Here is a 72,089-nt window from a genome sequence, read left to right on the forward strand (position 1 = left end):
TCTATAGTGTTAGGACCACCTGATAGCACAATTCTCCAACATATGAGAAATGAAAAAAAAACGTTCCTTTTAAAAACCAAATTGAGTTTTCGTCTTTTAGTTTTTTCCCAATTCTGTGATTGACCCGGTAATTAAAAAAATTGTTTTTTAAGTTGCTTCCCTCAGGACGGACATATTTTTTTTTTATTGACAAGGAAGAGCTAGTGGAAATCCCAAGTCTGTGCATAATGTATGTAATCGTTTCATTACATTTGATCTTTTGTTAAGCTAAAAACCTTCAATATCAATCGAGGATAAGAATGGTTGAAACGCCTATATATAACTTTCAATTCATAATGATTGGCATGGCCAGCAGCCCAGTCTGTCCAGTAAAGAAACAGTTTACAATAGGCAAGAAACAATATGTGTCTAATAACAGAATCAAATCGGAAATTGGCGAATTGACTGTTTCAGAAACACGTCCTGATCTGCGTTTCATTTGTTCATCGACTAGAAACTCTGCAGAAACTGCCTTCATGGTTTTTTGTAACACTTTGACATATTCTTATTCAGCAGTACTGTTGTTTCTGATTGTAAGGTGTGATGTTATAAATAACACAGGGGGTATTAGTTGGTTAATAGAAATAAAAGGTTTTTGTTGTTTATACATAATGTTGCATGGTGTTGATCAATTGATTTGAATGGCCAGTTTCCAGCTCCTCATCTAAAGCTACAAACCTATCAATACAAATTACATATAGTAAACTTGAAGACATGTTGAAGGTCAATTTTAACCCTCGACAGGATAAAATACTGCTGCGACGGGCACTAAACTAGAATCAAAATAACAAAGATAAGCAGAATTGGTCGTAGGACTATTCTATGACCGCCTAATAGGTTTAACTTCAGACAAGGTTGCTACTGAAATTAACATCAAAACCGGTCATGCACAAGATTAACATTGACCCGAACAGCGTCGATTGAAATAAACCTGTTCTAAATTAACTTTTGACAAAAAAAACAAACAAAAAAAACCAACCTGATGGTGAGCTCAGGTGCTCCGGAAGGGTAAGCAGATCCTGCTCATTATATGGCACCCGTCGTGCTGCTTATATTAGATCAAAACCGATGATAAGTCTTATTCGATAGGTCACATTCGGGGGGTGGTTTGTCTAGCTGGGAGATACATGCATTGCTCTTGGTGGTACAAGTTATTACATGTAAGTATGATTTTACCAGAGATATCCCTTCTCATACTTGTATAAACACAAATTAGAAATGGTAATAATGTAAAATGTCGTCTCATATAGGTCACTATTATAGTGTCTTTATGTCGTTTTCTTTGTATAACGCATATGTTACTACATATACCAGTTGAGTTTGAGGTTGAATTTAGTGAAATGATGTTTGGACAGACACTCTATGTGTTGTAGTTTATTTATGCTAGAAAAAGATCATCAAATGAAATTTGATAGGGCAGAATTCAATAAAGGAAGTTTGGTTTTGTATAATTATAGACGAACTTAATCGGGACCGGTCAGAAATAACATACAAGAGAGTAATATATATTTCAAACAAATCATTCCTAAGCCTAGCTGCCACACTTTGCGTCCGTCGTCCGTCCGTCAATCGTCAGTCGTCTGTAGTCCTTAAACTTTTTTTTTAAATCTTCTCCTCGGAAACTACTCATGGGATTGAGACCAAAACATTTTTGCTTCATCTTTAGAAAGATAACTATGAAGTTGGTAATTTTTGTCTATCTCAAAATCTAAAGCAATAAATGAAAAACTGACGTAGTACAAATGGTCAGTAAAAATCTGCCGTCAAAATATTGGAAAAATCTCAAAGGGGAAAAGTGTTCCATTTGAAATCCGGGGTGTTGCTGAAGCGAGTAACAATCCGTCAGTAAATCGCTTACGATAATGTTACAACCAAGAAAACGAGAAAAAGAGTTGTATAAACTCCAAAAAAAAAGTCTTACTTTACGATCTTGTCATGAATACTAGTATTCAAATGCTAGGCAAAGCTTAGCCCAAATATTTTGCTTGTACATGAGTTGTTTTTGTAAAACCTTTCCTCGTATCTATGTTGTATAACAATATTATTAAACTTGTCAATTATGTCAATTTCGAAATGTTTGCGAAATAGTGAAATCACACTTTTCGGCACTAAATGTACAGATTTAATTGCACTTGTCTTTTTTAGTTAAACTTTTTAAATGCTGGAATAATGTTACTATATTTGTAATTTAAGGAGCTTATAGCTCTAGTCATGACTCTCCTTTCACAATTATTTTTTGTATAATGCATTAACAGATAAAACACACAGACATAAATATAAAGATGACATGAATTGTTTTACATTTGTCATTTGGGGGCCCTTTGTAGCTGACTATGCGGTATGGGCTTTGCTCATTGTTGAAGGTCGTACGGTGACTTATATTTGTTAATGTCTGTGTCAATTGCTCTCTTGTTGAGAGTTGTCTTATTTTTATATGAAGGAAAATTTGCAAAACTATCCTGATGACATGAAAATCCGACAAAATTAGTATAATCATGATAATGACATAAATGTCTGTCAGAAACGTGAAGGTGATGATAGTGATTGTAAATAAAATACACTACTTCCTTGTAGGTTACAAAATAATATAACAAGGGTTTTAATCAAATCAATGAAAACATAATATTATTTCACAGTTCTAAGCATTTCATACTCTATGAAGTTTATGTTCAAAAGCATTTCACATACACACTGGTATTATGTATTCTATTATTTAAATTGTCATATGTATTTAAGACCAACCAGAAGAGAGATTGATTCTCAGACCAACAATTTCCAATATACAGAAACTGCCTGATCATATAGGTAATCAAACATTCCAGCTAGGAATAGAACTTGGATTTTCTGTTGTTAAGATGGAACAGATTGAAAGGAAACATGTTAGAAATCTTCGTGGCCAAACAGAGGAGGTTCTTAAAACATGGAGGAGACTACCAGATGCTACATATGAAGTTTTGGCGAAGGCTCTTTATCGCCTTGACTTATCTAGTGTTTTATCATACTTAACATATGAAGTAGGACTTGAGAGACACATTGAAGGTACGTTCGAACATGCAATCTGACAAATTACTCGACAACGGTTCCTTGTACTAACTGTAGATGACTTTTTAAAGATAAGCTATCAGTCGAAATGACATAACATTCCTCCTTAAATATATTATTTGCTTTCCTCACGTAAATCTTTGTAACTTGAGGGTTCAAATTGAAGCATATTTTCATCATCAGAAAACGCAAGTCTGACAGGTTTTACATGACCAAAATCTCATTTGCATGGTTTAGTGAGCAATTGTGTTCATTATGCGAAGGTCAGTTTCATACTGTCAATAAAATAGCAACTTTATTTTGTATGTTAGATCAATTCAAAAAACAATAAAACCAAATTACTCTTTCAAAAACCAAGTCTAAGAAAGAGATCTAACTCATAGGTAAAAATAAAATACAGACCACAAACTACTGAGAAAACTACTATTGAGCAACATGGCCTTTATAAAACACAATAGATTTAACTCAGAGGAGGGAGGTGTGATCATGCACAATTCTGAAGGTATTATAGGATGATGGAAAATTAGAAAAAAATCAACCGCTTCATCTTTTCGAGACAATGTTTTACTTGTCTTTTGACTAGTTGTCATTGTTCATTGATCACTATGACAACCGAGATAATTTCACTTTACGCAAAATAGGCAAACGAATTTGAATGTTTTTGACAATGATATAACTGTAATATTGTACAAGATATCTAGAGAAAATTATTAGCTATTGATGTCATTTCTATTGAGATAATGAAAGCTATACAAATGTTGAAAAATTAAAAAAAAATGGTAAATGATAATTTTGATAGTGATAGTAGTACTAAAACATAATTACATTTAATTTATATTTACATGAATACAGATAGAATCATACAATCTAACAAGTGTGTTTTATGTTTTCCATTTCAGAAAGAATCATACATGACATTCTAATCAGCCAGATTTTAGATTATATGATGACACATTTGGTGATATCATCAGATGACAGAAGTCGCATTGAGCACCATGCTGGACAAGATGATCAGAATAAAGCATTGCTTGAAATAGTGAACAAAAGGGGAGGGCCTACTTATTCTGTTTTTGTTGATGCACTACGAACAAGTGGGTACACAGATATAGCAAATGCATTCAAAAGTAAATCTCAGGAAGCATTCTCAATGACAGCATCAATATATTCTGAAAATAAAGGTATGATAATACGTATTCGTGCATCCAAGGCGCTTTTTGCTTTGCATCATGGTGCGCGGCTGTTATAATTTCAAACGATATTCACACCATCGTGAAATTATTACGTAATAAATATCGGTTCTAATTGATTGCCTGATGATGTGGGAAAAATTTTGATGTCCAGTATGAGATATATAATTGGGAACATGTCACGGACAGGAGAAGATATTAGAGATACGAAAAAAGTTACATTATGGTGTTCATGATACAATATCAGAACAATGAATAATTCTAGGTTTACCTTGCAATATATTGTCGCGTCTATCTGTTTTGATGAATAAGAGGAGGAGCAGCGGTGAACATGTTTCGGAGTGCCTATCTGACTAAATATGCTTATACGACAACACTTAAAATACATATTACTGCCATTGATCTTCAAAAATTTTGTCATAATACATGTATTACAAGTTACAAAACCAACTGAGATATCAAAACGAGCTACACGAAGAGCACATTATACCCTCGAGTTGTGTTTTAGATTTTGTTTGAGAATTATGTTGAATATTTGGGAGGCAAATAAATAAAGTGTCTGTGTATAAAAAAAAAACAGACATGAAGATATTTATATGCAAATAAATATTGCGTCAAACATTGCTATTAAAAGTACCGTGACTCTGAAATGACAAGTCATACAATTTTCAAAATATAATGCTAGTCTAGATTCACAACAACAGTGTAGAATCTGTAGAAACTTGATCCAAATAAACTTTTATTGGCCCCCATCTTTTCTTTGTCAAATTTTTCAATGTTAAGCATCTATAGGAGTTGCGGTCTATATACTGTTATTTACACATCAGAACGTACTGGTTACCGGTACTTTGGATATATCCTTTATCAATCTGATCATCAAAGTCCCATAAATTTGGAAAGACAAATACAAAAATCTCCAAATCAAACGGTATTTCTGGAATGATGCCGCCACTAATTTTAATTATGTTCATTTATTGAAATTGCATGCTGTAATTGGTATATTCGAACATTCATCCGTTCCTGTACCAGAGTAGTAAAACTTTGAATTGCGTGTCTCTACCGCTTTTTAAAAACTATCAAAAATAAATTTTTTTTTTTCATTCTGTTTGGATGATAACATTATCATTCCTTTTGAAATTTATGACATTAATTTGTTTCTTTATTCAACCTCCCACCACTGCTAAAATTAGTTGCTGACACCTTACGTGTAGATATAGCAATCATTTTCATGCATTATTTGTTGACTTTCCTCCCACAAATTCCTCATTTGATTATTTTCATTATAAGTTGTAGAGAGAATGTAGTTTTAAAAGGGGGAAATGAATAAAGCTTCGTGCGAATGTGGTGAATATCTAACAGCTTTTGTATAAATGGCAGCAGGTCGTTAATAGAGACATGAAATGACAAACTATAAAATTTTCAAAATCTGATTCGAGTCTAGATTCACCAATACCAACAAAAGTGTAGAATTTGTAGAAATTTGGTCCAAATCAACTATTTGTGGCCCCAATCTCTTTCTATGTCAAATTGTTCAATCATTTATAGGGAAGCGGTCTTTATACTGTTTTTTAAACACCAGACCCTTCTGGTTACAAGAACTCAAGCTATATATACCAAATCAAGTACTTCATATATGAGAAATAGTCATTATATGCCCTCCTTTTACGATTTATTCGTGCATTTTTGTATTATTCAAAATTATTAGTCACAATGTGTTCTACAAGAATCACCAGTCCGCGTTATTTCATTTGATACCTAAATCACTGAACTATATTCTGCATAGTTTGATATTTACACTTATGTGTAGGAACTATTTTGTTTCAAATATGTACGACTTTCCAGTATGTTCTTTTTTAAGTACCCGATTTGGTGGTGTTAAATCTAACTAAGGATACCCGATTATTTTGCACAGATTAAAATTGGTGCCAGAGACCGTCTTAAACTCTCAGTGAAGTGTTAATTTTTTCTTTGTTCCTTCTAGATCTTGAAGGCACACTGTGACTTAGAGATGAAGAACATCATTCAAAGCGCTGTTCATTTGCTTTTTGTGTGCTCTTTGCTGTGCACGTACTGATTGTGTGTCATGGACGGATACCCCATATAATTTTTTTTATTCTATTATATCTATTGCATAACAAGTATACAATATTACTTTTGATCAATCTGAACGTCAAATTCCCATAACTGTGAAAAGAAAATCATAAATTTTCAAAATCAAACGGTATTTCTGAAATGATGCACCAAAAAATTGTAAAATCAAAATTCGAATTTCTTCTGCCACTCCTAATGTTCTGTCAATATTTTGTGTGAATTGGTTTTTTTTTATAGGAAGCTTTTTTACCTATTATGTCTGTTTGTTTTGTTCACACATTGTCGTCAATATGATGGAATTTTATGCGACTGCCATACAAGTGAGAGGTTTAGCTAGATATAAAACCAGGTTTAATCCACCATTTTCTACATTAGAAAATACCTGTACTAAGTCAGGAATATGACTGTTGTTTTCAATTCGTTTAATGTGTACGAGTTTTTGATTTTGCCATTTAATAAGGGAATTTCCGTTCTGTTTTTTCGTTTGAGTTCCGTTTTTTTTGTTATTTTAGTTTTCTTAGACAAACTATAGAATACCATTATACTACACTGGAAAGTACGATACAACGAAGCACTCCAAAGCTTTTTACAATATTAAAACTTGTACGGTCTTATCATCATTAGGAACGCTCAAAACCTAACATTTGAAAGCCAATAAGTAATAAACATGTAGAGATTAGAGAATTTATGAGCTATATGATCGAAAGGAATATAAAATGAATAGCAATATTCATCAGAAGTCAGCTTTCCCCGACGAACCTTTTTTTTTTTTAAATATGTTCATTTATCTAAAATTGCATGCAGTAATTGGTCAATTCGGAAATTCATCTATTCGTGTACCAGACGTTATAAAACTTTGCGTGTCTGCGGCTTTTTAAACGACTATCAAACATAAATAAAATGTTCATAATGTATGGATGATAATAGTATCATTCCTTTTTGCAATTAAAGACATTCAGTTATGATTTTCTCTGTAGTCAACCTCCCCTCATTGCTACAATCAGTTGCTAACACCTTACGTATAAATATATGAATCATGATTATCCGGAATTCTTCTCTTAACTGTTGAGGAATCTAAGCGGAATATCATGTTCATACTAATATGATGTTGTAGAATGTACCAATAAACAACTCCAGAGATCCTTTGAGAATACTTGTATATTTCTGATACCTAGATCATTTTCAGCGTCTGTATATAAAGTTACCACGGAAACTTCTTGAACACTGAAGAAGGGACCCTTCTAAAAAACTATAGAGGGAAAACTCGTCGTAGATTATGATAATTCTGGAATTATGATGCAAGTCAAATAGAAAGTTATAATCATTCCATCAGTATCTACGATTGTTCCAGTGATTTCTTTTATACACAGTAACATTATTTTGAACTCTATAAACAGGTCATGTAAATATCTTATAAGGCCACACAAAACAAATTAGGTCACGATAAATAATTATAATAATTACAATCTCATAACAATGTATTTGTTTCCACTTCTCCTGTTTATTGTCGGCCGTATTTTCATGCATTTTTTTGTTTAATTTCCCCCAAAAAATTCTTCCTCTAATTTCTTTTCAAACGATTAACTACTTCTACGGCCATTTGCAATAACCATGATTTCCCATGATGTCCCAGATTGTTGTTACGTATTATACATTTTATGAGGCGATACTAAAAGTAAAACATTTGTAGGTTTGTCAGAGTGGACAGTTCCGGTGTATAGAGTTCGTCTACAGAAGAACTATTCAAAGATCATTGACAGTATACAGCATGAGAAAATAGTCGATCACCTGATATCGCGTGAGGTGTTGACCATAGCTGATAGTCAAATGATCAATGCTTGTCCAGCACAAATACAAAAGAACAGGAAATTAATGGACATGCTTTTGCATGGAAGTGAAAATGGATTTATGGATTTCCTCAAAGCTCTACGAAAAGACTCTGTATATACAGAACTGGCAGATGAAATAGAAAATACAACAGTTGCTAGCAGAGATATAGCAACCATGCAGAGTTCCTACATATGAACGGGAGGCGAAATGGGTATATGTATATAATTTTCTGAAAAGCTATACTGGCCTTCTATTTAATTTATGTTATTATAAAAAAAAAATGCAATATCAAATGAAAAAGTGAATTTGATGTTTTCAACTTAATATTTTGAAACAAAAAACACTACACAGGAAACATAATATAAAAATAAGGAGATGTGGTAAGATTGCCAATGAGACAACTATCCACCAACGTGGATAGGTAACCTTACGGCCTTCAACAATGAGAAAAATCCACACCGTGTGGTCGGCTATAAAAGGCCCCGACATGAAAAATAAGATTGAGTTGAGAATACTAACGGCCTAATTTATAACCAAACAGTTTACGAAAAATAAATATGACAGACATGAACCAACGACAACCACTAAACTTCGGGTTCCTTACTTGGGACAGGCACATAAAGAATGTGGCAGGGTTAAACAGGTTTGTGAGCGCTCAACCCTCCCCTAACCTGGGACAGTGGTTTAACAGAACAAACTATAAAAATCAGTTGAAAAAGACTTAACTCATCAGATGGAAACAAATAGAAATACATCTAACAAATACACAAAGTTGACCTGAACGGGTACTTGTACATCCCAAAAATCACAACGACACTAAGTACAGATCTGAGAGTACTCGCAGTTACTGATAGCTAGTTCAAAGCCAAAAACAACTAATGAAAAAAAATCATGTATCTAAGACTAAAATATCAATCAGTACACATCCAACATCCAATGGATTTAGGATAAGACGTCATTAACAGTCAGAGAAAAACATGACCTTGTGTAATGCCAAATTATAAGTATCAACAGATTGTAGATAAGATTGATTATATGAATGTCACAAAACAAAGTGCTGATCTCAGACACTCTGGAAGGGTCAGCAGTGATTATGCTAAATCGTCCCATCATTATTTATAAAAATAACATTATTTTAAGAGAATTTTGATAATCTCGCAATCTCTGTGAAGAAATAATTACTGATGATTTAACTTTTAATTTTGACAGAGAAAAATTTAATACCTGAGATGAAAACCACAAAGTATCATCACACATTGTTATCTCGATTGAAGTGCTTACAGGTTTTCGTCAACATCGAATTGTAAAAACACAAATTAATAGAGATGAAAATAATTGCGAGAAGACTACTATGAATTATTCAAAAAAATCTTTCCTGATTTAATGTGGACCCATATTGAGATGAAGAACAGCAATCAAAGCACTGTTCCTTTGCCTTCTGTGTTTTTGATGTGCATTTTCTGATTTTGTATCATATATGGACTTTTTTCCACTATATATTGACCCCTTATAATTTAATTGTATTTTCATATTATGTGTTTGGTTTACATCTGATTACAATAGTGTTAAAAAGTTGTGTCTGTTTAAGTATAACAGTATTATATTGTAGTTCCTATCTGTAAATAATCAAATAACCTAAATACTGGAAAAAAAATATTTTTAGTCTCTTTTTATTATTCATTTTGATCATGTTAACTTTGTCTCAAATTTCAAAGTTGTTGCATTCTATTTGAACGGTTTATAGAATGTTTATCTGTAGATATTCAACATAACATTATATAAATGATTTTATTTAGTCTTCTGCATACTTTGTTAAAAAGGGTACCAATCTATAGTTTCCCCTGATAGACAAACACTTAAGAACAAACATTATGTCAAGATATGTTTGACCTATCCACAGATACAAATGTTTGCCGAAGTCTGTTTCTTTAAAGGTAAAAAATACAGACAAAATGATATAGATAATTTTGCTCAAGAACAACACTAATATCAAATCAAAGGAGGGAAATAAATGTGTGATTTTTCAGTATTAGACAACAGCGATAGCGTATTCCGCATTGCATATACAAGAATAATAGATAATATTTTATAGATATATTGTTAGATAATTAACATAGATATAAGAAGATGTGGTATGAGTGCCAATGAGACAACTCTCCATCAAAGTCAAAATTTGTAAAAGTAAACTATTATAGGTCAAAGTACGGCCTTCGACACGGAGCCTTGGCTCACACCGAACAGCAAGCTATAAAGGGCCCAAAGTATGACTAGTGTAAAACCATTCAAACAGGAAAACCAACGGTCTAATCTATATAAAAACGAGAAACGAGAAACACTTATGAACCACATCAACAAACGACAACCACTGAACATCAGGTTCCTGACTTAGAACATGTTTGTCATATACTTCGAATCTTTCAGGCTAATTGGAACAAAAACATAACATAAACCTTACGATATTAAGTTTCCATCAGTAGTTTGTCCATTGTTTTGACTTCATTTTCATGGTTCAACGACTGCTTAAAATACTGTAGTGGTTTTTGTTACATGAATTTCTCCCTTATTATGTGTAATAGGGTAACTATCTTCTGTATAAGGAATTACTGCAAGGTCTACTAGTCCGTCAGATAGTGTTAATCTTTTTTTGTCCTGATTTTATCGATCAGCGATGAAAGGTAAGTTGTCATCTTCAAGTCTATATCTCAGATACTATAAACAATATGTTGAGTAAATAAGCTATATGGAATGTTTGTATGACTTACATATCGGTTTGACCTTGACTTCATTTTCATGTTTAATCAGTAAACATTAAGTTTTTCTTCGTTAGGTCTGTTTTTCGAATACTAAAAGCAAACGATTAACTATATGTGTTTCTTGAAAGAATATAAGTCGCAAATGTTAGTCTGGCAGGGTTTCTCTGACGTTGACTTCATTAAAATGAATTATTGATAATGTTAAATTTATTTGATACTAGGAAAAATCTTTATCTTCCAGCCTTTCCTCTTGCAATAGTATTAAAACATTTGACTTTTCTACACTTTACACAAGTATTCGACATTTCAAACTAAAAGATAAATGGAAAGAGTTGGTTCTCCTTTGTTTCATCAAAAAAATAATGGCCAACGTAGATACAAGTATCTTATCTTAGAGTGGGATAAGTCATATTTTGTAAAAAAATAACTCTGATTCAAACACAAAAATTCTCGGAAACTGACAAATTCAAAATGCTAGATTCTTTAATTTTCATCATATTGTTACGTTTGGAGAACGTGTTTTCAACAATGAATCGGAATTCCCAAAGGAATATTCAGATGAGGCTGACTTTAAACAAGAACTTTTAAGGAAGAAAGAAAACAATTTAGTGACTATGTTGAATGCATCTATCCCATCGAACTTGTGATAAAGGATACAACAGATTCATTTGAGTCTGTCTCATATCTTGACTTACATATAAAAATTAACAATGAGGGTCGGTTGAAAACAAAACTTTACGACTAAAGAGATGATTGCACCTTCCCAATTTATACATTGCATTTCCATGTAGCAACATCCCATCAGCGCTGCAATACGGAGTTTATATCTCTGAGTTAATCCGATATTTCAGGGCTCGTATTTCGTATAAGATTTTCTTGATAGAGGGTTGATGCTCAAAAGGCAGCTTTAAACCAAGAGTTTCATGTTGTGAAATCATCTCTTTGTAATTTGTACGGACGCCATCAAGAGTACTACTGAACCGTTATGGAATATGTTCCAATTGTCGTAACTACAATCCCTTCCCCTTTTCCCCGAATGTGACCTACCGAATTAGACTTATCATCGGGTTTGAACTTACACGAGTAACACGATGGTGCCACATGTGGAAAAGGATCTTCTTACACTTAGAACGTCTCTCATCAAATATTTTATCAATGTAAATAAGTGTTTCCGTTCGTTGTGTACTATGGACATTGTGTATATATATTCAACATTGAATTAGAGACTCTAGTTTTGTTCAAACGCCTGTTATTGAATATTTTATCAATTGTAAATAAGTGTTTTCGTTTTGTTGTGTACTGTGGACATATTGTACATATTTCTACATTGTATTAGAGACTCTAGTTTATATTTTCTTCAAACTTTTGTAATTAAATATTTCATCAATTGTAAATAAGTGTTTTCGTTTTGTTGTGTACTAGGAACATTCTGTATATATCTTCTTTGTTGTATTGGAGGCTCTATTTTATATTTTGGTCATACGTCTGTCATTAAATATGCAATTATACTGTAAATATTACATCTTTTTTTTTTGGCGAGCTGAAAAAATGTGAAAATATATTATGTTTTTTTTTCATTATTCGGTATTTGACTGATAATTGAATATTTGTTTGCAGTCAACATATAGTTACAGTCAGATTTAAATACCAATAACTTTGTTAAACCTTCACAGATTTTCAACAAACTTTGACAAAAACTCAATCGTTATTAGGATTTAAAATCTCAAAATAGTATGAAAATCCATTGTTTAAGTTCTTCAATTTGCAATATTTTATTGATAACATGGACTTAGTTTCATATTTATAGTTATCAATAGCTTAGACAAACCCTCATGGAAGGTGATAAAACTTCGAAAGACGCTTTGTCACGATCAAGAAAAAGCATCTTTTATATATTTGTATGTTCTAACATAACAAAAGATTGCTTATTTTAATACCTATGAATGATTCAGTCCGATATTATCAATGAAAGTAAGAGAAGTGACCAGGTTTGTTGAGGACCTCTTGTCACGAATGGAAAAAAAAGTTATCACAGATTTTCTCACTGATGGAGAAAACTAAAATTATACAAGGGTTTCTCATTAATGAAGAAAACTAAAATTATCCCAGATTTTCTCACTGATGGAGAAAACTAAAGTTTTACAAGGGTATTTCACTGATGAAGAAAACAAAAAGCATCCCAGAGTGTCTCACTGATGAAGAAAACTAATATTATACAAGGGTTTCTCAATGATAAAGAGAACCTAAATTATTACAGATTTTCTCACTGATGAAGAAAATCAAAATCATTCGAGGGTTTCTCACTGATGAAGAAAACTATAATATTTCAAGGGTTTCTCACTGATGAAGGAAACCTGAATCATACATTTGTTTATCACTGATGAAGAAAACTAAATTTTTTCAAGATTTCTCACTGATGAAGAACACTTAAATTATTCATGGTTTTCAAACTGATCACCCGGCTGTTTTTTACTTTGTCAGTCAGTTTAGAGAAACAAACTTCAGTAACCTGGAGGTACACCTTATATTACTAGAAACATCTTGTGGTACACCTTATATTACTAGAAACTGCATATAAAAGATACTACATATAATATCATCTTTGTATATGAGTAGGTATCTCACGTCAATTGACATAAGCAACACAACAGGTGCGAGTATTAATTTGGTTAAAACCTTAGTCAGACATGTGACTTATTATATATATGTTTTTGGTGGGGTTCGTGTTGTTTAGACTTTAGTTTTCTATGTTGTGTCATCTGTACTATTATTTGTCTGTTTGTCTTTTTATTTTTGGCCATGTCGTTGTCAGTTTGTTTTCGATCTATGAGTTTGAATGTCCCTCTGGTATCTTTCGTCCCTCTTTTATTGAAACTTTATGAAATGGTAGGTAATACTATAACATGTAACAATAGAACAACAGACCTGCATAAGAAATAAATGAAAATTAAAAGGCATAACTCGATTAAAACAGACAGCACCATAGAATTTTTTGCTACAGAAGATTATTTATCAAGTGTTGATAAAAAAAACTTCATCGTTTCGGTCAGGCAAAATTGACCTTTAAACTGTAAGAGATAAAGCTTTTAAACAGGCAATATTTTACTTTGTAACTGATGCATGCATGTGAAAAATTAACATTGTTACATTACTGTACCAGGTAAGGAAGAGTCGATTGGCTGCCTCTCACATACGACGATGCTGTCCTTAAATTTAGAGACTGCACTGATAAACCTGCAACTATAAGAAACGGATATCTATGGTCATGCATTTATTTGTGTATGTTTATATGTCATCTGAATCAGGACATTGTGTTTATTTTGCCAAGTTTATAGTGTACTTACATGTATTTTGCCTTGTTTATAAATCATTCTTTGTTTCAATCAGAACTTCACATTTGTTTTCCTTTGTATATAAGCCATACATCATTAGGATTATGAGCTTATTTTTATATTTTCAGGCGTTTGTATATACATTTTACATTATTTGAATCATGACCTCAAATTTATTTTGTTGTATATTAAAAAATCATAAAGTAAAGTTTATAGAATTCTTAATTATTTAGTCTATTAACAGGATCCAACATTTTTCCATTTCTATGTAACAACGTCCTGCAGCGCCTGCATACGGAGTATACATCTCCCAGTTGATACGATAATCTAAGGCTTGTATTTCCTATCATGATTTCCTTGATAGAGGGTTGCTGCTCACGAGGAAGCTATTAAACCAAGATTTCCAAGTCCCTTCGTAAATTTTACGGACGCCATCACGACTTGGTTGACCGTTATGTAATATCTGTTTCACCAATGACAACGGATTTGTTCCAATTGTCGTAACTACAATGCCGCCCCCTTTTCCCCGAATGTGACCTACCGAATTAGACTTATCATCGGGTTTGAATTTACACCAGTAACAGGACGGTGCCACATGTGGAAAAGGATCTTCTTACCCTTAGAACGTCTCTCGTCAAATATTTTATCAATGTAAATAAGTGTTTCCGTTCGTTGTGTACTATGGACATTGTGTATATATATTCAACATTGAATTAGAGACTCTATTTTATATTTTGTTCAAACGCCTGTAATTAAATATTTTATCAATTGTAAATGTAAAAGTGTTTTCGTTTTGTTGTGTACTGGGGACATATTGTACATATTTCTACATTGTATTGGAGACCCTAGTTTTGAATTAGACTTATCACCGGATATGTACTAGCATGAGCAACACAACGGGTGTCACATGAGGAGAAGGATCTGCTTAAACTACCGGAGCACCTGAGTTCATCCCAGTTTTTGGTGGGGTTCGTGTTGCTCAGACTTTGGTTTTCTATGTTGTGTTGTGTTTTGTGTACTGTTGTTTGTCTTTTTCTTTTTTAGCCATGACGTTGTCCGTTCAACTTATGAGTTGAATGTCCCTTTGATATCCTTTGCTTCTCTTGTACAAAGCAATATCTATGTATATATTTCATATAATTATATGAATGCCTTCCGTTTCTAGAAGCGGACATGAGATGGGGTAATGAGTAATGGTCACCCTTTGGCACGTCACTATTTCAATTCCGAATCTTACCGGTGTTGTGCCGGTAAGAATCGTCCTGAACGATATATAAAAGGGGATCCCAAATAACGATAACAGTAGAATTTAGAGACTATTGCCACACTCCTCACAGCTCCTGACTATCGGAAATATTTAAGACCTTGAACCAAATAGGCATGGTCAACTTTGTTTTGATAATAGTAAATGTAATTAGTTAATCATTCTTTAAACAAGGACCAAAAAAGAAAAATAACGAAAATACCAAACTCGAGGGAAAATTCAAAACGGAAATGCCCTTAATAATTGGCAAAATCAAAACCTTAAACACATCGAACGAATGGAAAACAGCTGTCATATTCTGGATTTGGTACAGGCGTTTCCTGATGTAAAAAATGGAGGATTAAACCTGGATTTAAAGCTAGCTAAAAATCGCACTTGTATGGCCGTCGCATAAAATTCCATTATATTGACAACAATGTGTGAACAAAACAAACAGACATAATAGGTAAAAATGTCAAAAAAATAGGGGTACAGCAGTCAAAATTGTGTTATAATCTTAATTTAAAAAAAAAACAAATTTGTCAATAAGGACAAACAAAATGACATATATAACGTCTTGATTTATATCCAATTTTTAGAAATTTACCTGTGACGTTACTTTCTGTGGCGTTGATCCATTCGTGTTACAGACACACACTTCGTAATTCTATTAAGCTGTTTTTGTGTACTGTCCTAAATTATTCGTTGTTATTCTGTGGTTAACATGTCGAAATGTACTATTATATTATTTATTTATGTATTTCTCTGTCTTTGGTGTTTTTGCATTTATTTGTACTCTGTTCCCGTCATGTAATGTTGTCATTTTAGCGGTATATTTAACATTGCCATAAAGCGCGGAGGTTTGGCTAGCACAAAACCAGGTTCAACCCACCATTTTTTCTTAAAATGTCCTGTACCAAGTCAGGAATATGGCAGTTGTTATTTAATAGTTCGTTTCTATGAATGTTGTATTGTTGTTTGTTTTTTGTTGCACTTCTGTGTTCTGTTATTTCGTTGTTTTCCTCTTATAGTTGATGTGTTTCCCTCGGTTTTAGTTTGTAACCCGGATTTGTTTTCTCTCAATCGATTTATGACTTTTGAACAGCGGTATACTACTGTTGCATTTATAGACAAAGCACAAAAGCAAAAATTAAAGAGAAGAATACAAAAAATGACAATATCACAAAACCACAATAGTGGGATGTATGAGCACCGAGCCACGCCAAGAGGATATTACCAAAAATGGACCAAGCAGTAAAGGTAAGTAATTTACAAAGACAAATAAAAGAACACTATAATATGTAATGAAGATGATAATCAACGTCAGTACCTGAAATCTATACACCAAGACCATCGTGTCTTATATGTGAAGTTGATACGGAAAGATACGGAAAATTTATTAACAAGGTCTTGATATTTTCCGATGAATTTTCTTAGAAAAAGGATGAGACTTTTTTTTACATATTCTTGGTTCATCAACTTTCTGCTCAGACACTGGTAACGTTTTATAAAGTCTGAGTAGCAGCTGCAAGCTCTTGAATACCGAATGAGTTGGGAAATGTATTTCACATATGCAGGTGAAGTTGGTATATTGCTACTCTTTTCTCGAATGTGGCCTACCGAATTAGACTTATTACGGGTTTTTTATAACATGAGCAACACGACGGGTGCCACATGTTGAGCAGGATCTGCTTGCCCTTCCGAAGCACCTGAGATTACCCCCAGTATTTGGTGGGGTTCGTGTTGCGCAGTCTTTAGTTTTCGATGTTGTGTTTTGTGTACTATTGTTTGTCTATTGATCTTTTTCTTATTTAGCCATGGGGTTGTCTGTTTATTTTTGACATATGAGTTTGAATGTCAGGAATATGACAGTTGTTATCAATCGTTTGATGGGTTTGAGCTTTGGATTTTGCCATTTGCTTAGGGACTTTTTGTTTAGAATTTTCCTCGGAGTTCGGTATTTCTGTTATTTTATTTTCTACTAAGGTTAGGGAAATTGATGATATCAAAATTAGAATCTTCTCGTTTGTCATAGATTATGGTACTGAGATGACTGCTGCTGTAAAGTTCGAGGTATAAGTATAAAAATGAAAGGAAGCCGTGTCTGGTGTTCCTTTGGTTTTTAGTTCTGGGGGATATATGAATGAAACCCAATCAGAAAAGTTTGGATTGTTAATGGAAAGAACACCATCAATATATCTGTATGTAAAATTAAATGATCTGGCTTCTTTGACTTTTTTGTTTTTGACAAGTGTCTGCAGGAACTCCGACTCATATGAAATTAAAAAGAGGTCGGAAATTAGTGGCGCAAAGTTCGTTCCCAAAGGAATTCCGACAATTTGTTGAAAAAGTCTACCTCCAAATTTAACAAACATGTTGTCAATAAGAAACTCCAGCATACCGATCACTTGTTCCTCTGTGTAGCATGTTTTACCTTTTTGTTCAACATTAACAAAATATGGCCTATGGTAGCCCAAAGTAATAAATTGATAGCGGAAGCTACCATTTTTATTTTGAAAAGCTTTGAGGATTATTTCTCTAAGACTATTTTTTCAATTTCACATACAAATAATTCTTTGTTTGAATCAGGACCTTACATAAATGTGTGTTTGTGTATAGTAGTTTTCGTTGTTTGAATTAGGACAATACAGTAATATTCCATTAAATATAAGGTATTCATTGTTTGAATTAGGACCTTCCATAAATATTCCATTGCATGTAAGGTATTCATTGTTTGAATTAGGAACTTACAGAAATATTCCATTGCATATCAGGTATTCATTGTTTGCAGCGAGACCTGACAATTATCTTTCTTTGTACAATATTGTAATCAGAAGATTACTTTTATATTCTGTGTATACAAATCATGCATTGCGTGAATTTTAACATACACGAAGGTATTGTCTTTGGTATGTTAAGGATAACTTGTCTTTATCTTATTTGAATATTTGATATTATAAAAAAATTCATCATAGATACCACGATTAAAATTATGTACGCAAGACACGAGTTTCGCCTACAAAAGACTCACTAGTGACGCTCGAATAAAAACAAAAGTTTAAACAACCAAATAAAGTACGAAGTTGAAGAGCATTGAGGACTTAAAATTCCAAAAGGTTTTGCCAATACAGCTTAAGTAAACTATACTTTTGGTAGAAAATACTTAGTATTTCGAACAACGCATAGTTTTGTAAGATAAAAGTAGGTTAAACGTCCACATGCATCTTTTATTAGAAGATAAAGCCGAAGATACCAAGTGGACAACCAAAAGTCATGAATGGATGAATGAACCGTGGCCAAATAATAAACACGACGAAAAGATACAGTAAACACCAGTCCGCAAAACACCACTCAGAAAATATGACAACTGAGTAATATGAACCCACCAAAACTGTGGTGACCTCAGATGCCCCGGAAAGGTAAACAGATCCTGCTCCACATGTGACTCTCCCCATGTTACTCTTATGTTTTTGAGGCGCATCAGGTGATTATGTATTATACAATAACAGATCAGTGAAAGTCTTTTGTTTTACCATAAAATATCATAAGCCATTATCAAAAGATAATTATCTAACCAAAAACATGCCAAAATTTGAAGAATTTCTTAGAAACAGGACATACAATAATTGAACAGGTAAAATCAATACAGATATTTCGAATCAAATGCAACAAGTATCCCTAAAAAACAAAGCTCTGCGTAATCTAACGTGATCCGGGAGGGTAAGCATATCCTGCTCAACTAGAAACAACCGTGGTCTTGTTCGTAATATAATGTGATCCTGGAGGGTAAGCATACCCTGCTCAACTAGTGACATCCATGATCGTGTTCGTAATCTAATGTCATCCGGTAGGGTAAGCACATCTTGCTCAACTAGTGACAACCGTAGTCTTGTTCGTAATTTAATGTGATCCGGTAGTGTAAGCACATCCTGCTCAACTAGTGACAACCGTGGTTTTGTTCGTAATCTAATTAGATCCGGTAGGGTAAGCATATCCTGCTCAACTAGTGTCAACCGTCGTTTTGTTCGTGATCTAATGTGATCCGGTAGGGTACGCATATCCTGCTCAACTAGTTACAACCGTGGTCTTGTTCATGACAAGTTAACGCAGTTGCATTTGGTGATAACACAGTCAAGGAAAAGAAGAATGAATTGTGGATCTGATAATATAAATATATCCGTGTTCATATGTGAAACAGATATTTAACAACGGTACATAAAACATGACGGGACTCGTAAAACCTTCGAATTTGCAACTACAATTTTATCATTAGAACCCCTGTTCCAATAACTTGATTGTGTGCACAACTTCTCAATCAAATACTCATAATATGATATATACTCTATATGTTGGCGGTGTCAGAATGTCGCCACAAAAGTTAAAAGTTCATGATGAGAAATCATCACTTTTGTTCTAAACCGACAATCATTGCCAATTTCAAGATGTAAGATTCAAACATAAAACAAATTTAATTGTTACTGAAGTATTCTTTGTTTCTAATTTCGAGTCAATAGATGCGATTACTGATTGGTTAATTGATTGGTGTTTAACGCCACTTTCATCACCATTTGGCTATTTTGTGGCTGTTAGGTTTTATTGCTGAATGCAGCCGGAGTGCCCAGAGAGAACCATCGACCTTCGGTAGGAATACTTACAATCCCAGTCATTTAAGGTTGGAGTCAAACAGCTTTAGTACCACGTGCGTGATTCGAACTCACAACATTAGTGTTGACAGGCTAGTGATACACTAGTTGGACTACTTAGACCACTCGGCTACAGAGGCCCCTGATAGATGCAATGAACATAGTAATCAACATTGTATAGTGAAGGAATCACGTGTAGTAAATTACGTTCAAGGCCTGATAAACTCTATACAAATTATGACAGATTCGTTGGAAATATAAAATTTTAACCAAAACCTGAGCAAATCTTTATAAAATTATAACCAAATCAAATTTGAATTATGACCGAATCGTTATTATAGTATGAGAAAATATTTATCAATAATAACATCATCTTTATGACATCTTCTTATTGTATTTGTTATCATATACGTTATACTCCGTTAGTTAATTTATTATAATACATAATTGTGTAAACAATTAAATTATAATGTAGATGTTGTTATTGCTCAAAGTTTCAAAGAAATACTCATAATAATCGTCTATATTCACCTATCATGAAAACATATAGGCTGTTTTCCATATATACCTTTTTTACCAAATTGCTATCAAATCACGCCGTTATTTCAACTTGACCTAGTCATATGAAAATACGCAGATGTGGTATGATTTCCGATGAGACAACTGTCCTCCAAGGTCCAACTGAAGTGGATGTAAGCATTTATAGGCAACCGTACGGCCTTTAACAATGAGCAAAACTCATACTATATAGTCGGCTTTAAAGGCCCAGACATGATAAATATGAAACAATCAATTGAGAATTGAGAAAACTGGCGACCTTTTCATAACAAAACCAGTTACGGAAAAAAAAACATGAACCAACGGCGGGGTTAAAAAAGGTTTGAAGACGCCAACCCTCTCCTAGCCTGGGAAAGAGGTGTAACAGTACAACATGAGAAAAATCTATGAAAATCAGTTGAAAAGGGCTTAACTCAGTAGATCAATACATCTAACAAGATCACAGGACTGACATGACAGGGTATTCATACATCCCTGAAAACAAAATAGACACAAAGTACAGATCCGAGGGTACTTACAGTCACTGACAACTAGTTTAAAAAAATAACAGCTAATAAACAATGCATGTATCTAAGACTAACATATCAATTCGTAACATCCATTTAGTGTAAAGACACCATAAACAGTCAGAGAAAAACATGACCTGTGCAATGCCAAAATGTAGGTACATTACCGTAAATATAGGATGTACTATGACGCTTTAAATCAGTTTTCTACAGGTGCAACCAAACTTCCAAACCAAATCTTTTTATCTATTGAAGAATTTAGTAAAGGTTTAAGACAATTTGTGGTAACGAAATCCCTGACCTAATCATTTACCAGAAATACATAGATTACGCTTATTGAAATTCAAAACGTCACTACAGACACGGGCATAGCGAACGATTTAGGATATATAAACAATATAAGACGGTGCCAAAGGAACATCACTGTCCAAAAAAGGAAAATTAACTCTAAGGGAAAGAAAAATCGTCACCTTTTCAATAATTATTGTGTAGAGTTTCTTGTGTAATATCGAAACATCTAAATCTAGGAAAGGACAGTTAGTGCTATTAATATTTGATTTATTTATATTTAGTTACTTTGGGTAAATTTTCGGCAGTTTTACTTTAGATAATTCTTGATTATATAACAAAAAGATTTCAATAATTTAACCGTAAGTGTTGTTAAATTAATCATTTATACATTTTTTAAGTTAACAAATCATTTTGAAATCGTCAACTTTTTGTTAAGGCTAAACTGGTTCAAATAATGTTCTGATTTTTTCAAGCTAACAAATTGTGAGGAAACTAAACCATTGTTAGAAACAAATCGTTTTAAACTCATAGCCTTGAAAGAAAATATAATAAACTATGGTCCTCATTATTTATAGCGGATGATTTAGTAGTGGTAAGTTAAGTGAATCATTATCAAATCATATCTACAAATCGCGAAAACATAATTTAAATCTGGTATTACAAATAACTTGAAAACAATTTATTGAGATTTTTTTGCGGCGGTTTCAAATATCTAGAAATACTAGAACATCTGGTTTGTAGATTAACAGATTGTGTCCTTTTCCCCATGGTGACGTTTTGTCCGAGTATGGTTAGCATGGCGAGTGATATATGCATTGCAGGACATGCTTACTCTTATTTTCGTTGGAAAATGACTGTACCAAGTCCGGAATATGGCTTTTGTTTTTAACTAGTTCCGTTTATGGGAAGCGTTGGTTTTTGTCAGTTTGTATGGAATTTCCGTTTTTTAATTTGCATAGAAGTTCGCTATTTTTGTTGTACCTTTTTTACGCATCCGATGCATTAATCATTTATACATTCTTCACGTTAACAAATCATTTTGAGATCGTCATCTTTTTGTTAAAACTTAACTGGTTCAAATCATGTTCTGATTTTTTTTAAAATAACAATTTGTGAGGAAATCAAACCATTGTTAGAAACAAATCGTTTTAAACTCATAGCCTTGAAAGAAAATATAATAATATCTTTTCTGAACACCAAACAAATGTACAACGTTTCCAATCTATCATTCACACTGTATTGAGAGTTTTCACAACAAACAAAGCTATTTACATTATTTGGCGTTTCGTTTCCCTCATTTCTATCGCACCTCAAACATTATTGTCATGGTGATCTTGTAACCACAATTTATAATTAGCTGACAGACCAAATCTAACTTATAAGTAAATCAAGTTCTGTCCAGTGTTATCTGTCAATCAGAACACCTCAAATGCATTTAGTATAAAGACTTCATCAGTACGAACTTGTGGTCATCTCGTAACCAACATGTATAGCTAACTGAAAGACCAAAACTAACTTGTAAGTAAACAAAGTTCTGTTCAGAGTTATCTGTCAACCAGAACAAATCAAATGCATTTAGTATAAAGACCTTGTGCAATGCCGAAATATTAGCATCGGTATGATTTAGGACAGTTAGTGGTAATAATTGTGTATCAATTATATGTTAAGCTATGTTTCAAACTATTCCTTATAGATAGAGGGTTGCTGCTCACAAGGAAGCTATTAAACCAAGAGTTCCAAGTAATGAAGTTGAAATCGTCCCTTCTACAATTTGACGGACGCCATCACTAGTTGGTTGATCGATATGGAATATCTGTTTCACAGATGATAGTGGATATGTTACAATTGACGTAACTACAATCCCGTCCCCTTTTCCCCGAATGTGACCTACCGATTTAGACTTATTACCGAGTTTGTACCAACATAAGCAAAACGACGGGTGTCACATGTGGAGCAGGATCTGCTTACCCTTCCGGAGCACATGCGATCACCCTCAGTGTTTGGTGGGGTTCGTGTTGCTCAGTCTTTAGTTTTCTATGTTGTGCTTTGTGTACTGTTGTTTGTCTGTTAAATGTTGGACATCATATTAAATATTGAAATGTATCTCCCTTATGCATAGCTCTGATTCTTTGTCCTCCCATGATTTGTTTTTCCGTTTTGGATTAATTTACCCTCAGCGTTGGTACTAGGTTTTAAATTTTCAAACATCATCCCGAAGAGATATTATTGTCAAAATGCGTAATGTTCCTCAATTTTGTCATTTATCTAACATTCCAGCTGTTTCGATTCGAGTTTCGAGTGATACCGATGTGTTTTATGTAGACGAAACTCCTGGTTTGTGTTCTTAATTATGTAGTAGAGAGTTGATAAGAAGTAGTGGATTCGTAAACGATAATCAACGAGCGACTTTAGTCGCAAGTTGATTATCGTTTCCAAATCCACTACTTCTTATCAATTCTCTAGCTTAACCCATTTCTAGTAAAACGACTGTCTGTTTTACGCTTTGACAATGAATCAACGATATTTCATAAAAATAGTTTCGTATTTTGTCTTTTTTATTCTATAATAGATGGAAATGATTGTATCCACACGGTTCGCATCTATATTTAGACATTTGACAAGTTAACATAAGTCTAAGATAACTTAAATGGGGTGTAAGTTCCCCCTTTTAACACCAGATTTTATTTTTGTTTATACATATTTCATTTAATGTTTAATCATTACAAAATATTTAAATTTAATAGATTTTGGTATATTTAATTTTTTCAAAAAAGACATATACTAATATTCAGAATTTATTTATCTTGTTTTGAAAAGTTAAAAAAATTTAATTACCAAAATTTAGAACCTTCAAAATTTATATATATAATGTTTAGCAACATGATTTCGTATTTCGAAGACTAAACACCGTTAAGCCGTTCACGGTCAAATAAATATTATTAACGTTGATGCAATAAAATTTCCATACCATAATGCTCAAATCCATGTTGCTTTCCTAAAGTATTAAAATTATGTGCTTATGATTTAAGTTGAACAATTATATTTAGATTATGTTTAAACTGTTTCCGTTTCATTAAGTTAAGATTATTTTAACGTTAACACATTTGGCATATATCGTTCACCGGTCAATAAACTAGTTTTATCTGTGGTACGCATTCTGAATCCCTATCAGAATTGCTTTTGCTACGGATGTACAATGAATAATAATGTTGATTTCATGAATTTACCACCAGGCTGTTCGAGTAACGAATGTCATAACAGTGATATTAACAGTGCACAGTTCGAACCTTGTATCCGGAATGAATTTTTTTTCATCGTAATTTTTTTCTGGACCAAAATATTGTTGTAATCCAAGAACATGTAGAAGTATTATATATTTCATTTTCATATAATGGCGATGATTTTGTTTCTGTTTTAACTGTCAAAGAAGTAGTTTTAACCCAAAACTAATTCAATAAACATGAACAAACCAAGATATATATATTTCATTATATTTAAAAAGCGAATTATCAATGAGACAGAAATACAGTTAAATGACATGTATTTACAATTAAGCGCTTTAAGAGCACTATTCATATAATAATTGTTGTCAGCCATCGTGGTCTAGTGGTATCATGCATAGACTGAAGACTCTATAGATTATGAAGAAAATACGCGCGGGTTCAAATCCTACACATTCCATTCGTTTTTGAGATGATAAAAGATCTTAAGTTAAAAGTTTAAAGTTACAATATAAGTTCTCTTAAGTTAATACTGTGGTCAGTGGATTCTTGAAAAATAGTCTACAGTAAGAACAATAGACTGACGTCAGAAAATGGGTTAAATGCATGGTAATGCGATAATGGTTTGCATTTTAATCTTCATTTTTTTTGCATTTCTTTTTTTGTTTATTTTAGTATTTTTGTAGTTTTCTATCTTGCTCCTAATCTCCAATTAATGCATACTGAGATTTTAATATCTTAACAGTATGTCCTTGACGATGCAATATTTATGTTCTTCTGTTCCTTACACAGATATCGGTACATTGGCAATCATTTGCATTTGCATTTTTTTTTAATTATTAGTACGTTTATCAAATACTTGAGTCAGTCATGGAATCGAGAAATAAAAAAAATAATTTTGTTTTGCGTGAGGTCACATGATAAGGAAAACAACGATGTCACATATTTGTTCATGACTTTATTACTTTAATTTGCATAAATATTAACACCTGAAATTTGGTTTTCTTTCCCTCTGAAAAAGAAAAGAGGCAGCGTGATATGGTATAAATATTAAATCATTTTGATGTTATACTGATTTAAGACATAATATAATAGAACGAAACTAATGCGGAATGAAGTGCTGATTTCAACTTTAGATGCAATTATATAATTTAGTTTTGAGGAAACTATTTTGTATCCTTAGGGATAATCGATACGACTATAGTCTATTAATCGGTACTAATGGTTGTCTGTTACTACACAATCTGTAATAACAAAGAGGGAAAAAATGTTTTTTCATATTTCAAAATATGAATTTCAATGGCATAATGGATGTATAAAATGGAAAATTAATAATAAATTGCATACATAAGCTCAATGAGAATTGATATTTGAGTTTGATATACTCAATTGTATATAGTTTTATCATAATCTGAGTGGTATTATTTACTCTGGAAAGTACATATAATATAATCCGTGTGCGCATTAAATCTATGTGTTCATATATCTCATTGGCTTTCAACTGATTTGGTTTTCAGCTTTTCTGAAGAAGGTTATTTCAAGAAAGCGCTGCAGACGCACGAAATTAATCAACTGTTATTTTCACTTGATTTGTTTTCACAATAACCTTTAGAATAACACTCAATATTAAATAATACGGGATATTAAATAAAAATTCAAGATGTTAAATTCACTTTTAGAGCCAAACACAAAACAAATATATAAAACAAAACAAAACAAAGCAGAACAAATTTACAATAGAACCTTCATATACCCTCCAAAATTATAACACGTCTCGCAGAGTGTTTGTATTTGCATAAAGTAAGGTAGACTTTGAACTAGCTGTCAGTAACTGCGAGTACACTCAGATCTGTACTTAGTGTCTTTTTTGTTGTGGGGATGTATAAGTACCCTGCCACGTCCACATTATGTTTTTGTTACTTGTTGTGCTGTGTATCGATCTGATGAGTTAAGCCCTTTTCAACTGATTTTTATAGTTTGTTCATATGTTGTATTGTTACACCACTGTCACAGGTTAGAGAAAGGGTTGGGCGCCCGCTAACATGTTCAACCCCGCTACATTCTTTATGTGCCAATCCCAAGTCAGGAGCCCGTAATTCAGTAGTTGTTGTTTGTTGCTGTATATGATATTTGTTTTTCGTTCATTATTTTGTACATAAATTCGGCCGTTAATTTTCTCATTTGAATTGTTTTACATTCGTCATTTCGGGGCCTTTTATAGCTAACTATGTGGTACAGGTTTTACTCATTATTGAAGGCCGTACATGATCTATAGTCAATATCAAATAATACGAGATATTGAATAAAAATTCAAAATGTTAAATTCACTTTTAGAGCCAAACACTTAATTTCTGTGTCATTTGTTTTCTTGTGGAGAGTTGTTTCTTTGGCAATCATACCACATCTCCTTCTTTTTATATTATATGTAACTGTAATAATTTATATGCTATCATAATGTACATATTATCGTCCTGAATATGCTCGTAATATTTTCTGCTGGACTTTTATCAGCTATCAATTAACCTTACAATGGAGTTAAATAAGCCTAATAACTTGCGGATTAAAATCGGTATTATATGTATTTTATAATGGGTTGTGTGTAGGTTTAAGTTGTTCATATTTTTTTTTTCGATGTATGTCTCCATAAAAAGAAAATAACCTGAATGTAAATTATGTCAAACTTGTATTCATCTAAATACATTATTAATGTTAGATGGTAGCCAAAAAGGATTGAACTGGAAAAAGTATCCGATTTATATTTATATTACTACAGAAATAGTATCGGGAGATGCTTAATGCAATACGGGTTGTAAACCAAAACAAGACGTTCTGCTAGAAAAACCCATATTATAAAAACTAACCCCTGCCCTTTGCAAAGGCCATGATTTTTGAAGGGAAAACCCAAAAATTATTCTGATAAATTAAATGAAAAAGGGGGGCACAAGTTTAATTCAAAGCATGATTCAGACGAAAAAGTTAAAGAGGAGATCAAGATTCAAGATTCAAGATTTTATTATCCAATCATGGTCCCGTTCACAAAATACAACAATTTAAAAAAGTACATGATGCCACTGAGATCTTGTTTAAGTTTAACAAAATTCTGTCAAGTTGTTCAGGAAACGATGGACAGAACTAGGAAAGTACGATCGCCACCACAGTAAACTGTTCCCTGAATAAGGAATTTGTTATTTACAGGGATGACAAAAATTACGACATAAGAGACCTGACAATACCCCAGGGTATAGGCGGAAGTTATTTAAGATAGGGTAAAAACTTACGATGTAAGAGCCCTAAATTAACCCCCACCTCCCTAAGTTTAGGCGGAGGTTATATATAGGGAAGGCAACATTTAAATTGTAAACGATTTGACTTAACCACAGGGATAGATGGAGGTTATACAAAGTGATGGCAAAACTTGCATTGTAAAATCCCTGACTTAACCCCAGGATAGTTGCAGGTTATGTAAAGGGATGGTAAAACTTCCGATATAAAAGCATTGACTTAACCCCCAGGTATAGATGGAGATTATATAAAAATATGGTAACCTTACGCTGTAAGAGACCTTACCCTATCCCCAGGAATAGGCGGAGGTTATATAATGGGATAACAAAACTTATGATGTAAGAGCAATGCCTTAACACCTATGTATAGGCGGAGGTTATATAATGGGATAACAAAACTTATGATGCAAGAGCAATGCCTTAACACCTATGTATAGGCGGAGGTTATATAATGGGATAACAAAACTTATGATGTAAGAGCAATGCCTTAACAGCTATGAATAGGCGGAGTTTATATAATGGGATAACAAAACTTATGATGTAAGAGCACTGCCTTAACACCTATGTATAGGCGGAGGTTATATAATGAGATAACAAAACTTATGATGTAAGAGCACTGCCTTAACACCTATGTATAGGCGGAGGTTATATAATGGGATAACAAAACTTACGATGTAGGAGGCCTGACTTAATCCCAAGGTACAGGCGGAGAGTGTATATAAGGATTACAAAACTTACGATGTAAGAGGCCTGACTCAATCCCCAGGTACAGGCAGAGAGAGTATAAAGGGATTACAAAACTAACGATGTAGGAGGCCTGCCTTAATCCCCAGGTACAGGCGGAGATTATATAAAGGGATGACAAAACTTACGATGTAAGAGGCCTGACTTAACCCCCAGGTACAGGCGGAGATTATATAAAGGAATGACAAAACTTACGATGTAGGAGACCGGTCTTAATCCCCAGGTATAGGCGGAGGTTATATAAAGTGATGGTCAAGCTTACAATGTAATAAACCTGATTTAACACCCAGGTATAGGCGGAGGTTGTATAAAGAGATGGTCAAGCTAACAATGTAAAAGACCTGATTTAGTCCCTAGTTCGAGGCGGAGATTATATAAAGGGATGGTAAAACGTACGATGTAAGAGACCTGACTTAATCCCCAGGTACAGGCGGAGATTATATAAAGGAATGACAAAACTTACAATGTAAGAGACCTGGCCTATCTACCAGGTACAGGCGGAGATTATATAAAGGAATGACAAAACTTACGATGTAAGAGACCTGGCCTATCTACCAGGTACAGGCGGAGATTATATAAAGGAATGACAAAACTTACGATGTGAGAGACCTGGCCTATCTACCAGGTATAGTTAGGGGTTATATAAAGGGATGGTTGAACTTACGATGTAAGCGACCTGGCCTATCTACCAGGTACAGGCGGTTGTATTCTAGCTGTTGCGTTAACTACACCATTTTGATTTCTTGCAGAACATGTCCAGTAGCCATAATGCGCCTTTGTTATAGTCATATCAAGAATTTGGCTTTCCCTCATCAGCTGAATAGGTGGTGTTGTCACAACTTTATTTGACTGCAATAAGAATGAATGATATGCTATAAAAATATATACATGTGTGTGTGTGGCAAATCAAGAGAACAATTCGTTTACAAAAAAAAATGTGTTTTACTTCTCTTAAAATTTTGAAAAAACTAATTATTTAAACGAATTTGAAATGACGTTTTTTTTTATTATTTTAATCTGGACTCATCTGTAAATGATAAAGAATGAATGAGTAGGACACACTGTTCAGTAAATTATACAAATTCTAGCTGTTCTATATATACACGTGGATCGTGATGGGGTTTACAGAATAGAGAATAATTGGCAATACGTGCAGAATAAAGACCAAAAAATATAAAGAATAAAGAAATATATGGCAAAAAAAATAATGAATAGAGAATAATGGGCTGCTCAAATTTAAAAGATAGAGAAAAATGATAAAAAAATATAGATAATAAAGAAAAAAGACTAAAGAACTATCATAGTTCATTGAAGTGTATTTTTGGCATAATGCCCTCAGATTAAAAACGATACCAATTCAAAAAAAGAAAATCCAAAATGGAGACTTTGTAAAATTTGACGAGATGGTCAGAGGTTCATAATGACAATTGAAGCTATTTTCAATGTGGAACTTTTTTTAATTCAATGAACAATCAAAACAATAATCTATGTTTGCGGTGAAAGTACGGCTGTAGAATACGTATAGGGTATCACTGAGAGGAAAATATGGAATTATAACAATAATCTGGTACAGAGTTCTCTCTTTGCATCCGCACTTTTTATTTGACTTTCTGTGCTCATTTTGCTTTAAATCGTAGAACCTTCACCCCTTTGGTAGCTTTCGGTTCTCTTGTCTAATACCAAGGTTACGAGTTTGAATATCAATTTGGTAGCTTTCGCTTCTCTTGTCTAATACCAAGGTTACGAGTTTGAATATCCATTTGGTATCTTTCGCTTCTCTTGTCTAATACCAAGGTTACGAGTTTGAATATCCATTTGGTATCTTTCGCCTCTCTTGTCTAATACCAAGGTTACGAGTTTGAATATCCATTTGGCATCTTTCGCTTCACTTGTCTAATACCAAGGTTACGAGTTTGAATATCCATTTGGTATCTTTCGGTTCTCTTGTCTAATACCAAGGTTACGAGTTTGAATATCCATTTGGTATCTTTCGCTTCTCTTGTCTAATACCAAGGTTACGAGTTTGAATATCCATTTGGTATCTTTCGCTTCTCTTGTCTAATACCAAGGTTACGAGTTTGAATATCCATTTGGTATCTTTCGCTTCTCTTGTCTAATACCAAGGTTACGAGTTTGAATATCCATTTGGTATCTTTCGCTTCTCTTGTCTAATACCAAGGTTACGAGTTTGAATATCCATTTGGTATGGTATCTTTCGCTTCTCTTGTCTAATACCAAGGTTACGAGTTTGAATATCCATTTGGTATCTTTCGCTTCTCTTGTCTAATACCAAGGTTACGAGTTTGAATATCCATTTGGTATCTTTCGCTTCTCTTGTCTAATACCAAGGTTACGAGTTTGAATATCCATTTGGTATCTTTCGCTTCTCTTGTCTAATACCAAGGTTACGAGTTTGAATATCCATTTGGTATCTTTCGCTTCTCTTGTCTAATACCAAGGTTACGAGTTTGAATATCCATTTGGTATCTTTCGCTTCTCTTGTCTAATACCAAGGTTACGAGTTTGAATATCCATTTGGTATCTTTCGCTTCTCTTGTCTAATACCAAGGTTACGAGTTTGAATATCCATTTGGTATCTTTCGCCTCTCTTGTCTAATACCAAGGTTACGAGTTTGAATATCCATTTGGCATCTTTCGCTTCTCTTGTCTGATACCAAGGTTACGAGTTTGAATATCCATTTGGTATCTTTCGCTTCTCTTGTCTAATACTAAGGTTATGAGTTTGAATATCCATTTGGTATCTTTCGCTTCTCTTGTCTAATACCAAGGTTACGAGTTTGAATATCCATTTGGTATCTTTCGCTTCTCTTGTCTAATACTAAGGTTACGAGTTTGAATATCCATTTGGTATCTTTCGCTTCTCTTGTCTAATACCAAGGTTACTAGTTTGAATATCCATTTGGTATCTTTCGCTTCTCTTGTCTAATACCAAGGTTACGAGTTTGAATATCCATTTGGTATCTTTCGGTCCTCTTGTCTAATACCAAGGTTACGAGGTTACGAGTTTGAATATCCATTTGGTATCTTTCGCTTCTCTTGTCTAATACCAAGGTTACGAGTTTTAATATCCATTTGGTATCTTTCGCTTCTCTTGTCTAATACCAAGGTTACTAGTTTTAATATCCATTTGGTATCTTTCGCTTCTCTTGTCTAATACCAAGGTTACTAGTTTTAATATCCATTTGGTATCTTTCGCTTCTCTTGTCTAATACCAAGGTTACTAGTTTTAATATCAATTTGGTATCTTTCGCTTCTCTTGTCTAATACCAAGATTACTAGTTTTAATATCCATTTGGTATCTTTCGCTTCTCTTGTCTAATACAAAGGTTACGAGTTTGAATATCCATTTGGTATCTTTCGCTTCTCTTGTCTAATACCAAGGTTACGAGTTTGAATATCCATTTGGTATCTTTCGCTTCTCTTGTCTAATACCAAGGTTACGAGTTTGAATATCCATTTGGTATCTTTCGCCTCTCTTGTCTAATACCAAGGTTACGAGTTTGAATATCCATTTGGTATCTTTCGCTTCTCTTGTCTAATACCAAGGTTACGAGTTTGAATATCCATTTGGTATCTTTCGCTTCTCTTGTCTAATACCAAGGTTACTAGTTTGAATATCCATTTGGTATCTTTCGCTTCTCTTGTCTAATACCAAGGTTACGAGTTTGAATATCCATTTGGTATCTTTCGCTTCTCTTGTCTAATACCAAGGTTACGAGTTTGAATATCCATTTGGTATCTTTCGCTTCTCTTGTCTTATACCAAGGTTACGAGTTTGAATATTCATTTGGTATCTTTCGCTTCTCTTGTCTAATACCAAGGTTACGAGTTTGAATATCCATTTGGTATCTTTCGCTTCTCTTGTCTAATACCAAGGTTACGAGTTTGAATATCCATTTGGTATCTTTCGCTTCTCTTGTCTAATACCAAGGTTACGAGTTTGAATATCCATTTGGTATCTTTCGCTTCTCTTGTCTAATACTAAGGTTACGAGTTTGAATATCCATTTGGTATCTTTCGCCTCTCTTTTCTAATACCAAGGTTACGAGTTTGAATATCCATTTGGTATCTTTCGCCTCTCTTGTCTAATACCAAGGTTACTAGTTTGAATATCCATTTGGTATCTTTCGCTTCTCTTGTCTAATACCAAGGTTACTAGTTTGAATATCCATTTGGTATCTTTCGCTTCTCTTGTCTAATACTAAGGTTACGAGTTTGAATATCCATTTGGTATCTTTCGCTTCTCTTGTCTAATACCAAGGTTACGAGTTTGAATATCCATTTGGTATCTTTCGCTTCTCTTGTCTAATACTAAGGTTACGAGTTTGAATATCCATTTGGTATCTTTCGCTTCTCTTGTCTAATACCAAGGTTACTAGTTTGAATATCCATTTGGTATCTTTCGCTTCTCTTGTCTAATACCAAGGTTACGAGTTTGAATATCCATTTGGTATCTTTCGGTCCTCTTGTCTAATACCAAGGTTACGAGGTTACGAGTTTGAATATCCATTTGGTATCTTTCGCTTCTCTTGTCTAATACCAAGGTTACGAGTTTTAATATCCACTTGGTATCTTTCGCTTCTCTTGTCTAATACCAAGGTTACTAGTTTTAATATCCATTTGGTATCTTTCGCTTCTCTTGTCTAATACCAAGGTTACTAGTTTTAATATCAATTTGGTATCTTTCGCTTCTCTTGTCTAATACCAAGGTTACTAGTTTTAATATCAATTTGGTATCTTTCGCTTCTCTTGTCTAATACCAAGATTACTAGTTTTAATATCCATTTGGTATCTTTCGCTTCTCTTGTCTAATACAAAGGTTACGAGTTTGAATATCCATTTGGTATCTTTCGCTTCTCTTGTCTAATACCAAGGTTACGAGTTTGAATATCCATTTGGTATCTTTCGCTTCTCTTGTCTAATACCAAGGTTACGAGTTTGAATATCCATTTGGTATCTTTCGCCTCTCTTGTCTAATACCAAGGTTACGAGTTTGAATATCCATTTGGTATCTTTCGCTTCTCTTGTCTAATACCAAGGTTACGAGTTTGAATATCCATTTGGTATCTTTCGCTTCTCTTGTCTAATACCAAGGTTACTAGTTTGAATATCCATTTGGTATCTTTCGCTTCTCTTGTCTAATACCAAGGTTACTAGTTTGAATATCCATTTGGTATCTTTCGCTTCTCTTGTCTAATACCAAGGTTACGAGTTTGAATATCCATTTGGTATCTTTCGCTTCTCTTGTCTTATACCAAGGTTACGAGTTTGAATATCCATTTGGTATCTTTCGCTTCTCTTGTCTAATACCAAGGTTACGAGTTTGAATATCCATTTGGTATCTTTCGCTTCTCTTGTCTAATACCAAGGTTACGAGTTTGAATATCCATTTGGTATCTTTCACTTCTCTTGTCTAATACCAAGGTTACGAGTTTGAATATCCATTTGGTATCTTTCGCTTCTCTTGTCTAATACTAAGGTTACGAGTTTGAATATCCATTTGGTATCTTTCGCCTCTCTTTTCTAATACCAAGGTTACGAGTTTGAATATCCATTTGGTATCTTTCGCCTCTCTTGTCTAATACCAAGGTTACTAGTTTGAATATCCATTTGGTATCTTTCGCTTCTCTTGTCTAATACCAAGGTTACTAGTTTGAATATCCATTTGGTATCTTTCGCCTCTCTTGTCTAATACCAAGGTTACGAGTTTGAATATCCATTTGATATCTTTCGCCTCTCTTGTCTAATACCAAGGTTACGAGTTTGAATATCCATTTGGTATCTTTCGCTTCTCTTGTCTAATACCAAGGTTACTAGTTTGAATATCCATTTGGTATCTTTCGCCTCTCTTGTCTAATACTAAGATAACAAGATGTGAACAATAACAGGTCACCGTACAACCTTCGACAATGAACAAACTTTATAGCCTATAGTATATCATAGGATGTTAAAAAGGCCTTGATATGACAAAATACGTGTGTTAATCTAAAAGAGAAACCCGATAGCTAATTTTTTACAACAACAAAAACACGAAGGGAAATTTAACCTGTTTCCCTATAAGATCGATTTAAAACGCATATACGTTTAATAAAAAAAATCCTAAAAGTATAATCGCAGTTACTGAAAGCAAGTTTAAATAAAATATTTCTAATGATAAAAAGTAACCATGTCCTCCCAGTATAAAATCCCAGATAATTTGTTTATATCGAAGTAACATTGTCATATCTGTTACAGGTTTATCTTGATCAAGATCGTACGTAACTAGTTTAAAGACGAAACATATATATATAATTCAAACAGTATCAGGTGTAAATGAAAGTGTTTGTTTTTATTTGACTTGATGTTTAAGATAAATCCTTTTGTATCTTGTGTATATCGTTACAATCCGGCAGCAAAAACGATAATGACACTATGACACTATGACGGAAGGTGCATACATAGAAGGAGAAGCGTACCTGTGGAAGAATCCAGCAGCAGAACGATAATGATATAATGGCGGTAAGTGAATACATAGAAGAAAAAGCGTAACCTGTGGAAGAATCTGGCAGCAGAAACAATAATGATACTTTTGCGGGTGGTGAATACATAGAAGGAGAAGTGTAACCTGTGCAGCAGAAACGATGATGATACTATGGCAGGTGGTAAATACAATGAAAGAGAAGCGTAACCTATGGAAGAATCCTACAGCAGAACGATAATGATCCTATGGCGGGTGATGAAAACATAGAAAGAGAAGCGTACATGTGGAAGAATCTTGCAGCAGAACGATAATGATAATATGGCGGTTTGTGAATACACAGAAAGAGAAGCGTACACTGCGGAAGCATCTGGCAGCAGAAACATAATGATATTATGGCGGATAGTGAATACATAGAAGGAAAAAATACATGTGGAAGCATCTGGCAGCAGAAACATAATGATATTATGGCGATTAGTGAATACATAGAAGGAAAAGCGTACATTTGGAAGAATCCGGCAGCAGAAACGATAATGATAATATGGCAGGTGGTGAATCTAAAGAGAGAGAAGCGTAACCTGTGGATAAATCCGGCAGCAAAAACGACAATGATACTATGGCAGGTGGTGAATACAAAGTAAAAGAAGCGTGACCTGTTTACAAATCCGGCAACAGAAACGATAATGATACTATGGCGGGTGGTGAATACATAGAAAGGGCGCGTAACCTGTGGAAGAATCTGGCAGCAGTAACAATAATGATACTACGGCGGGTGGTGAATACATAGAAGGAGAAGCGTACCCTGCGGAAGAATCTGGAAGCAGAACGATAATAATACTATGGCAGGTGGTGAATACATAGAAGGAGAAGCGTACCCTGCGGAAGAATCTGGAAGCAGAAACATTAATGATACTATGGCAGGTGGTGAATACATAGAAGGAGAAGCGTAACCTGTGAAAGAATCTGGAAGCAGAAACATTAATGATACTATGGCAGGTGGTGAATACATAGAGAGAGAAGCGTAACCTGTGGACAAATCCGGCAGCAGAAACGATAATGATCCTATGGCGGGTGGTGCATACATAGAAAGAGAAGCTTAACATGTGGAAGAATCTTGCAGCAAAACGATAATGATCCTATGGCGGTTGATGAAAACATAGAAGGAAAAGAGTACATGTGGAAGAATCGGACAGCAGAAACGATAATGATACTATGGCAAGTGGTGAATACATAGAAGAAGAAGCGTACATGTGGAAGAATCCGGCAGCAGAAACGATAATGATACTATGGCGGGTGGTGAATACATAGAAGGAGAAGCGTAACCTGTTGAAGTATCTGGCAGCAGAAATGATAATGATACTTTGGCGGGTGTGAATACATAGAAGGAGAAGCGTAACCTGTGGAAGAATCGGACAGCAGAAACGATAATGATACTATGGCGGATAATGAAAACATAGAAGGAAAAAATACATGTGGAATCATCCGGCAGCAGAAACGATAATGATACTATGGCGGAAGGTGCATATATAGAAGGAGAAGCGCTCATGTGGAAGAATCTGGCAGCAGAACGATAGTTATACTATGGCGGGTGGTGACTACATAGAAGAAGAAGCGTACATGTGGAAGAATCCGACTGCAGAAACGATAATGATATTATGGCGGGTGGTGAATACATAGAAGGAGAAGCGTACACTGCGGAAGAATCCGGCAGCAGAACGATAATGATCCTATGGCGGGTGATGAAAACATAGAAGGAGAAGCGAACATGTGAAAGAATCTTGCAGCAGAAACAATAATGATACTATGGCGGGTGGTGAATACAAAGAAAGAGAAGCTTAACATGTGGAAGAATCCTACAGCAGAACGATAATGATCCTATGGCGGGTGATGAAAACATAGAAGGAGAAGCGAACATGTGAAAGAATCTTGCAGCAGAAACAATAATGATACTATGGCGGGTGATGAAAACATAGAAAGAGAAGCGTACATGTGGAAGAATCTTGCAGCAGAACGATAATGATAATATGGCGGGTTGTGAATACACAGAAAGAGAAGCATCTGGCAGCAGAAACATAATGATATTATGGCGGATAGTGAATACATAGAAGGAATAAATACATGTGGAAGCATCTGGCAGCAGAAACATAATTATATTATGGCGGATAGTGAATACATAGAAGGAAAAGCGTACATGTGGAAGAATCCGGCAGCAGAAACGACAATGATACTATGGCAGGTGGTGAATCTAAAGAGAGAGAAGCGTAACCTGTTTACAAATCCGGCAGCAGAAACGATAATGATACTATGGCGGGTGGTGAATACATAGAAGGAGAAGGGTACCCTGTGGAAGAATCCGGAAGCAGAAACATGAATGATACTATGGCAGGTGGTGAATACAAAGAGAGAGAAGCGTAACCTGTGGACAAATCTGGCAGCAGAAACGATAATGATCCTATGGCGGTTGATGAAAACATCGAAGAAAAGAGTACATGTGGAAGAATCGGACAGCAGAAACGATTATGATACTATGGCAATGGTGAATACATAGAAGAAGAAGCGTACATGTGGAAGAATCTGGCAGCAGAAACAATAATGATACTACGGCGGGTGGTGAATACATAGAAGGAGAAGCTTACATGTGGAAGAATCCGGCAGCAGAAGCGATAATGATACTATGGCGGGTGGTGAATACATAGAATGAGAAGCGTAACCTGTTGAAGTATCTGGCAGCAGAAATGATAATGATACTTTGGCGGGTGGTGAATACATAGAAGGAGAAGCGTAACCTGTGGAAGAATCGGACAGCAGAAACGATAATGATACTATGGTGGATAATGAAAACATAGAAGGAAAAAATATATGTGGAATCATCCGGCAGCAGAAACCATATTGATACTATGGCGGGAGGTGCATATATAGAAGGAGAAGCGCTCATGTGGAAGAATCTGGCAGCAGAACGATAGTTATACTATGGCGGGTGGTGAATACATAGAAGGAAAAGCGTACATGTGGAAGAATCGGACAGCAGAAAGATAATGATACTATGGCGGGTGATGAATACATAGAAGAAGAAGCGTACATGTGGAAGAATCCGACTGCAGAAACGATAATGATATTATGGCGGGTGGTGAATACATAGAAGGAGAAGCGTACACTGCTGAAGAATCTGGCAGCAGTAACGATATTGATACTATGCCGGGTGGTGAATACATAGAAGGAGAAGCGTAACCTGTGGAAGAATCGGACAGCAGAAACGATAATGATACTATGGCGGATAATGAAAACATAGAAGGAAAAAATACATGTGGAATCATCCGGCAGCAGAAACGATAATGATACTATGGCGGAAGGTGCATATATAGAAGGAGAAGCGCTCATGTGGAAGAATCTGGCAGCAGAACGATAGTTATACTATGGCGGGTGGTGAATACATAGAAGAAGAAGCGTACATGTGGAAGAATCCGACTGCAGAAACGATAATGATATTATGGCGGGTGGTGAATACACAGAAAGAGAAGCGAACACTGCGGAAAAATCCGGCAGCAGAACGATAATGATCCAATGGCGGTTGATGAAAACATAGAAGGAGAAGCGTACATGTGGAAGAATCTTGCAGCAGAAACGATAATGATAATATGGCGGGTGGTGAATATATAGAAGGAGAAGCGTACATGTGGAAGAATCTTGCAGCAGAAACCATTATGATACTATGCCGGGTGTTGAATACATAGAAGGAGAAGCTTAACATGTGGAAAAATCCTACAGCAGAACGATAATGATCCTATGGCGGGTGATGAAAACATAGAAGGAGAAGCGAACATGTGGAAGAATCTTGCAGCAGAAACAATAATGATCCTATGGCAGGTGGTGAATATATAGAAGGAGAAGCGTACATGTGGAAGAATCCGGCAGCAGAAACGATAGTGATACTATGGCAGGTGGTGAATATATAGAAGGAGAAGCGTACATGTGGAAGAATCGGACAGCAGAAACCATATTGATACTATGGCAGGTGGTGAATACATAGAAGGAGAAGCTTACATGTGGAAGAATCCGGCAGCAGAAACGATAGTGATACTTTGGCGGGTGGTGAATACATAGAAGGAGAGGCGTACATGTGGAAGAATCCGGCAGTAGAAACAATAATGATACTATGCCGGGTGGTGAATACATAGAAGGAGAAGCTTACATATGGAATCATCCGGCAGCAGAAATGATAATGATACTTTGGCGGGTGATGAAGACATAGAAGAAAAAGCGTACATGTGGAAGAATCTAGCAGCAGAACGATAGTGATACTATGGCGGGTGGTGATAAAATAGAAGTAGAAGCTTACATGTGGAAGAATCTGGTCTTCGTATTTTTGGAGTTCATGCGATTATATTCGTATTTTTGGATTTCTTTACTTCTCATCATTTTATCATACGTGTGCCGGAAGTCGAATTCGGTATTCTTTACTTATCATTACTGTGGATTCATTATTATTCGTTGGATACCAATTTTCGTGGATTTCGGTATTCTTTACTTCTCATTATTTTATCATACATGTGCCGGAAGTAGAATTCGGTATTTTTTACTTCTCATTATTTTATCATACGTGTTCCGGAAGTCGGACTAGGTATACCTTACTTCTCATTACTGTATAGTAAGTGTACTGGAAGTAAGATATTTGTAAAACTTACGTTCTGGTGTGTCCATGTTATATTGAATGGTAACCCATCTATATGAGCTATAAGACACTGAAGTTCGACTTTGTCATTAGGCAAAACAATGCGGTCCTGCGGTTTAACCGTCATTACTGGTATAGCTGAAAGATGTGAAATTCATTTTAATTATATATTCATAGGGAAGGGGATAAAAAACAATTAGTCAAAGAAAAACAGACATTGCCATGGTCAAAACAAAACGACGATAACACAAATTTACAAGAGTCTTATCGATGATTGATCATTTACAAAAGGCTTAACTCAGAAAAATGTCTTATTGATGATTGATAATTTACAACAGGCGTTACTCAGACAAGTGTCTTATTGATGAATGATCATTTACAATAGGCGTAACTCAGACAAGTGTCTTATTGATGATTGATAATTTACAACAGGCCTAACTCAGACAAGTGTCTTATTGATGATTGATAATTTACAATAGGCTTACCTCAGACAAATGTCTTATTGATGATTGATAATTTACAATACGCGTAACTCAGACAAGTGTTTTATTTATGAATGATAATTTACAACAGGCTTAACTCATACAAGTGTCTTATTGATGATTGATAATTTACAACAGGCTTTATTCATACAAGTGTCTTACTGATGATTGATAATCTACAACAGGCTTAACTCAGACAAGTGTCTTATTGATGATTGATAATTTACAATAGGCGTAACTCATACAAGTGTCTTTATTGATGATTGATAATTTACAACAAGCTTAACTCAGACAAGTGTCTTATTGATGACTGATAATTTACAATGCACGTCGCTCAAACAAGTGTCTTATTAATGATTGATAAATTACAACATGCTGAACTCAGACCAGTGTCCTATCGATTAGAAGTTAATTTACCATAGACTTAACACAGACAAGTGTCTTGTTGATGACTGATAATTTAAAACAGGCGTAACTAAGACAAGTGTCTTATTGATGATTGATAATTTACAACAGGCGTAGCTCAGACAAGTGTCTTACTGATGAATGATAATTAACAACATGCTGAACTCAGACAAATGTCTTATTGATGATTGATAATTTACAACATAATTAACTCAGACAAGTGTCTTATTGATGAATGATAATTTACAATAGGCTGAACTCAGACAAGTGTCTTATTGATGATTGATAATTTACAATAGGCTATACTTATACAACTGTATTATTGATGAATGATAATTTACTATAGGCTTAACTCAGACAAGTGTCTTATTGATGATTGATAATTTACAACAGGCTTTATTCATACACGTGTCTTATTGATGAATGATAATTTACAACCGGCTTAAATCAGACAAGTGTCTTATTGATGATTGATAATTTACAATAAGCTTAACTCAGACAAGTGTCTTATTGATGAATGATAATTTACATTAGTAGCTCAGACAAGTGTCTTATTAATGAATAATAATTAACAATAGACTTAACTCAGACTAGTTTCTTATTGTTGAATGATAATTTACAATACGCGTAGCTCAGACCTACCGAATTAGAATTATTACCAGGTTTATACTAACATGAGCAACACGACGCGTGCCACATGTGGAGCAGGATCTGTTTACCCTTCTGGAGCAACTGAAATCACCCCAATTTTTTAGTGGGGTTCGTGTTGCTCAGTCTTTAGTTTTCCATGTTGTGTTTTGTGTACTATTGTATGTCTGTTGGTCTTCTTTTTTACCAATGGCGTTGTCAGATTATTTTCGACTTATGACTTTGAATGTCCCTGTGGTATCTTTCGCCTCTCTTTTTCATGTTCTTATTGATGAATGATAATTTACAATTAACTTAACTCAGACAAGTGTCTTATTGATGATTGATATTTAAAAATTATACATGACTAAAGAAACGTTTGCTATTGTAGGATAACACATTAGAAACTGGCTCTTTCTATAATGATATATACTTACATATATGAATGATATTTATACAAATGTAAATTACCAGTAGAACTTCATTTTCAGTCATTGCATGATAGCAAAGATATAAATAGGGATGTTATTGTCTTAACAATATTTACTTTGCTTCAAATGAAGCATTACAAGTGTTAAATCTTTTAGCTTACCCTGACTAAGGAATCCACACAGCTTTGGGTTGCAGTAATTTTTATTACAACACCTTACACAATAGTTCTTATCTGGTATGCTTAAGTCAGCCTCTAATGCTCTGCATAACTGAAATTAAAAGTTTCTTGTATGTTTTAGGTATAAATGTAACCCTTATGAACTATTCTACAGCTCGTATGTTTTTTCCACCTGTCCACCGTGGGGAAACCCACTCAAGATTTATTAAAGGTTTTGTATAAATTCTGAATGCAATAGATTATTTCAAATTTCTATGGTATTATTTATAGTTCAATTCTTTCGAATTAAGAACCATTGCAATATAATACTATTTTTTGCAAACATTTCATTATGTTTCCAAAGACAAATTCAAACAAAATAATCCGGGAGTTTTTTTTTTTTTTTCCATAATGTCAAACCCTTACACTGAAAAAAAAAGCAAAGAAAATATTGTCGGAAATAAGGGGAAACGACATCTTCGTTAAAATGATCAGATTTCCAACAGACGATATATGTTATAATGATTGGCAAGCGGTAAAAGGACCTAGATTTGGTGTGTGGACAGGAAGAGCGTATCCTGCGTTGTATGCATCACCCTCCATGTGGATGCAGACTCCGTCCCAAAAAAAGTAATAACAGGAAACAGAATAACCCGGTAAATATTCGAATAAAAAGATGATTATGGTTGTTTTAGTAACAACATATACTTTTCATTTTTTTTTTTTTTTTTTTGTGTGAAAACGGAACAATAATATACTCACAGAACGGAACAGTAATATACTCAAATAACGGAACAATAATGTTCTCACAGAACGGGACAATAATGTACTCACAGAACGGAACAATGATATACTCAAAGAACGGAACAATGATATAATCACAGAACGGACAAATGATATACGCACAGAACGGAACAATAATATACTCACAGAACTGAACAATGATATACTCACAAAACGGAACAATTATATACTCACAGCTTTTGGACCACATCCTAGTGTGTACCTCAATTCGTAGTTTGTAGTTAAAAGTCGCATATTTGTTTGGCATTCCTGTCAAAAATGAATGCTACTTTAAACTTTATTTAAGGATGTTCGCTTCTCTGTTTCAAAGTGACACGCTTTTTAAAAGACTGTTATAAATTGATAGTGTATAAACAACGGAACTTAAAAAGTAGAAAAAAATGACAGGTCCGTGTTCTTGATATATAATCAATTGAAAAATTGGCGGGAAATAATTCTCGTTACAATTTTCATACATTAACATTTGCATCAACCTTTCATCTTTTAAAAACCACGAAAAAATGACACGGTGATAGGCAATAACGGTTAAAATCGTCATTAAAGGCCAATAACTCCTAAAAGATTTCGTCTGACGATTTTGGTCATTTAACTTTTTTTAGACCTTGTCATGCTGATCATTTTAGCTATTCAAACTTTTCTGCATCTGGTTTTCAAGATAATACGCAATAAGGAAAAAAAAATAGTAAAATTCTACATTTAAGGGCAATCACTTCTGAAATAAGTCGTCTTACAGTTTTGATGTAAACGGACAGTCAACATTTCTGTCTTTATCAGATTTTCTCTTTATAAAACAGTTTTCAAGATAATAGACAAAACTTGCATTTAATTCCTATGTTCTATTTTTAGCGATGTCAGCCATGTTGGTTGACAGGCATCGGACACATTTGTCAACTACATGTAGATACCGTACTGATGATTGTGGTCAACTTTGGTTAAAGTTGGCCAAGTATTTTCAGAGAAAATGCTTAATGTAAAATTTAAGGGACGACGGACGTCAAGTGATTAGAAAATTTCATTTGGCCCTTTGGACCAGGTGAGCTATAACGTACTTGGTCTATTCCACATAAAACTGTGTTGGTACAGTGTTCTGGCACCAGTACGTCATTACATGCGAAGCATTCTATATGATTCGAAATTACAGCTGAAAAAGAAACCAAAAGATTAAATTTGCTTCAAACATAATTACAACTGCATTATTAAGTCAAAATATCGTTTACATATAACAAACAACAACGGGACTGACTAGGTGAGTGTCGTTTACATATAGCACACAACAATGGAACTGACTAGGTGAATGTTGTTTACATATAACACACAACAATGGAACTGTCTAGGTGACTATGTGAATGTCGTTTACATATAACACACAACAATGGAACTAACTAGGTGACTAGGTGAATGTCGTTTACATATAACATACAACAACGGAACTGACTAGGTAAAAATCGTTTATATATAACAAACAACAACGGAACTGACTTGGCGAATTTCGTTTACATATAACAAACAACAACGGAACTGACTAGGTGAATGTCGTTTACATATAACAAACAACAACGGAACTGACTAGGTGAATGTCGTTTACATATAACAAACAACAACGGAACTGACTAGGTGAATGACGTTTACATATAACACACAACAACGGAACTGACTAGGTGAATGTCGTTTACATATAACAAACAACAACGGAACTGACTTGGTGAATGTCGTTTACATATAACAAACAACAACGGAACTGACTTGGTGAATGTCGTTTACATATAACAAACAACAACGGAACTGACTAGGTGAATGTCGTTAACATATAACAAACAACAACGGAACTGACTAGGTGAATGTCGTTTACATATAACAAACACCAACGGAACTGACTTTGGTGAATGTCGTTTACATATAACACACAACAACGGAACTGACTAGGTGAATGTCGTTAACATATAACACACAACAATGGAACTGACTAGGTGAATGTCGTTTACATATAACACACAACAACGGAACTGACTAGGTGAATGACGTTTACATATTACACACAACAACAGAACTGACTAGGTGAATGACGTTTACATATAACAAACAACAACGGAACTGACTAGGTGAATGTCGTTAACATATAACACACAACAATGGAACTGACTAGGTGAATGTCGTTTACATATAACACACAACAACGGAACTGACTAGGTGAATGTCGTTTCCTCTGCTGGTGGAGTTTTTATTCCCCGAGGGTATCACCAGCCCAGTAGTCAGCACTTCTGGGTTGACATGAATTATCATTGATATGGTCATAATTATAAATTAACTGTTTACAAAACTTTGAATTTTTGAAATACTAAGGCTTTTCTACCTCAGGAATAGATAACCTTAGCTGTATTTGGCAAAATTTTTAGGAATTTTTGGTACTCAATGCTCATCTACTTCGTTCTTTATTTGGCCTTTTTAACTTTTTTTTTATTTGAGCGTCACTGATGAGTCTGTTGTAGACGAAACGCGCGTCTGGTGCAAATACAAAATTTCAATCCTGGTATCTATGATGAAATTATTTACATATAACACACAACAATGGAACTGGCTAGGTTAACGTCGTTTACATATAACACACAACAACGGAACTGACTAGGTGAATGTCGTTTACATATAACACACAACACGTGACGGAACTGACTAGGTAATTGTCGTTTACATATGACACACAACAACGGAACTGACTAGGTGAATGTCGTTTACATATAACACACAACACGTGCCGGAACTGACTAGGTAAATATCGTTTACATATGACACACAACAACAGAACTGACTAGGTGAATGTCGTTTACATATAACACACAACAGCGGAACTGACTAGGTGAATGTCGTTTACATATAACAAACAACAACAGAACTGGCTAGGTGAATGACGTTTACATATAACACACAACAACGGAACTGACTGGGTAAATGTCGTTTACATATAACAAACAACAACAGAACTGGCTAGGTGAATGACGTTTACATATAACACACAACAACGGAACTGACTAGGTGAATGTCGTTTACATATAACACACAACAACGGAACTGACTAGGTGAATGTCGTTTACATATAACACACAACAACGGAACTGACTAGGTGAATGTCGTTTACATATAACACACAACACGTGACGGAACTGACTGGGTGAATGTCGTTTACATATAACAAACAACAACAGAACTGACTAGGTGAATATCGTTTACATATAACAAACAACAACGGAACTGACTGGGTGAATGTCGTTTACATATAACACACAACACGTGACGGAACTGACTGGGTGAATGTCGTTTACATATGACACACAACAACGGAACTGACTATGTGAATGTCGTTTACATATAACACACAACAACGGAACTGACTAGGTGAATGTCGTTTACATATAACACACAACACGTGACGGAACTGACTGGGTGAATGTCGTTTACATATAACAAACAACAACAGAACTGACTAGGTGAATATCGTTTACATATAACAAACAACAACGGAACTGACTGGGTGAATATCGTTTACATATAACACACAACACGTGACGGAACTGACTGGGTGAATGTCGTTTACATATGACACACAACAACGGAACTGATTAGGTGAATGTCGTTTACATATAACAAACAACTACGGAACTGACTGGGTGAATATCGTTTTTTCAAATGTACCGAGGAACTTTTATGATATAATATCCTTTGGCGCTGTTTTAGATATATGTGTGTAGTCAAATATGTAATTATCAAAACACTTACGTTGTTTAGTACAAAGATGTTTATTACAGAATTGAGAGTTACAACACTGTAGACAGTTCACAAATGCTCTTTTATGTCTTCCTGTAGATCTTTTCCGTCCAATTTGTGACAGCTGTTTACACACCTAAAATGAAGTATTATGCAAATATTTGTACTAAATATAGAAAAAATCATGTTGCCTGTTTTATGAAAATATTATGTTTTAAGGACTGATTTAGTATTATTATGAACAAAATTTAATAATCAAAGATAGTGCAATTTTAGTCTTTGAACAAAAAAAATCGTGTTATAATTCTTATATGATTTGCATATGTACAAATACTTGAATCGGATTGATCTGTTATAATTCTTTCTCTTGGTAGAGTTCGAGCTTTGCACTGGCTAATATCACATAAATATAAGGTCTGCCAAAATGGCATCAGGAATGATTGAACCAATTCCATTTTACTTGTAATTGTCAGAATAGAAAGTAGAACGGAAAGTTGTCAGAGCTTTTTAAGCAACAATTGGTCACATGATTTGTAAGCAGCACAGTGTCACATGATCTGTAAGCAACACATGGTCACATGATCTGTAAGCAACACATGATCACATAATCTGTAAGCAACAATTGGTCACATGATTTGTAAGCAACACAGTGTCACATGATCTGTAAGCAACACATGGTCACATAATAGAAAAAAAGGATATGGGGTATCCATCCTTGACACAAAATCAGTACATGCACAGCAAAAAGCATAGTCTGTATTTCAATCCCATTACTTACTTTAGTAAGATTTATTTGCTCTACGAAACATACCATACTTGCTCACATTTTGATTTATATATAGTTTACAAAAATATCTTTGCACTAATTCTTTTCAAGTGTGTAAAACACGTATCAATCAAACAAACACATAAAGAATATAACAAACACTCCTGCAAACAGTCACTATTGGTACATATGACGTACATCTTTGGAAATACATCCCGACTCGTATATTACATTACCAACTGTTCCGACACTTCGTCTTGCATAACACTCCTATAATAATTGAAACAAAACAGTTGCAATTATAATGATTAAATCGAGTATGGCGAATCAATTCACGATGCAAAATTCCTACATACACTCGACAGGAAAAAAAAACAATATTCGCATTGCTTTGCTTTATTTCATAGTCACACTGAAGCACGAAGCAAAACTTACATCGTACTACTGATCTGATAATACCTAAGTGTGTCAGTGATTGAGTACTGACATGATTTATAACAAACCTTTCTGAAATTAAATTTATAAATTGTTAGGAGATTTGAGGATTTTAAGACAAATTTAAGAAGTCTTTCGCCGATTTCATGTGCTTTCTGTACAAATGTTCACCTATTTTGAAAGATTTCATTCTGTATATGTCAGAAAATAAAAGAAATAAATGCATTTGTTTTTTTAGATTTTCAGTTAAACTTCAATGAACGAAATGTAGGGTTCGTGTTCCTCAGTCTGAAGTTATCTGTGTAGTGTTTTGTTCGTGTTCCTCAGCCTGAAGTTATCTGTGTAGTGTTTTGTTCGTGTTCCTCAGCCTGAAGTTATCTGTGTAGTGTTTTGTTCGTGTTCCTCAGTCTGAAGTTATCTGTGTAGTGTTTTGTGCACTTCTTTTTCATTTCGTCGGTTTTCGATTTTTTTTTTTTGACGTGGCGTTGTCAGTTTTTCTTCGACTTATAAGTTTGAATGTATCTTAGTTATTTCCCGCATAGTTTTAACATGGCATGGATATGACTGGATATGACTGGATATGACTGGATATGACTGGATATGACATGGATATGACTGGATATGACTGGATATGACTGGAATAATTATAATTAAAAAGAGGCGGAAGATACCAATGTGACATTAAAAACTCATGTCGAATAAAACCGTGACAAAAAAACAAACAAAGATGTGGAAAAAACAAACAATATAAAATCGAGAGATGAGGTGTGATTGCTAAAGACTGAGCAACTGTAACTACACAAAACAGTAAGGGTTATCTCATGTGATCCGTAAGAGTAAGCAAATACTATTCTACTAGTGGGACTCGTCGTGTTACCCAAGGTACGTAAATGTTTGGTGATGTTACAATCGAGACAAAGAGGGCGGGTTGTGGTTACAACAATTATAATTGAATACGCTGGTACGATACACTGTGACTTATGCTGAATAAGTGGTATGATTGCCAATGAGACAACTTTCACAAGAGTTTAAATGTAGTCGATGAAAGAAATTATAGGACACTGAAATGCCTTTAACAATGAAACAAATATATAACCATTTAGAGCGAAGACACAACTCTTACAAACACCTGTTTGTGTCTTTGTGTCAACCATTTTCAAAAATATAAAAAAAATTAGGAAAGATAATTTTATATCTATTTCATATGAATTCTATTCCAAACGCCTGACTGATTGGGTGACCCCCCTTAACACAGATCAACCTCTTGAAAACAGAACATTGTCTCAGCTTAGGTTTTCGCTATGCATGACAAAATATCTGGGTATAAGTCAATTAGACCAATCGAAACATAAAAACCGAACAGAAATATAGTGGAATGCATCTCGAACAATATCCAAGGTTTTATAAAATGACATCCTCGCGTCTTGTCTTTCAAACATTGAAACAAATGTGAATTTATTATTCTCTCTGTTTTCCTGACGAAATATCTTAATTTTGTGTGATTCTTTTTTTTCTTTCAATTTTTACCCTTTTTCTTGTTACTCGTGTATTTACTATCAAATGTTGCAGATTTTAATTCCATCGTTTGCCTAAGAGTGTATACATCTTATTTTTTCATATAAAAATTTTTATAAAATATTTAAGGAATGACTGTAATATTTTTTCTGTCTATGAAGAAATAACATAAAAAATATGGTGCACACTGAATAACCCGCGTAGCGTGTTATTTAAAAGTGTGCACCACATTTTTTATGTTATTTCGAATAGACAGAAAAAATATTAAAGTCATTTCTTATAATTTAATTCTAAAAAGGAGTAAATCATGATAAAAACGTTGATGACGTCGCGGTCACATGACAAAATTATGTCTATGAGCTGATAGACAAAACACTTCCAGCCAATCAGAAGACGTGTTACATCCAAAATTAAATTATTTACACGGATACGTTTGCATTGGCGCGATGACGTCATACTGCTTTCCTTCTTTTGCATTGGTTACGATGACGTCCTACTGCCTCGCTTCTTAGTTTATGAATTATCACATCACTTAAGCGTAACTTGTAATTAGTAACATAAAGGGTACCACTCATACATCAGAAACTGTTCATTCTTCCGGGTCACTGCATTTTTTGCGTTGTTCAATCTCGTAGTAATTTGTGGATGTTGTTTATCTTTATGTTTTTTTTGTCTGTTTTTCTTTAACTGATGTTTTTGATTGACACAAGTTTATCTGCATCCTTTTTTTTTTGTATTGTCCATCGATTCATTTTAACGGATTTTTTCAGTTTTATACATTTTTTACTTTACACCTTTTGCCTCGGTTTCAGTTGATGCATGAATGTATGTACACAAAAGACTGATAATGAATGTTTTTTTTTTGTTATTACCTCGTGCTCACCACAGGTTACTGTGTGCCCACAGTCCTCCATCCGGGGAACACCAGAGCATTTAAAACATTGTACATTAGTCGTGGAATTTGAAGCTACCAATAAAAAAAAAACATTATTGTATAAAAACTGGTCAAATATGATTCTATGGGATCCTAGATTTTCGTTCAGTATGTACCACATGTGAGAACTGAGGAAAACTGTATTTTCGTAGATACTCGATTTAACGTTAGTGGTTTCAATGAACGTGTAATTCATTGAACACTTATGTTCGTGATCAACTTTTATCCATTAAATCCAACAAAACTAGTATAAATTCTATTGAATCAACAGTAAGCTCTTGATGACATATGTTTTTGTCACTTTGTATATATGTAAGTAGAAAAGTTCTTAGAAAAATTATATATGAGGGTCTGGATAAGAGGTCCTTTATTTCTTTATTCTTTAATTTTTTAGATCATTTTTCTCTATTCTTCATGCCCATTATTCTCTATTCTTATATTTTAGCACCCCATTATTCCCTATTCTATATTTGTAGGCATAATTTCCTGTATGTTTTTTTGCACTTTATTCTGCATTTCTTTTACCATTCATTTCTATTCTGTAAACACCACCCAGACCCCCATGTAATTTCTTAATATCTTTCATGCAATCATATAATTTAAATAATTCAGGGTCCTATGAATTTTGAACTTAGAAACTGGCACCGCAACAAATACTTTTAAATAAAAAACTGCGTTCAGGGTTGACTATAATTTCGTGTCTAATTATTCATGCAAATTATATGTAAATGCAGTAGTTTTATCCATGCTTGTTCTATTTATGTAAAATCATTCTTTTCTATGACTAATATCTCAAATGCCATGCATGCATTTTGACATTCTTGCTACTTCTAATATGATTTATATACACACATGAACACAAAATAATGTACAAAGACAACCAATGCATGCAAAAGAGCAAACAAAAGTACAGAAAACTATAAATTGAGATATACGAATCAAACTTCAAACATGAACAGAAAACAGGAGTCAGTTTCACAAAAAATATTACGACTAAAGTTGATCGTCATGAACAACTCAGAACAATTCAAGAATAGAGATCAATCTTAGTCGTACGTTTTTTTTTATGAATCTGTTTCCAGGACTGGGTTGTTTGAAACTTTTATTACTGTCGACAAGTGAATAAAGCAGGTCGAAATCAATGTAACTTATCCAGTGGACTATGCAGTATGGGCTTTGCTCATTGTTGAATGCCGTACGGTGACCTATAGTTGTTAATTTCTGTGTCATTTGATCTCTTGTGGAGAGTTGTCTCATTGGCAACATACCACATCTTCTTTTTTATAAGTCTTATCTATGAGTCAACTGTTTTGACAACTAAGTCCAGTGTGTTTAGGATTATACCAGAATTAGGATTTTATGAAGCGCGTTTCGTCTTCACAAGACTCGTCGAATTAAAAAATGTAATCATTGTCAGTAAAAATAAAGACACCATTTTAAATCGTAAGTACTTTTACTTACCATTTGCTGATATCACTATGGTAATTGTTACAAGAATAAACGCTGTTAACTGTATACCTACATAATACAGAACAAAGTATGAAGTGTTTTGGTTTATATGGCACTTCCAATGGTTCTATCAAATAGATAAAAGAATTACTTTATTCTCTTGTTTTAAAATTTACATCAAACATTGTTAAATTGGAAAAGTTAAGAATTGGATTTGCCATATGATAAAATGCATGGTACCAATTTTTCTGCACCAGATGCACATTTACACAATAAATGTCTCTTCAGTGATACTCGAGGCCACAATTTTGAAAATCCAAAACTAATTAAAAAACAATTAAAAGGTTTTTCTTTGGAGTTTTATGTTCAATTATTTATTTCTGGAGATCCTTAACACCGTGGCCAAACAGACAACACCGTGGACAAATAGACAACTCCGTGGACAAATAGAAACAGACAACACCGTTGCCAAATAAAAACAGACAACACCGTGGCCCAGCAGACAACACCGTGGCCAAACAGACAACACCGTGGACAAATAGACAACTCCGTGGACAAATAGAAACAGACAACACCGTGACCAAATAAAAACAGACAACACCGTGGCCCAGCAGACAACACCGTGGCCAAACAGACAACACCGTGGCCAAACAGACAACACCGTGGCCAAATAGACAACACCGTGGCCAAATAAAAACAGACAACACCGTGGCCAAACAGACAACACCGTGGCAAAATAGAAACAGTGAAGAAAAGACAAACAAGAGTCGACAAAACACTACTACACATAGTCAGATCAAATGATATAAGGCATAATACAAGTTAAACATTAAAAAACTAGACTACATTCTTCTGTATCATTAGAAGCAGCAGTAGTTCAGTAGTTGCGTACGATGCAGTCTGCCACGTTTGTTTCCATTATCAAATAAGGCTATTAGTTGTTACTTTGGTCTCCGTTTTGTTATTCCAAGGTCTATTAAAGCTAACAAAAACATGGTTTTGCTTATCATAGAAGTCTATAGGGTAATCTATACTTGTTTATATACTCGTTTCAATGTTTCACTGTGAATAGTTTTCTCATAGGCAATCATACTACGTCTCATTGTATTTGTGAAGAAGTCTCACTAATATTGTCACAATGTGTCCGAAATTCTCTAAGTAATATCAAAAATAAACAGTACGAATTTCATTTTACCAAAAACAGAAAAAATACAAATATTGATACAACAACGAGGTTCATTTATATATTACTTATATAATGCGATTAAACACGTGGGTTTGTGTTGTTGTGTTTTTTGAAGTCGTGATATTCAATCGTACACAGACTATAGATGCCTATAATATACAGGATTATCTTAATATTCAACTGGTAGCGAGATATAAGGAAGACAGGTCACAAATATAAAAAAGATCCTGTTTTAGTCTGAACAAATCTTTGTTAGTGAAAATAGACACACAAAAATTCGATTAAAAGTTCAATTCTGTATAATTAAAGCTGTCCTTCTGTAACATCGTAACAATTATCAAATGCACAACATTATAAACTTCAGGCTCGACAATACGTTCAGTTAGTCATATATCTTTTACCTGTACCAAGTCAGGAATATGACAGTTGTTATCCATTCGTTTGATGTGTTTGAGCTTTTGATTTTGCCATTTGATTAGAGACTGTCCTTTTTGAATTTTCCTCGGATTTCAGTATTTTTGTGATTTTACTTTTTATTTAACTTTAACCGTAACTGTCCTCTCAAGCTCTTTTCTCTCTTTTTAAGCAATCAATCTACATCGTCTAGTCCTAATACAAGTGTGACGGGATTGCTTCCCTTCATTAGGAGATACTTAGTCAGCCGTAAGCGGTTGATTTAAGGAAGTACTTCTTTAGCTCAGTCGGTATACGCGCTGCATTGTAACACAGAGGTCCCGGGTTCGATTCCCGGAGGAGACAAAGATGATTTTGTAAGAAGAATCATGCTCTCCGGTTACACAAATAAGGATATATATTTACCCTAAAAAGGCAACATTGCCCGGGTGGGACATTTACTTATTGACAAATGAATAATTACTAGGGCACCAAGGCATTAAAGTTTACCAGGGCAACTAGGACATTAAGGAACCATAACATAAGTTTAGTGGGCAACTAGGAAAACATATGCAATTTATTAGGGCTCACTAGTCAAACAAATGAATTTAATATAATGGTGATTATCTTGTCTGGAAAAAAAGCAGGAATAATAACATACGCGGGTTATTTAAAAGTGTGCACCACATTTTTTAGGTTATTTCGAATAGACAGAAAAAATATTACAGTCATTCCTTATAATTTAATTCTAAATTCCATTTTTAAGGAGTAAATTTTGAAGAAAAAAAACGTTGGTGACGTCACGGTCACATGACAAAATTATGTCTATGAGCTGATAGACAAACCACTTTCAGCCAATCAGAAGACGTGTTACATCCAAAATTAAATGAATTTAATATAATGCTGATTATCTTGTCTGGAGTATGAATAATAACAATAATCATTTGGACTGCTTAAAAATTTCTACAATGATTCAGACCGGAAGTAAACAGTTCAACAAAACGTATGATAGGATGTATCTCCACAAAAAATACACCAAAACTGTATAAATATGATAACAAGTCTAAATTGAAAACAACGTTCAAACATATGATTGCGTTGGATACAAACCGCAATTTTTATACGTGTGCATGCAAAACAAATTTCTTGGTAGAGGGGTCTAAATACAGCACAAACAACATTTTCCAAAAGACCAAAAAAGTGAAAAAGTATATTTTAACAAAACGCATTTGACTAGCAGGTCGAACAACGGATGTTCTTAAACCCTGCTGACTGCCATATGATAACATCCAGTAAGGAACTGTTTACTGCTTCAAGACAGTCAGTGTAATGAGGAATATATTTTCACAAAAGAGAGTGAAGAAGATTCCGACCTTGGTTTAGTTAACTTATTTCAATTTAACATGTTGAAATCACCCTTTGAAAAAAAAAAAGAATGATGAAAATGTCCAACTGCAAAGTAAACCAGGTAAACGATGATTCATTTGTTAACATTTTATCTCATCTACTATCCCCTGAGATGAAAGGGGAAAGAAAGAGTCTAAACGTGATTTAATTCACTAACTATTTTAAACTTGGATGAAAAGGAGGAGAAACAATCGTGTTCTTCAACGCCTGAATTATTTGTATTGGTTTTGAATGGAAAGAATTATGTATAAGAGTTAAATAAAAGATGTTGATGAATTCGCTCAGTCTAAGTTTTGAGAACATTCGATATGTATGCCATTGATGCACTATGCTTAGTTTAAAAAAAAATGTAAACAACATGTTATTAACTTCATGCGTCCGAAGCGCTTTACTGGATTTACCCTCATCAGGAACGCTTAAAGTCAAATATTTGTAAGCCGAGGATGTATAAGGACCGAAACAGTTAAAGAGCTATATGACCAAAAATTACCTAAAAATTGCCAAATGCATCTACTGTCAACTTTGCCTGAGGAAGTTGAAACCTTAGTTTTTTTCTTAATTCAAAATTTATAAACAAAAAGTTTTAAGAAGATTTGTTATGAATCATGTCAGTACCGAAGTACGGACTACTGAGCTGATGATACCCTCGGGGACTGAAGGACCGGTCAATATTTATCAGATGGATGGGTCGGTGCAAAATGGGGCGGGCAAGCACTTTTTTTGTGTAAATATTTGGATGGGCGAGATCTTTTTTTAATATGTAAAGTGGATGGGCCAGAACTTATTTTATAGGAAAAGAATTTGCTATAAATTTTGTCGGTGTGCAGGAAATTTGTTTGCAGGCACACGAAACATAATAAAAACATAAATAACAATTTTAATATGGTTTTAATGTATTTTAGAAATAATTAAATCATGTAACATGAAAGCACAACATTTTAGAAATAATTAAATCAGGTAACATGAAAAACAACATATTAAAACTTTGATCAACCAACAACTTTAACATGAATGGAGTTATCTCCAATGTATTAAAGCTTGACAAATTATACTTGTTTAATATATTAAGTATATAGCTTCTGATCAATGCTTAAAAATATAAAATAACTATAGAAATAAAAATGCATACTGACTTATATTTACTAATTTTAAAATGACAGTATAACTTCAAGAGCACATGTAATTAAAAAAAAATTATTTGTTCTAAATTAAATAATACCAGCGACTCTCTCATGTTTCAATGATAGATAATTTTATCGTATGGATAATATTCTACTGTAATCTTAAAGACGGATATAGGATTAATATATATAGCAATATATTGTTCCAAAAATATTTCAAACACCAGTCTTACAGTGTATAAGTATTTCTATTATATTTAAAGAAACAAGCAGGATATAATTAAAGTAAATGTATCAAAGGAAAATACGAAAGGTTTTATTAAATGAGTGTTTGTGGTGCAATAAAAAGATTTGCAGATAATTTATACCTCTCATTTTTTTAATGGACTTGAGTAAAAACGTAAAATGGGATCTGAATTCAATACAGACCTGTTGGAAAGGGGAGATAATTTATTGAGTAGAAATATAATTTTCTATCATTTTAAGAAAAGATCATTGATGAGTTTCACATGCCAATAAATAAATATCAATTCTATTCTTGTTAATTGTTATCCAAGCAATTTCAAAACTATAAAAATCAGTGTTTTATTTAACAATAATCACTATTAATATATATATATATATATTAATATAACAGATTATGATTTTCTTAAGAGTTGCAGTTTTAGAGAGGCAAGCACTTTTTTATAGAATTTTGTAAATGGGCGGGGACATTTTTGCAGAATTTAAAAAGATGGGCATCAACTTTTTTAATGAAACAATATCAAGAATGCACCGGCCCATCCCTTTGATTAATGTTGAACGGTCTCTGATAGCCCACCGGCAGAGGTATCGACCCAGTGCTGTAAAAAATGAAAACAACACGTTATTAATTGCATGCGTCCGAAGCGAAAATGGTCTATTACTTCGTTTCTGAAAGAGAGGGAAGGAATTTTACCGTTTAAATATGTACATATAAATGACACATAACAATTAACTTTATAAGATACCCACAAATAAGTAATGTGATCGCTAGCATATAAACATAAGACAAATGGGTGGAATATACCTATACGGCATTAAAAAAAATAAAGAAAAAAGATAGACCACCATGACCAAAACGCGAAACCAAAAAAAGACTAACAATACTGTAAAAAGAAAAACGGGTGCGAACTTTTAAACCGGAATTACACTAATAGAAAGCAAGAACTGTGTAAGCACAAAGGGAGCTACGTGTTTGTAGTTTTACATCGTATATATTATGCAGAGTGCTCATTTAGAGGAACATTTCAATTAATACATTGTAAATACGTACCATCCATGATCACCTTCTTAGCGTGACAAATAGTAACACCTTATCTATTCGTCTTTGTTTATCTGAACTAAATTGTCATTAAATATCTACTATGTCATTCATTTAGTACAATAATATATAACAATTCATATAGTTGACCCTAGATATACTGGTAATACTTTAGAATGGGATTGTTCCAATGATTATATAAATCGTAGTATACAGTTTAACCTTAATATGTTGGTAGTGCATTAGAACGGGATATTACAATAGTTATATATGTTGTGTACAAATTGTAATGTTGTACAAATTATAATTTGCAAAGAATTTTTGTACAAGTTTAATCAGTGTTTTATGAACCGCTTAACACAAATGGATGATACAAGCACACAGTCTTTTGTTTCGCATATTTCTGTCATATTTCCATGACTTCGTTATACAGTCTAATACTGAGCATTGATACAAAAAAACATTATAAGAAAACAAAAAGACTTTTTTATGGCTATGATTTTGGTAGAAGGAGAAACATAAAAAATAAAATTTAAACCATTCTGGTGTCTTTATTTCCAGTTTTAGGACAGGGAGAATAGCACTAAATGTTAGGTTGAAGTGTATAAATTTGAATTTAAGACATTTTTAAAGCTGAAAATTTGTAGAAGATAAAACTTTTATCACCTGGTGCAAAAAAAGGTGTGTGTCAAAAAAGTTATAACTCGTACAAAAACCGTGTACAAATTATAATTTGTACAAACTTGCATCTTGTACACAACATATACATTACATATAATACAGTCAATGTCATATATTGTATATATATAAATATTGGTAGTGCATTAGAAATAGATATCACAATAGTTATACATATAACAGTCAATGTCATATATTGTATATATATAAATATTGGTAGTGCATTAGAAATAGATATCACAATAGTTATACATATAACAGTCAATGTCACATATTGTATATATATAAATATTGGTAGTGCATTAGAAATAGATATCACAATAGTTATACATATAACAGTCAATGTCATATATTGTATATATATAAATATTGGTAGTGCATTAGAAATAGATATCACAATAGTTATACATATAACAGTCAATGTCACATATTGTATATATATAAATATTGGTAGTGCATTAGAAATAGATATCACAATAGTTATACATATAACAGTCAATGTCACATATTGTATATATATAAATATTGGTAGTGCATTAGAAATAGATATCACAATAGTTATACATATAACAGTCAATGTCATATATTGTATATATATAAATATTGGTAGTGCATTAGAAATAGATATCACAATAGTTATACATATAACAGTCAATGTCACATATTGTATATACATAAATATTGGTAGTGCATTAGAAATAGATATCACAATAGTTATACATATAACAGTCAATGTCATATATTGTATATATATAAATATTGGTAGTGCATTAGAAATAGATATCACAATAGTTATACATATAACAGTCAATGTCATATATTGTATATATATAAATATTGGTAGTGCATTAGAAATAGATATCACAATAGTTATACATATAACAGTCAATGTCATATATTGTATATATATATAAATATTGGTAGTGCATTAGAACGTAATTTTTGCCATATCATATATATATCAGTATTACATTTTATACAGTTCACCCTAGATATATTGGTAGTGCATTAGAAAAAGATATCATAATAGTTATCATATAACAGTCAATGTCATATATGGTAGTGCATTAGAAATAGATATCACAATAGTTATACATATAACAGTCAATGTCATATATGGTAGTGCATTTGAAATAGATATCATAATAGTTATACATATAACAGTCAATGTCATATATGGTAGTGCATTAGAAATAGATATCATAATAGTTATACATATAACAGTCAATGTCATATATGGTAGTGCATTAGAAATAGATATCATAATAGTTATACATATAACAGTCAATGTCATATATGGCAGTGCATTAGAAATAGATATCATAATAGTTATACATATAACAGCCAATGTCATATATGGTAGTGCATCAAAATGGGATTGTTTTTATGTGATATATTACATTTTATACAGATAACACTAAATATATTGGTATTGCATTAATCGGAACAGGATTATTCCCTTATTACATATTAAATTTTAAACAGTTTACCTAGATATATAAGTAGGGCGCAAGAATATGGTTATTCTCGTATAATCAAGGAATTGCAATTCGTTGGTATAATATGTTACACTTAAATCGTCGTCCGGTTTCTAATCGACGCCTATTCCTATACTAAGACAAATCTGGCATCACAGTCTCAAGTCGAGGTCCAAAATCTTCATCCTCTAAGTGGTGTCCAATTGAAGCCATGTATTACCAAACTGATGTCCGAATGTCACCCTTAAATGTATTACCAAACTAATGTCCGATTGTCACCCTTAAATGTATTACCAAACTAATGTCCGATTTACACAGTTAAATGTATTACCAAACTGATGTCCGATTGTCACCCTTAAATGTATTACCAAACTTATGTCCGATTGACAAAGTTAAATGTATCACCAAACTGATGTCCGATTATCACCCTTAAAATGTATTACCAAACTACTGTCCGATTGTCACCCTTAAATGTATTACCAAACTAATGTCCGATTGTCACCCTTAAATGTATTACCAAACAAATGTCCGATTGACACAGTTAAATGTATTACCAAACTGATGTCCGATTGTCACCCTTAAATGTATTACCAAACTAATGTCCGATTGTCACCCTTAAATGTATTACCAAACTAATGTCCGATTGTCACCCTTAAATGTATTACCAAACAAATGTCCGATTGACACAGTTAAATTTATTACCAAACTGATGTCCGATTGTCACCCTTAAATGTATTACCAAACTTGTGTCCGATTGACAAAGTTAAATGTATCACCAAACTGATGTCCGATTATCACCCTTAAATGTATTACCAAACTACTGTCCGATTGTCACCCTTAAATGTATTACCAAACTAATGTCCGATTATCACCCTTAAATGTATTACCAAACAAATGTCCGATTGACACAGTTAAATGTATTACCAAACTGATGTCCGATTGTCACCCTTAAATGTATTACCAAACTAATGTCTGATTGTCACCCTTAAATGTATTACCAAACTAATGTCCGATTGTCACCCTTAAATGTATTACCAAACAAATGTCCGATTGACACCGTTAAATTTATTACCAAACTGATGTCCGATTGTCACCCTTAAATGTATTATCAAACTGATGTCCGATTGTCACCCTTAAATGTATTACCAAACTGATGTCCGATTGTCACACTTAACAAACCGATACTGCACATGTAGATATATCGATAGTGCATTAGAACAAGATTATCCCGATATTATATATCACATATTTTACGGATTATCTCCGATACTGTACATGTAGATATATCGGTATTGTATATGAATAACATTATCCCGAAATTATATATCACATGTTGTACAGATTACCTCCGATACTGTACATCACTACACTTAGATATATTGGTAGTGCATCAGAACAGATTTACTCATATGTATTACGTATAACATAGTACACGGTTTACCTTAGATAGATCGCCAATAATAATAACATTAACGGTACACATTGTTCTGCACCAGATGCGCATTTCGACAATTAATGTCTCTTCCGTGATTCTCGACGCCAAAATATTTGAAAATAATATATATAACATATAGTTTACCTTATAGATATTTCGATAGTGAAGTCGAACGGGATTAATGCTGTGTGAATTTTTCAAATTATATCGCCATTTGTTTAAAAATTGAAAATATATAAATGTCTTTAAACCCTTATGAAAAGAGAAACTTTGCCGCAACCTTGCGGTAAGGTTGCAGCAAACTTGCGGCAATCTTTTTAGTTCGCCAGAAGACCTGAAAGTTGTTCACCAGTGTTCGCCGCTAGCAGCGACCTTTCGGCAAACAGATGTAAAAGTGTGCCGCAAGTTTGCCGCAAACTGTTAACTTTCTTAAAATTGAAGGAACTTTGTAAACAAACTTTACAGCAGTCCTAAAGTTTGCTGGAACTTCGCCGCAAACTTTATAGCATACTGAGCATGCTCCCTGCACTAAAATCAGACTTCCTGCTTCTTTAAATTTGAAATAGGAGGAAAGTTTTAATGTTGGTGTTTTCATGTAAAAAGTAAATGGATGTTATATATGATAGATGTCTGAGCTATATATGATTCAATTAGTTCCTGGAACAGGCAATGCATTATTGATCATCTCTTTGTAAGTCATTTTAGACATTTTTTGCATGTTAATTTGGTATCATTGGTACAAAATTTATGTCAAAGAAACCCCATTTTGAAAATAACAATAGTGTTACACCCTTATATACTGCCCTTAGAGAACTATCATTACAAATATACATATCATATTTTATTATGTATCTATTAAGAAATTAATCAGCTCATTCTGAATTCTGCACTGTGTAAATAAATAGATATACATGTACCTATATTGTTTTTTTTGGGGTGGTCACAATTTATATTTCTCTCGTTCACATTTCTTTACAAATGAAATTTTGATTAGCAGGTGAGCAGGTAATTAAATAACAATTATTGGTCATAATAATTAATATAATTTAAATTTTGATCCATATGTGCATATTTTGAATGAGACGTACAGTTTTGAAAAAAGAATTAACAGGAAGGTAGTCATAGGGTACATGTATCATTAGCATATGATTTGCCAGAAGTTCACCGCAAACTATATAAGGCTTAGAAAGTTTGCCGGAAGTTCACCACAAAAATTACCAGAAGTTCGCCACAAACTATATAAGGCTATCAAAGTTCGCCAGAGGTTCACCACAAATAGTCGCCAGAAGTTCACCACAAACTATATAAGGCTATCAAACTTTGCGGCAAGTCTGCCGCAACCTTCATTTGCATGGTAAAAAGTCGCGGTGAAGTTGCCGCAAACTATCTGCAGCAACCTTACCGCAGTGTTTGCGGCACATCTGCCGCAACAGTTCGCCAGAAGGCTGATTTTTCAGTAAGGGAAGTTATTGGATCGCTGGTCCTTTATGGGGTTTTGCCATGGTGAATGTACGAATTTGTTCGATTCATGGATTTTGATTGCCTACCGCGTATCTCCCGCCACTCTTTTGAATGCAAATTTCGTATCTCCCTCATCCCCATTGATTATCTACTTCGTATCTACTTCCCCCTTCATTGATTGCTTAATTCGTCTCCGCATTCTATTGATTGCCAACCTACTACCTCCCTCCCCCGCATTGATTGCCTAATTAGTACCTACTTCCCCCTTCATTGTTTAATTCGTATCCGCCCTCTATTGATTGCCTAACTCGTTCTTCCGTCCCCCGCATTGATTATCTACTTCGTATTAATTCGTATCCACCCTCTATTGATTGCCTTCCTCGTACCTCCCTCCCTACTAAAAAAAATGGCGGACTGAGCATGTCGGTATGAGTGAAGGTCTACTCATATTGATCAATTTGGATGTGTTTGTGATTATATTTCAACTTAATTCTATGGTGATTTGAACCAAATATGAACATTTGTGACATTACTAGATCTAAATGGGAAAACACAAAAGGAACAGGAGTGATAATAGCAAAACAGGTTTGACTCCACCAAACAAAACACAAATAAATATGGCGTCACCCTATCACCAACAACAACAAAGTTTTTCTAATGTACTGAGTCAAGCTCACGATACGTTAAATACTAGTACACCAATGAACTCTCACACAACGCCACTAACGGGAACATTTCAACAAAATTATCACAACCCTACGAATCATATGAACCAGACCTTTGAATGCCCGAACCCACAGATACAACAGTCATCGCGTTGTTCTCCTAATGCTGGTCCAACTTCTAATCCCGGCTATCAACCGCCACCATTACCTTCATTCCCATCATTTCCATTATCACAAACTGATGGGGTTCGTTCAGATATAACCATGGAAATGTTGTTCTCAACAATTAACATTATGAACCAAAGATTAGAACGAATAGACTTTGTAGTGGGTGATAAACTCTCAAAACTAGACAAAAAACTTGATGATAGATTCAACAACATTGAGACGAAAATTTCAAACTTACACCAAGAAATTGACTCTATAAAGAAAACTCAAAATGAGCATGCACAAATTTTGGAAAATGAAGAAAAGCACCATTTTGAAATTGCTGACAGAATGAATTTGGTAGAAAATTACACCGAAGAAATTGATACCGAAAAAAATCAACTAAAAGAGGAGTATTTAAAACTACAAAGTCACTCGATGAAATACAACCTTATATTCGGCGGTATTGTACAAACTGACGAGGAGGAAAATACTGAAACTGTACTCAAAAACTTTATTAAAACAGAACTTGATATTCCTGAAGCGGATGAAATAGATTTCCAAAACGTCCATAGATTACGACCCCGACGGGACGGAAAACCGCGTAATATTATCGCCCGATTTACTCACTATAAGGACCACGAAAGAGTTAAAAAAAGTCGTTCCGCAGAAACTTAAACTAAAACCAAGATTTACAGTTAACCAGCAATATCCCAGAGATCAGCAACCGTCGTCAAAAACTGTTACTAAAGGAACTCCATAGGCGTAATATCCGGGCATCATTAGTGTATGATCAGATTATTGTAGACGGTCAACCGTATGATCCAGCCCGTGAAGAGCCTCGCAACTCAATACACAGTAATCAGACGGGACACCGTTAGGATAACGCATCAGACAGTCGTAGAACGTTAAATAACAATGTGAATAAACTCAATATCGCTTACCTTAATGTTTGCGGTTTAAAATCAAAATTGTTGAATCCTGACTTTGATAACTTTATTAAAAAACATGATATTCTGGTGTTTGTAGAAACTAAAACTGATGATTATGATGAAATTAAATTACCAAAAGATTACTCCTTTTTACTAAGAATAGAAAAAAATTTAAAAAGAAATCTGGAGGTATCATTATCATTTATAAAAAGAAACTGTCAGATATTCCTAAATTTATTAACTCTGAATCTGAGTTCGTTCAGTGGGTAGAAATTTTACATGGAAATTTTGATACTGGTAAAAATACAAATGGAAGTTTTTAACGACCTTGACTGGCTATACAGCCCTTGCACGGTCGGTAGTAAAAATATCTTACTTGGTTGTGTTTATATACCTCCAGAATTCTCCAGATATTCTTCTGATGAATCTTTTTCAGAGATTGAAGATGAACTTATTCGATTTTCAAACACTTCAAAAGAAGTAGCACTGATTGGTGATTTTAATTCTAGAACCTCTATTGATAGTGATCATGTTATACCTGATGAAAATTTACTAGAAATTTTACAGGTAGAAGACAATGTTATAAATGAAGATATTTTTTCTTATCTTTTGTTAGAAAGTAAAAATATTCCTCTACAAAGATACAGTTATGATCAAGGTAGAGTGAATAAATATGGTACTCTTCTTTTAGAACTATGTAAAAGATGTGGAATTTTTATATGATGTAATGGTCGTATTTTTTCAGACAAATTTATAGGTCAAACTACATGTAAGGACTCGAGCGTAGTAGATTATCTAATTGTATCTCCTCACATGTTTGACTATATCTCTGAATTTAGAATAGATGAGTTTAATCCCATGTTTCAGATGTCCATAACAGTATATTTTTTACATTGTCATTCAATACTGATAGTAACTACACTTATAAGGCGAACACAGAAAAAAATACAGGTAACACAGAAACTCACATCAAATGGGACTGTAGAAAAGCAGACGAATATTTTCAAGCGTTATCCAGTGCCTCAGGTAATTTACAACAGATTGATCACGTTTTGAGTAGTATTGACACAAATAATGTTACTCCTGAAAAGGTAAACGGTCTAGTTGATGACCTTGGCAATGTACTGTTAGATACGGCAGAAGGTGTACTAGGCAAGACTAAAAAAAGACCGGTTTATCCCGACCGCAAAAAAAAAACCATGGTTTGATAAAGATTGTCAAGACAAACGTAATGAGTTTCACAAGGCTAGAAACTTATATAGCAGAGCGAAATCAGGTGTTAATAAACTGGCAATGAATAGTAAGGCCAAGGAATACCGCAAGACACTTAACATTAACTATCAGCAGTATAAAGAAAAATGTTCGGATGAACTGAGAGCACTATCAAAAAATGACTCCAAGGGATTTTGGAAGACACTTAAAAAATATTCTGGCTACAAAAAAGACAATCCCTCTATCAGTATTGAAGCATTTCATGAATATTTTAAAAACATGAATGCAAGTGACGAAGAAGATCTTGATGGCATTGACATTAATGCGTTGTGTAGTGACCCAATTTATAATGACATTTTAAATGGCGTCATTACGGAACAAGAGGTTGTGGATGCCATTAAGAACTTGAAACATGGCAAAGCCTCTGGTACTGACAGGATACTGAATGAGTTTTTGAAAAACTCTCCACCATTTTTGATATGTATTTACACTAAACTATTTAATGTGATATTGGATACAGGTATTATTCCTGAAACCTGGACAGCAGGAATAATTATACCAGTTTTTAAAAATAAAGGTTGTCCAAAGGATCCAGATAATTATAGAGCTATAACATTAATTAGTTGTATAGGGAAATTATTTACTTCCATAATCAATACTCGATTGAATTTTTTTGCAAATGAAATTTCACTTATACATGAAAATCAGGCTGGTTTTAGAAAGGGGTATTCAACTGTAGACAATATTTTTGTACTTCTTGCACTCATAGAGCTGTATTTCTCATTTGGCAAAAAACTTTTTTGTACTTTTGTAGACTTTCGGAAAGCATTTGATACGGTATCAAGATCTGGTTTATGGGGAAAACTTCAATTGAGTAATATCAAAGGGAAGTGCTTCAAAGTTATTTTTAATATGTACCAATGAATCAAATCATGTGTAAAATATAATGGATGTCAGTCAGATTTTCCCCCCTGTTTAGCAGGTGTAAGACAGGGGGAGAATTTATCGCCTTTTTTGTTTTGAATTTTTCTTAATGACTTAGAAGACTACTTTAAGAGTCTAGATGGGATTCCACTAGTAACTGTAAAAGAGAAGTTTCAAAGTGAATTGCACATATTTTTTGAATTATTTGTTATATTATATGCAGATGATACTGTAATTTTATCTGAAACAGAAGAAGGTATGCAGCGATCACTAAACATTTTTCAGTTATATTGTGAAAAGTGGAAATTAGAAGTAAATTTAAATAAAACAAAGGTTATGATTTTTAGAAAGAGGAAAAGTAAAAAGAAATTTAAATTTTTATTACAAGACAAAGAACTTGAGATTGTTGAAAAATTTTCTTATTTAGGTGTTATCTTTAAACATAACGGTACTTTTTTAGATACCAAAAAGAAACTTATTGATCAAGCACAAAAATCGTTGCATTTTATACAAAGAATTGTTAGAAACGAAAACATTCCTATAGATTTGCAACTGAAATTATTTGATTCCATGATAGAACCAATTCTTTTATATGGTTCTGAAGTTTGGGGTTTTGAGAATTTGAAAATTATTGAACAGATGCATTTGAAATATTGCAAAAGAATTTTAAAAGTTCGAAATACTACACCCAATTTTATGGTGTATGGAGAATTGGGAAGATTTCCTCTGCAAATTCGAGTTAAATGTAGAATGATTTCGTATTGGTGTAAAGTTGTAAACAATAGTAGTAAACTTAGTAGTGCTTTGTTCAGGCTGATGTTATCATTGAAGAATCATGGTCATTATGCTTTCAAATGGATTGATTCTGTAGAATCAATATTTAACAACACTGGTCTAGGATACATTTTCATGAATCAAATTGGCTTTTGTGATAAAAATTATCTCGACCGAATATTGAGTGATCAGTTTATTACCTCATGGTTTGGGAATATAGAAAATTCATCTCGGGGACAATTTTATGGGACATTTAAAAAGGACTTTGGATTAGAAAAATATCTGATCAGACTATCTGAACAGAACAGAGGGTGGGTAACTAAATTAAGGACATCGAACTTACGTATTCCAATCGAGACAGGCCGTTGGCAAAATATACCTAGACCAGAAAGAATATGTACATTATGTCATAAATTTGTTGGTGATGAAATTCATATTTTATTTGTATGTCAGCATGATTCTATTGTTAATTATAGAAACCAATACTTACCTAGATATTATACTATTAATCCGCAATACATTAAAATGGAGGGATTATTGTCCATATGTAATATGGAAGTCTACAAACGACTATCATTATTTATTAAGAAAATTGCTTGTTTATTCTAAAATATTTACAAATGTATTTCTATGTGTTTAAATAGTACTGCATGCTCATTTCGTCATTCAATTGCTTATGTATTATACTTTGACCTCATGTTACACATGTATGTGTCTGAGCGTTATCAATAAATCTTGAAAATCTTAAAAAATCTTGAAATCTCCCCGCATTGATTATCTACTTCGTATTAATTCGTATTCGCCCTCTATTGATTGCCTACCTCGTATCTCCCTCCCCGCATTAATTATCTACTTCGTACCTACTACCTCCTTCATTGATTATATACTTCGTATCCGTCCTCTATTGATTGCCTACCTTGTACCTCCCTCCCCCGCATTGATTATCTACCTCGTACCTACTTCCCCCTTCATTTTTTACTTAATTCGTATCCGTCCTCTATATTGATTGCCTACCTCGTACCTCCCTCCTCGGCATTGATTATCTACTTCGTACCTACTTCCCCCTTCATTGATTACTTAATTCGTATCCGTCCTCTATTGATTGCCTACCTCCCTCCTCGGCATTGATTATCTACTTCGTACCTACTTCCCCCTTCATTGATTACTTAATTCGTATCCGCCCTCTATTGATTGCCTACCTCGTACCTCCCCCCCCCCCCACATTGATTGCCTATTTCGTACATACTTCCCCCTTTATTAATTACTTAATTCGTATCCGCCCTCTATTGATTGCCTACCTCGTACCTCCCTCCTTGGCTTTGATTATCTACCTCGTACCTCCCTCCCCGGCTTTGATTATCTACTTCGTACCTACTTCCCCCTTTATTAATTGCTTAATTCGTATCCGACCTCTATTGATTGCCTACCTCGTACCTCCCTCCCCCGCACTGATTATCTTCTTCGTACCTACTTCCCCCTTCATTGACTGCCTAATTTGTCACACACCCCCCTTTTTTAACTTTTTTATTCGAGCGTCACTGATGAGTCTTTTTTTAGCGAAACGCGCGTCTGCCGTACAAAGTTTCAATCCTGGTATCTATGATGAGTTTATTCATGGTTTTTTTAACGCCAGAGTAGTTGTAACATTTGGAAATATGATCAAAACTTAAACAAGTAATAAACATACATATCCACCTCATGCATGGCTGAGGTTCCTTGTCCAGCTTGACAGGTGTCGTTGATGTTATAACTTCCATTTGATCAACAGTACACTCCAAACTAGTGGCCCTACCATATATTTGGTGGTAAGGACCGACAGGCTATCATGACTACGACTACACCCAAAATGGATCTACCTGATATTTGGTGGTCAGTACAGACAGGACATCAGGACTAACACTAAACTCAAAACTGTTGGACGTATCTGATATTTGGTGGTCGGTGCAGACAGGACATCAGGACCACCACTTCACTCAAAACTGGTGGACCTGTCTGATATTTGGTGATCAGGACCAACACTACACTCAATACTGGAGGACTTTTTCTGATATTTGGTGGTCAGGACCACCACTTCACTCAAAACTGGTGGACCTGTCTGATATTTGGTGGTCAGGACCGACATGACATTAGGACCAACACTACACTCAAAACTGGGGAACCTACCGGATATTTGGAGGTCAGGACGGACAGGACATCAGGACCAACACTACACTCAAAACTAGTAGACCTACCGGATATTTGGTGGTCAGGGTCGACCGGACATCAGGACCACTACTACACTCAAAACTAGTGGACCTACCTGATATTTGGTGGTCAGGATCGACAGGACATCGGGACCACTACTACACTCAAAACTGATGGACCTACCTGATGTTTGGTGGTCAGGACCGACATGACATTAGGACCAACACTACTCAAAACTAGTGGACCTACCGAATAGTTGGTGGTCAGTAAAGACAGGACATCAGGACCAACACTACACTCAAAACTAGTGGACCTACCGGCTATTTGGTGGTCAGGGCCAACACTACACTCATAACTGGTGCACCTAACTGATATTTAGCGGTCAGTACAGACAGATCATCAGGACCAATACTACACTTCAAACTAGTGGAACTACCGGATATTTATAGGTCAGGACGGACAGGACATCAGGACCAATACTACACTCAAAACTAGTGGAACTACCGGATATTTGTAGGTCAGGACGGACAGGACATCAGGACCAATACTACACTCAAAAACTAGTGGACCCATCTGATATTTAGTGGTCAGGACATAGGGACCACCACTTCACTCAAAACTGGTGGACCTACCATATATTTGGTGGTCAGTAAAGATAGATCATCAGGACCAATACTACACTCAAAATTATGGACCTATCTGATATTTGGTGGTCAGCACAGACAGCACATCAGGTTCAACACTCAAAACTAGTGGAACTACCGGATATTTGTAGGTCAGCACGGACAGGACATCAGGACCAATTCTACACTCAAAACTAGTGGACCCATCTGATATTTAGTGGTCAGGACATAGGGACCACCACTTCACTCAAGACTGGTGGACCTAACATATATTAGGTGGTCAGGACCGACAGGACATCGGGACTACCACTTAACTCAAAACTGGTGGACCTACCATATATTTGGTGGTCAGGACCGACAGGACATCGGGACTACCACTAAACTCAAAACTGGCGGACCTACCATATATTTGGTGGTCAGGACCGACAGGACATTGGGACTACCAGTAAACTCCAAACTGGTGGACCTACCCTATAATTGGTGGTCAGGACCAACAGGACATCGGGACTACCACTAAACTCAAAACTGGTGGACCTACCATATATTTGGTGGTCAGGAGCGACAGGACATTGGGACTACCAGTAAACTCAAAACTGGTGGACCTACCATATAATTTGTGGTTAGGACAGACAGGACATTGGGAACCCCACTACACTCATAACTAGTGGACCTATCTGATATTGTGTGGTCAGTACAGACAGGACATCGGGACCACCACACTCAACACTAGTGGACCTACCGGATATTTGGTGGTCAGGACCAACACTACACCCATTACTGGTGGACCTACCTGATGTTATTGAGGGCCAGTTTTTGAGAACACTGCTCTGGTGGATAGTTGTCTCATTGGCAATCATACCACATCTTCTTTTTTATAGCGTAATCTCAGATTAGAATAATTTTATTCTGGTGAAAGCTAGTATTATCCTGATGAGGGATAGTGTTATCCAGGTGAACGCTGGTATTATTCGGATGAGGGAGAGTGTTATCCCAGTGAAGGTTAGTGCTATCCAGCTGAGAGATAGGGGTTTCCCAGTGAAGGCTTATGCTAGTGCTATCCTGGTGAAGAGTAGTGTTATCCTGGTGAGGGATAGTGTTATCCCATTGAAGGCTAGTGTTATCCTGGTGAAGAATAGTTTTATCCTGGTGAGGGATAGTGTTATCCCAGTGAAGGCTAGTGTTATCCTGGTGAAGAATAGTTTTCCTGGTGATGGATAGTGTTATCCCAGTGTAGGCTAGTGTTATCCTGGTGAAAGCTCTTGTTATTCTGGTTAGGTATAGTGTTGTCCTGGTGAGAGATAGTGTTATCCTGGTGAAGAATAATGTTATCCTGGTGAGGGATAGTGTTATCCCAGTGAAGGCTAGTGCTATCCTGGTGAAAGCTAGTGTTATCCTGGTATGGAAGTGTTGTCCTGGTGAGGGATAGTGTTATATAAGTGAAAGCTAGTGTTATCCTGGTGAGAGATAGGGGTTTCCCAGTGAAGGCTAGTGCTATATTGGTGGAGGATAGTGTTGTCCTGAAGAGGGATAGCGTTAACCATGTGAAGAATAGTTATCCTGATGATGGATAGTGTTGTCCAAGTGAAGGCTAGTGTTATTCTGGTGAAAGCTAGTGTTATCCTTGTGAGGGATAGTGTTATCTTGCTGAGGGAAAATATTTTCCCAGTGAAGGAAGTGTTATCCTGGTGAAAGCTAGTGTTATCCTGGTAAGGGATAGTGTTATCTTGCTGAGGGATAGTGTTATGCCAGTGAAGGCTACTTTAATATCAGTCTTACTTGTGACAGACAAATCAAGATTATAAAACAAGATCACAAAATTTTTGTTTTATTTATACAATCTATCAAAGTCAACATTAAAATCAAATGTTCCATTCATTCTCTATAAAGTTCTGTCTTGACTCTTCCAATCATCACTCTGCTTTTCTGAAAGAAAAAAAAACAGAAAATGGATTACTATTGAACAAAAGGAAACTTTGACAATATATTTTCAAACAATGAACCAAAGTTTTGTGAAAATTGCTCACAGCATTTTTGAGTGATGGTCAGAAAGCAACAAAATCCCCTATTATGAATAAAATCCCATAACTCGGAAAAGTAAAATCTAAAGTTTATAAAAACCAAAAGCATTCCACTTCAATAGATATAAATAGTTCACCAAAGTTTAATGAAAATTGGTAAAAGGGTTATTGTCCTAAGTGTTGACTACTTGACTACAGATGGACAGACAACGGTCTACCATAATTCATACCGTATTTAAAGACAGTCTTATAATAAAATACTACGCTGAGCGCTGCTGGATATGACCGCAGAGGTCCAACCCTGAACAGTTGGGGCAAAAATGGACACAATATTCGTGCTTGATACAGGTCTGAATTTGGATTGTAATTAAATATTTGACACATAATAGGTTTCTGACACAGAATAACTGTGGTCAAAGAACTTAGAATTGGTTATTTGATTTGAATTTATATTCAATATTTTGCTTTTGTGCAATACACCATGCTGTTGCGTATTGAC

General features: G+C 34.3%; 1 protein-coding gene and 1 long non-coding RNA gene across 4 annotated transcripts in view; both read right to left on the reverse strand.

Annotated features, from left to right (window-relative positions):
* Positions 1-25,674: 25,674 nt before the first annotated feature.
* Positions 25,675-50,245, reverse strand: LOC127731651 (uncharacterized). Of its 2 annotated transcripts, XM_052240402.1 has the most exons (10): positions 50,160-50,245; positions 47,536-47,607; positions 46,584-46,707; positions 43,865-43,956; positions 42,990-43,064; positions 42,015-42,123; positions 39,922-40,046; positions 29,438-29,610; positions 29,292-29,303; positions 25,675-25,748 (listed from the first exon to the last, which is right to left on the reverse strand). In XM_052240402.1, the coding sequence occupies exons 1-8, from the start codon at positions 50,199-50,201 to the stop codon at positions 29,443-29,445; spliced, it is 807 nt and encodes a 268-aa protein (XP_052096362.1). In that variant the 5' UTR covers positions 50,202-50,245; the 3' UTR covers positions 25,675-25,748; positions 29,292-29,303; positions 29,438-29,442. The 2 variants fall into 2 exon arrangements, with proteins under 2 accessions (XP_052096362.1, XP_052096363.1); XM_052240403.1 differs by lacking the exon at positions 29,292-29,303 and having other exon boundaries at positions 25,685-25,748; positions 29,426-29,610.
* A 21,136-nt stretch (positions 50,246-71,381) lies between these two features.
* LOC127731785 (uncharacterized) overlaps positions 71,382-72,089 on the reverse strand; it is a 3,050-nt gene continuing 2,342 nt past the window's right edge. For both annotated transcript variants that reach the window (XR_007995781.1, XR_007995782.1), the window contains exon 2: positions 71,382-71,495. This is a non-coding gene — a long non-coding RNA (uncharacterized LOC127731785). The remainder of the gene's footprint in view (positions 71,496-72,089) is intronic.

The sequence above is a fragment of the Mytilus californianus genome, unplaced genomic scaffold, assembly GCF_021869535.1.
Source record: "Mytilus californianus isolate M0D057914Y unplaced genomic scaffold, xbMytCali1.0.p SCAF_20, whole genome shotgun sequence".
Taxonomy (NCBI): Eukaryota; Metazoa; Mollusca; class Bivalvia; order Mytilida; family Mytilidae; genus Mytilus; species Mytilus californianus.

Bases quoted from the DNA above. Each gene is read 5' to 3' on its own strand.
- LOC127731651 (XM_052240402.1), bottom strand. From the start codon at position 50,201: ATGGAGGACTGTGGGCACACAGTAACCTGTGGTGAGCACGAG. The intron at 47,608-50,159 runs GTAATAACAAAA...CAATTATTATAG, and splicing joins TAACCTGTGGTGAGCACGAG to GAGTGTTATGCAAGACGAAG. The intron at 46,708-47,535 runs GTACGTCATATG...ACTTCATTTTAG, and splicing joins CGGGATGTATTTCCAAAGAT to GTGTGTAAACAGCTGTCACA.